The 72,089-nt window shown below is 41.9% G+C and overlaps 1 long non-coding RNA gene and 1 pseudogene across 1 annotated transcript; one reads left to right on the forward strand and one right to left on the reverse strand.

Annotated features, from left to right (window-relative positions):
- Window positions 1-11,249: 11,249 nt before the first annotated feature.
- On the forward strand, window positions 11,250-41,079 carry LOC134729771 (uncharacterized). Its single transcript, XR_010111203.1, has 4 exons — window positions 11,250-11,444; window positions 28,011-28,820; window positions 29,041-29,137; window positions 40,285-41,079. It is a non-coding gene; the product is annotated as an uncharacterized LOC134729771 (long non-coding RNA).
- Window positions 22,287-23,699, reverse strand: LOC100971768 (spermine synthase-like; annotated as a pseudogene).
- Window positions 41,080-72,089: the final 31,010 nt, after the last annotated feature.

The raw sequence follows: 72,089 nt of genomic DNA on the forward strand, positions 1-72,089 counted from the left end.
TGACAGATATTTTTATGGGGCATAGAATTCTAGGTCAAGAGCTTTAATACTTTCAAGATGTCCTCTGGCTTGCTTTATTTCTGATAAATAGCCTATTGTTTTTCTTATCTATGTTTCTCTGTAGATAGTGTATCTTTTTGCTTTGATTTCCTTAAATATTTCCTATTTTCAATCACTTGTTTCTACACTTTAATTATGGTGGGCCTTGGTGTAGTTTTCTTTAGGGGCCTATCATCCTCTTGGAATGAATAGATCTCTACCTCTGTATCTTTTAAAGATATAATTGACATATAATAAACTTCACATATGTAAAGTACATTCGATATATTTTTTCATGTGTATATATCTGTGGAACCATAACAGTAAAAATAAGAGCATATCCATCAACACAAAAAGTTTTCTCATATGCCTTTGAGATTCTTCCTATCTCCCCATATTTAGGCAACCACTGCCCTGCTTTCTGTCACCATGGATTAGTTTGCATTTTCTAGATGTGTGTATAAAGGGAGTTATACAATATGTAGTCTTTTGAGTCTGACTTCTTTCACTTAGCGTAATTATTTTAAAATTCATCAAACTTGCGTACATCAAGAAGTCATTCCTTTATTGCTGGGTAGTATTCCATCTTATGGATATACCAGAATTTGTTTATCCATTTACCTGTTGATGGGCATTTGGGTTGTTTCCAGTTTTTGCTGTTCTAAATAAAACTACTATGAACATTTGCATGCATGCTTCTGTATGCATACATATTTCCTTTCCTTTCGGGTTAATACTTAGGAGTGGAATGGCTAAGTGATGTGGTAGGTTTATGTTAAACCTTTAAAGAAATTGCCGAACTCTTTTCCAAAGTTGTACTATTTTACATTCCCACCAGCAGTGTAGGAGACTTCCACTCCTCTGCATCCTTGCCAAAACTTGGTATGGTTGGTCTTTTTAATTTTAGCCATTCAAACAGGTATAGTGTTATCTCATTGTGGTTTTAATTTGCATTTTCCTAGTGACTAATTATATTGAGCATCTTTTCATGTACTTATTTGCCATCTGTATATTTTCTTTGGTGAAATGTGTGTTCAAATATTTTCTCTATATTTTAATTTGGCCTCACTTCCTATGAATTGGTGGCTCTATTCCCAGCTTATTTTACCATAAATAGGTATAGCTACCTTACTCCCTCCACCAAGGTTAGGAGAACATTATGACTTTAACCAAATAACTTTTCATGCCTCACTCTGACCTCCTTGAGACTACTCTACAGAACTCAGACTTAGAATTCTTTGTAGATGGGTCATATCTAAGACTGAACAAGGATAATTTCAAGCTGGATATGCTGTAACCACTTCCTAAGAGCCTATTAAATTCAATCCCCTTCCTGAAGTCAAGTCAGCAAAAGGAAGTGAACTTACAGGCTGGACTTCAGCCTGGAAGTGAGCAAGGGATAAAAGAGCTAACACATACACAGATTGCAGGTATACGTGTGGTGTGGTTTATGATTGCCACATGATATGGCAACAACAGGATTTCCTAACTGCTGCTGGTACTCTTAAGCATAGTGAGCACATTTGAGCATTTCTAGATGTCTTTCTCCTCCCCATGGAATTCATTTCACCTGAATTCAGTTAGTTCACCAAATTAAAGATGACTTGGTAACTCCAGATTACTTCTACGAAATCTTCAGCAAATTGCAGTCACAAATAAGTAACAGATTCAGAAAAAAAAGATATTGGGAGAGAACTGGATGTGCTCTTTATGGAGACAGCAAAACAGTTGCTTGATTTCTCCAGAAGTTATCCATTCTCTGGGATGGGAGTTGGTAAAAATTTGCACACTGTGACCCATCATAGTCAAGAAAATGTAAAACTATTCTGGGACAACATTGGTGGGGAAATTTTAATCAGGTAGTAGACGAGGTCTCCAATGAACATTCCGCCTGCCAGACTCACAGCCCTGGAAAAACTATAAAAATGGGACATAGGAACTACAGTCTTGAGGACTTTTTGAACATTGACAAATGGACTTTATATAACTTCCTACTGATAGAGGCAGGCAAGGTAGGGTCCCTGCCAAGAACCTCACCTTTGAGCTGAAAAGCCTGAAACCCATGGCCTAAAGTGAAAACTTCTATCCCTGTTCGCCCACTCTCTCCCAATTGGTTCTTTCTGAATAATGCCTTTTTACCAATCAAATATTGCTTTTTCCAAGATTAGCCATGGCCCGCCCCACCCCCACAGTCCTGTGCCTATAAAGACCCCAGACTCAGCTGGTAGAAGAGAGAGAGACAATTTGATTTCAGAGAGAGGCAACCTGATTTCAGAGGGATGGCTGGACTTCAGAGAAGAGCTGGCCAGAGACAGCCAGACTATGGGGGAAGATGACCTGTCTGTCTTGTCCCCTTTTCAGCTCCCACTGAGAGCCACTTTCATCACTCTAAGCAATTCTCTGCATTCGCTGTCCCTCAATTTGTCAGTGTGACCTCATTCTTCTTGGGCACTGGACAAAATCTTGGGACTCACCGAGTGCAGGTACCTAAAAAAGGCTGTCACAATGGTCCTTTGCTCTTGCTGGGAGAGGACAGCCACCCCATGTGATGAGGCAAAGGTACAACTGAGCTGATAACACACTGCTGTCCATGGATGACAGGGCTAAGAGAGCATTATAATATGCCCTCTGGGGCTTCAGGGGTTGCAGGCACTCCCACCTGGGTGCTGCCACAGGGCCCACATGGAGCTTGTTCCTTCTGGTGCCCAAAGCAGCTGGCCAGATCCCGCACTCACTTGCTAGCATTCTCCCTCTCATAAGGGGTTGAGTGTGGTGGGCTGAGTAAGTCACAAGTCCAATGAAGGGGTCGAGAGAATTCCTGCATCACTACGTCATGTGGATCTGAATACATATTTACTGTTTTCTGCCTTTTCTTTGGTTGGCCAAAAGCTTCCCCTGGTTGAAAAGCAGTGGCTCTGTGGCTAAAAACAGTAGGTTTTGTCTTTCCTACTTGGGAATTCCCTGCTTACTTCTCTTACTGGCTGAGATACTAAATTTATGGGGACCATAATTAAGGAACTTTGTAAGGTGCTGCCTATTAGCCAAAAATTACACTTTCCTTACCATCCCTAATCCTCAGAAAAAACTGGAGAGGTACTTTAAAATTAAAACTTGCTAAACTCTCTGAAGACTTATAATTACCTTGGACTAAGGTTCTCCAATTGGCCCAATTGACCATCTGGTGTTCTTCTGGCAAACATAGATTGTTATCTTATGAACTTGTTACAGCCAGACCAATGAAATTGGACATCACATCCCTTATTTTAGACTCTACTTTGTTGCAAGCAGATATGGCTCAATACTATAAAGGACTAATGGGATATACTCAGATTCATCATCAACAGGTTCAAATTGCCTTTTCAAAGGAGCCACCTTCTAAGCCTCTGCATGACTTACAACTAGAAGGCTTATTCTAATGGAAGAGACACGAATGAAAAACTGCTCTGGAGCTCCACTGGAAGGGCCTCTACCAGGTCCTCCTTACCACAGCTAAGTTATAAGGAATAGATAATTGGGTCTATGTCTCCTAGATAAAGAGACATTGACCTTTGATGGACTGGACTTCTACTTTCACTGGAAACTGAGAGATCCCTGAAACACTTCTGAGGCAGACAATGGCATGAAGGAGACATTTCCCCAAGAATATAGGAACAAGCAGATGACCTTGAACAGTGCACAGCTTCTGCTCAAGATGATGGAACAAAATATCTTTTTGATCTTTATTATTTTCCTTTTCTTCCTAGCCTTGTTTCTTATCCTTTACCTTTTAATTTCTGAATTTGTGCATCTCTATAGAATTACAGTAGTTCTCCCTTATCCATGAGAGATGCATTTCAAGACCCCAAGTGGATGCCTGAAACCACAGATAGTACCAAACGCTATATATACTATGTTCTTCCCTACATATACATATCTATGATAAAGTGTAATTTGTAAATTAGGCACAATGAGAGATTAATAACAACAATAATAAAGTAGAACAATTATAACAATACACTATAATAAAAGTTATGTGAATGTGGTCTTTCTTTGTCTCTCCCTAAATATCTTATTGTACTGTACTCGTCTATTTTCAGACCACAGTTGATTAAGGGTAACTAAAACCATGAAAAATAAAATTGCAGATAAAGGGAGACTATTGTATCTCTAAGTGCTGAGCATAAAAATGCCCTTTCCTTTTTTTTCAGAGATAGGGTCTTGCTCTGTCACCCAGACTGGAGTGCAGTGGCACAATTATAGCTCACTGCAGCCTCGATTTCTCAGCCTCGATTTCTCAGGCTCAAGCAATCCTTCTGCCTCAGCCTCCTAAGTAGCTGGGACTATAGGTACAACACCATGCCCGGCTAATTTTTATTTTTTTTGTAGAGATGGGTTCTCACTATGTTGCCCAGGCTGGTCTTGAACCCCTGGCCTCAAGCAGTCCTCCTGCCTTGGCATCCCAAAGGGCTAGGATTACAGGCATGAGCCACTGCACCCTCTCCTTATTTCTCTGCCACATTTCATTTCTCTTCTCTCCTTTCCTTAATGCCCAAAGTTCTTGGATTTTTTTAAAGATTTATGATTATGAAGCTAATGTCACCTATGATTTTTGCTTTTGCTCACTTTTTTTTCTGTCAGTTCCATTGTACCTTCACAAATACTACTCGTTCCTTACTTGTTCTTGACCCTGAGAGAACTCTCCACACCACTATTGCTGTTGTTTGGGGCATAGTCCCCAAACTGGGTCTCTGACAAATCTCCAAGATTAACAAATTATATTCTGAAGAGGTAGAACTTGTTTTTCTGGAAAGGCTGAAGCAGGTAGATGTTGTTGGTCTGGCCTCAACACTATCTTCACCCAGGCAAACCACAATGATAAAAGTATGAGTGTTTTTTAGATGCTGGAGAGACCCCAGGTGATTCGTATTTTGTTTTGAGGTCTAAGGATTGCTGATTTTTGCCAGCAAATTGGACAGGGTCATGCTGTCTTTCCCATCTCTTTCCTCTTTCTGACTATACAATTGGACTGAGTTTGAACAGTTTATCACATTTTTAGTTCAGAAGTTAAATCCTAGTTCCCGAGCCAGGAGAACAATCCACCCTCTGAAAAAATGCCCATTCTTAGTAGGTGATGAGAGGGACTGTGTGAAGAAGCTGAAAGACTTGGAATCAATCGAAGTGAGATCTCCACACTCAGTGAAATGTTTTATGTTGCATCCATCCCTTAAGAGATTAGCCCTGTGGACTATTCAAGTTCTACACAATGCCTAGTTTTCCAGGCTTTCATTTGTGAAGCCACCCAAGCCACTAACCATGTTACCAAAAATACTGACACACTCAAGAAATTCAGGAACTCCGGAAGGCTGGTGTTCGTCATTGACTGGCATTATAGATCATCCTGGCATCTATGGGAGGTATATGCGCCGCTGTTGAGGATGAATGACATACACAGATTCCAAAAACCTTTCTGATGTCTTTTTGGTGAATCAACACATCTGTGAAGCCAACCAAAACATTTATCAGGTAAGCAACAGAGTTCTGATTCCTGGGACCTATGGGCTGTCATCAGGTAGATAGGGATGGGACATGTTTCCCTGGATATTCTGAACAGGGACATCATTCTGAGGATATACTTTTCTCCAAAGGCTCGGAAGCTTTTACTATTTTTCCTGATAGGAATATCTCTAATCAAATGCATTCTATCATGTTTAATTAAGACCACCAGTACTGTCCTGTCCAAACAGATGATCCAAACTACAATTAAGGAACAAAAGATCAAAGAACAAACTGCTCCTCCACTGCTCATCGTCGGAGCCTTCTTTACTTAATTCTTGAATCTTATACATTCCTGTACTTTTGTTTTATCTCTCTATAGATTTGGCCAGTGAAGAAAGGAGTTTATTTTGGCCAAGAGGAAGAGTTATAAAAGAATGAAAACAAACCTCAGTTTTTCTTGTTTCAACCTTTGCCTCCTTTCCCTTGTTTTCTTATTCTCCACTCCACACCCACTTCTTAAAAACTATCTCCTTCCCCCTTGAACCTTAAAAAACTGCGAGGATTAAAAAAACAGCTCTCAAAGAACTGTTCTGAAAGTTGCAGGCATGGGATTGCACCAATAATCCTGAGCAAAAAGCATGAAAAACTGGATCAATTTATCAGTGGTTCCAACCAGAAATTTTCAGCAGGTACAGATAAAAAAAATTGCAACTGGGACCAGACTGCATTCATATACCCTTCTGTTCTTCTTGCCTAACATAAACTAATTCTGCTTCAGTACAGGAGGCTTCTTGTTCTTAAGATTTTCACTGATGCACATCAGTTGAATAAAATATTTAAACACTATTTGAGTGACATTTTTTTTTTCCTCTTGATAGGGTCATGTTGTGGTAATTAAGGGGTTAATTAATCAAAAGGATATAACAATCTTCAATGTTAAGGGATCTAATAACAAACAGAGCTTCAAAATATGTCAAATAAAACCTGATAGAACTGCAAGGAGAAATACATAAATTTACAATTACAGTCAAATATTTCAACACTCCTATCTTAATAATCAATAGAATAAGTAGACAGAAAATAAGTACATACAGTCCCAGCTACTTGGAAGGCTGAGGTGGGAGGATCGCTTGAGTCCAGGAGATGGAGTCTGCAGTGAGCTGAGATTGCGCCACTGCACTACAGCCTGGGCAACAGAAACCCTGTCTCAAAAAAAAAAATAATAATACTTTTAATTCTTTAAAAGCCTGATTTTTTTCTTTAGTTGACAGTATTTTTCAGTTCTAAAATTTCCATTTGGAAATTTTATGATGGCAGAGCCCTCATGAACTAATCACCTTCCAAAGGCCACACCTCTTAATACTGCCACATTAAGGATTAAGTTCCAACCTACGAATGCTGGGAGACACATTCAGATTATAGCAGGCCCTCTCCATTTTCTCCTGAACATGCGTGCAGATTTGCTCATGTGCAGTCTTCCAGACCGCTTGGGATAAGTAGGATCTTATCAAGGCCTTTTTTGTCTGTCTCATTCCCTGTATCTCCCTGCTAAATTTATTACCGAACTGTTGATTTCTTACTTACCCCAGTCAGTATCAAGACCTCAGAATGTCTCTGATATTGACCTTTCCTGGTTGTTAGCCACTGAGATCACTGTTGTTTTATTGTTTGTTTGTTTTTGTTTTGAGACGGAGTCTTGCTCTGTCGCCGAGGCTGGTGTGCAATGGTGCGATCTCAGCTCACTGCAACCTCAGCCTCCCGGGTTTAAGCAATTATCTGCCTCAGCCTCCAGAGTAGCTGGGATTACAGGCGCCCACCACCACGCCCGGCTAATTTTTTTTGTATTTTTAGTAGAGACAGGGTTTCACCATTTTGGCCAGGCTGATCTTGAACTCCTGACCTTTTGATCCACCCGCCTCAGCCTCCCAAAGTGCTGGGATTACAGGTGTGAGCCACCCCGCCCAGCCGTATTCAGAATTTTTATAAGGGCCAGGAGTAATACTTTTGTTTCTTGACAGATTTTTCACAAGTCCATTTAATGTCTAGATTTTTATGTTCCACTTGCCCTGAGGATTGGAGATGGTATGGGGCATGAAATTTTAATGAGTACTCCAGAGATTTTGCAAGCAAGAGGTTTATCTCTGATGTAAAATGAGTTTCTTTGTCTGACTCGATCCATAAAGGGATGCCAAAGTGAGGTATAATCTCAGTTATCAATTTCCTCACCACTGTTGTGCCATTAGAACCTCCAATCCATCCATGAAACCTGCAGACTATAGCCAAAGAGCAGGACAAGCCAAGGCTGGAAGTAAATCTATGAAATGTATCTGGAGTGCTGCAAGGAGAAGCGTGGGCCTTGGAAGACTGCCTGAGGAGTGTTGGTTTCCTCCAGAAACGTGATGAGATTTACAAGTAATGCATTGGGAAATAATTTGGACAGAAATTTTGTAGATCCCAGGGTAAAATCAATTATTCTTTAGTTCCTCAACTATCCCTCATATGCACATATGTCCCATCCGATGAGACATAAGTACAAGCCAAAAGGTTAAATGAAAAGGGGCCACAGGAAGTCCATTTGGCCCAATATACAATCCATCTGATAATTACTTGGCACCCTTTTGTACCCATTTATCTTTTTCATATTTTGGGGCATTTGCCTGAAAATGAATAATATCAGGTAGGGATAAAGGTAAGTTTATAAATTGGGTGGAAAAATAAAAAGGGGGTCAGTTTTTGGCTGTGTGCTTAGCAGCCTTTTCTACCCTATCATTCCTAAAGATATAGTGTCAGTCTCCTTAGTGTGAGATGGACAATGAACAATAGCAATTTTAGTATGAAGGTGAACAGCCTGTGATAAGGCAGCGATTATATGTCCATTAGCAATAGGAGTACCAGCAGAGGTTCAGAATCCACGGGATTTCCAGATTGTGCCAACAGCATGACAGACTCCAAAAGCATATCGGAGTCAGTGTAAATCATGTCAGTTTTTCCTTTTGCCAATGTGTAAGCTCTAATAAGAGCTATAGGTTCAGCAGCCTGGGCTGACTTTATAGTCAGCAAAGAGTATGCCTCAAGCGTTTCATGTGGGGAAACTATGGCATAGCCAGTTATTATGTTTCCCTTAAAATTAAATTTGCAAGAGCCATTACAAAATAGCAACATGGCTAGGTTGTCTAAAGGAGAGTCTGAGAGATCCCCTCATGGCTTTGAACTCATTTCTATAGCTGCTAGGCAATCAAGTGGAATGGAATGAGGCTCTTCATCATCAGGGAGGGGTAGGAGTGTAGCAGGATTTAGTGTCACAAAGGCGTAAGATGATGGAGGGATTGGTTCACAGGACTTGCTCCTAGGTGCTCTGTCCATGTGTAGAGAGGTGCTGCATCTTAAGAACTTGAAAGAGAGTGGACACAGCATGGGAAACATTGAGGTGGATGGGGGAACCTAATGTATGGGTGCTGGCACCCATACATTAGGTAATACAGTAATTAGGGCGGCAGCTGATGCTACTGCATGCAGGCATGGGGGCGTGTCTGCTGCCACAGTATTCCATTGGCATGAGAAATATGCTACAGGTTGTATCTGAGAGGCAAAGGGTTGCCCTAGAATACCTGCAGCAATCTCACTATTTTCATGACAATAAAGGTGAAAACGTTTATCAAAATTAGGTAAGCCAAGAGCAGGGGGTAGGGCAATGCTAATTTTGAGGTTTCAAAAGAAGTTAATGCCTCTGAAGGCCAGAGAATGGTCTCTGGAGTGGTATCTGGAAGGAGGGCATATAGTGGGTTGGCAATAGCCACAAAATTAGGGCTCCATGGTGGTCAATAGCCAGCTGCCCGTAGAAATTTACACAGCTGCTTTTTCATTTTAGGGAGAGGAATGGATAAAACTGACTCGAGGCATTTTGGGGTGAACTTCTGAGTGCCCTGAGGTATTTCATGTTCTAAGTAAGTAACAGTTGTTTGCACTAACTGAAGTTTAGATCTAGAGGCTTTATGGCTTCAGTCAGCTAGTGCCTTTAGGAGAGTGAGGGAGTGTCTTTAAGGGTATCCTATTTAGTTTGGTTACAAAGCAAAAGGGCAAGGTCATCAACATATTGCACAAGAATGGAGTCTTGGGTGAAGGCTACAGAATTCAAGTAGGCTTTAAGGATTAGAGAGAATTTTGAGAGTGACTTACAATATCCCTGAAGCATGCGAGTCCATGTTAATTGCCTCCCTCTAAATGTAAATGCAAAGAGAAACTGAGTCAGGGTACAACGGAAAGGAAAAGAAAGCTGAGCAGAGGTCAACTACATCACCAGGAATTGAGGTAGGGATAGTAGCTGCATTGGGGATAACAGGGTGGCAGGGAATTACAAATCTTGTACAACTTACAAATCTTGTACAACTAGATTTGATTTCCATTGGAAGCAAATTTTCCTTCTTTCTGTACTGGTAAGATTGGGGTGTTACAGGGTGAAGTGGTGAAAATAAGTACACCTTGCTGCAAAAGGGAGTCTATGATAGGTTCAATTCCTCTCTCTGCATCTTGTGAGAAGGGGTACTGAGCTACTACTGATGGGAAATGTTTGTTCCTTTTTCATGCAATGTGTACCGGTTCTGTACTCAGTAGTAGTCCAATCTCACTTGCACATTAAGCCCAGAGACAAGCTGGGACATCTTTTAAGATTGCATCCTCTTTAGAGGAATTTAAATCAAGGGGGGTTTCCATGAGAGAGCGTGTTAACTTTAATACTAAGTTTAATAGAAAGTTTGAAGTTTGGGCTGAAGGCAGAGACATAAAAACGCCTTCCTTATTACATTGTATGGCAGCATTAAACCTACATAATAAATCCCTACCTAAAAGGTTTGCTAAGTGAGGAGTCAGAAACTGGAAAGGCATGGCAGGTGTTAAGACGGCAAAGGATGTTGGGGTGTCCTGAGATATGGGCGATGAAATAGGTTGCCCAGAGTTTTCAATAGCTTGAATAGAGGCAGAGGTAACAGGTAGAGATAATTCTTCTGAGTGAATAGTAGAGGAAGTCCTATCAGTGTCAATTAAATCCGGTTCTTAATCCTCTACTTTAAGTTCAATGGTGGGCTTTGAGGTGCAACTGAGGATCAGCTGACCCCATCAATCAATGTAGTATTGTCCCAAAGGAAGGGAATAATGAGCCTTCTGAAGGTGTTGGATTCTAGGGAGAGTTTCTTCCTTTTTTTTTTTTGTACAGGACAGCAATTTTTCCAATGCCTCTGCTTTTTGCAATATCTGCAAATTTCAGAAGACAAACTAGAAAAATCTTGTGGCTGACCAAAGATATGAAAGAACTTTGAGTCATTCTTAGAGGCACGCCTTTGTTTCTGTAACAATTCAAGCCGCAAGATGACTTGATTTTAGTTCTTTTTTTCCCTTTATTTTCTTGCAAGCTATTTTCAAATAATTGAGTGCCTGCTTCCATTATAATGCTTACAGACTGACCAGCCCAACCACTATACTAGTTTGGATTTGCCTTTTTGTATCAAGAAGATTTCCGACCAGAGCAGAAACTGGAATATTTCTATGCTCTGGAGCTTCAGGATGTAATGCTGCATGCCTTTGAAAACCTTGTATACGTCTCTTGACAAAAGCCTTGGGGTGCTCTCCCTCGTTCTGAATACATAATTCAACATTAGACAAATTTACCTTGGGAGGAGAGCCTCTGATATTGTCCCTATCAGGCCCCTGAATATCAGCAACTAGCTGGGCCGATCTCCTCATTTGCAGGAGGGCCAGGAAGGGGTTCTGGCCATCTGTTCACTCTGTGGGGGGAGTTTTCCCCAGGAGGCCGTCTGGCCTGTCTAATAACTGCAGTATGATCATGAGAGGGAAATACACCCCTTAGCAGCCAGTCAAGGTCTCTACGTATGGGGTTACAGATGGCCAATGATCTCTCCAACTATTCTCTGAACTTGGTAGGTCCTTCTGAAAGTGGGGGCAAAATTGCTTTATAATTTAAAATATCTGTTGCTGTCCAGGAGACGTGAATTCTTTGAGAAGGGAGTCCAGGATACATTTACAGAGGGCATTGCATAGAGAGGTCTGGAGCTGATGGAGTCTGATTACAAAGCCTTGGGAAATAAGAGAGGTTTCAAGGCACAGAAAAACAAGTCTTGTTGAGTGTCCTTGGAGCCTGTGCCAGATTTATTTTGTGGTAGTCAGTTCTTACATAAATGAGGTACAGACAGAAAGAGAGAGAGAGAGACACGCAGAGAGAGAGAGTGCGAGAGACAGGCAGGCAGAGAGAGAGTAAGACAGAAGACAGACAGAGTGAGAGAGACAGGCAGAGAGAGACAGAGAGAAAGAAAGAGAGAGAGAGAGAGAGACACGCAGAGAGAGAGAGTGAGAGAGACAGGCAGGCAGAGAGAGAGTAAGACAGAAGACAGACAGAGTGAGAGAGACAGGCAGAGAGAGACAGAGAGAAAGAAAGAGAGAGACAGACAGACAGAGAAAGAGACAGACAGAGAAAGACAGAGACGGAGAGAGAGAAACAGAAAGAGAGAGAGAGACAGAGACAGAGAGAAACAAACCTCTAAGCTTCAGGTTTTAAGACCAGGCCTGATTTGGGCTTTTAAGATCAGGAGGGTTTTTGTAAATCATCCAGGGAAAGAGAGATAAAAGAAGGCAGCTGGATGTCTAAGGAGTTTTTCCGGGGTTTGGAGGAGCAGAGAGAATTTGTTGAGAAGATAGAGGAGGAGGGAGAGGAGGAGCAGAGAGAATTTGTTGAGAAGATAGAGGAGGAGGGAGAGGCTGAGCAGATGGGGCTGGATCTTGAGGAGGGGGGGTTCAATTCAGGGGCCCAGAGAGTGAATAGATCCTCTGGTGGGTCAGGGACATGGAGTTGGGGTGTGAGTGGAGAAGGGGGATTTATAGTGGGAGCAGATTTCAATTTTGTTCTAGGTCTGCTTTTGTTCTTTAATTTTGTTAAGGAAATTTTTAGGGCTAGTAATAATACTTTTCTGAGTTCTTTGTTCTGCCTGATCTTCCCATAAATACAATAAGCAAATAGTTTAGAATAAGCGTTCTCTAAAATTGTTTTCAAATAAATTTGAAATAAAATTTTTCTTTCTAATTCAAAGGATCTGTCTTCTGGTCATTGACAATTAGGATCTTCATTGGTGTATAGATTCCAATTGCGACTTAATTCAATAAGGCTTTTATGGAAGGACCACGTGGTAACTTTCCAGGCTTAGGAGAAATCTTTACTAGGGATGCAAGGAGTGTTCCTGGAGTGGGTGCAGAAGATGCAGCCCCCATGATTCAAAAATTCATTCTGAGATAGATTAAGAAAGCAAAGACCTTGGCTGGTGCAGTGGCTCATGCTTGTAACCCCAGCATTTTGGGAGGCCGAGGCCAGAGGATTGTTTGAGCCCAGGAGTTTGAGGACAGCCTGGGCAACATAGTGAGATTCCCATCTCTATAAAAAATGTGAAAATTAGCTGGATGTGGTGGTACGCTTCTAGTCTCAGGTACTTGAGAGGCTGAGGTGGAGGATCACTTGAGCCTGGGAAGTTGAGGCTGTAGTAAGCTGTGATCATGCCACCGCTCTCCAGCCTGGACTACAGAGTGAGACCTTGTCTCAAAGGAAGAAAATGATTACAAAATAAATAAAGTTTTAATAAGTTTTAAAAAAGAAAAAAGAAAACAAAGAATTTTGTGGCTACAGGCAGTTAAGGGTCTCTGGGCTGATGGGATTGCTCCTGGGATTGCAGTCAAGTAGAGATTTAGCTGGGCCACATGGTTGCTAGCTGGGTATGCAGTGGGGTCTGCAGTTGGTGGTTCTAGTACCAGAGTCCTAGGCGGGTGTGGATCCCGCATGGTGTCTGGGCCAACAGAATTGCTTCCAGGACCTTGGTCAGTGGGACTGGTGTTGGGACAAGGATCCACTTCAAGGTCTGCAGTTGAGTACACAGACAGCAGCCCTGTTACCAGGTGTGTGAATGCACATGACTCCCACCAGTTCCCTGGGCCATCTCCTGCTGGGTTACTGGGTAGGTCACTAGACAGGCAGGATTGGCTCTGGAATGTGGCTGAGAGAGGCTAGAACCAAGTCACAGGGCTGCTTCAGGGTCCACCGCTGGGACTGACATCTGCAGTTCTGCCTCTGGAAATATGGATAGGTGTGCCTCCTGCTGGATTCCTGTATGGTCATGACTGCTCCCAGACCATGGCTGACAGGTCTTTTTCAGGGATGGTTTCTGTTAGTTTATTTTTTCCCTTGAATGGGCCATACTTTCTTGTTTCTTTGTATGCCTTCTGATTTCTTGTTGAAAACTGGACATTCAAATGTAATAATGTAATAACTCTGTATATCAGATGCTCCCCTTTCCTCAAGGCTTTCTATTATTTATTTACTTGTTTATTTAATTGTTGTAGGCTGTCTCTGTGCTGAGAATCACCCTGAGGTATAAATTCAGTCTTCTCAGGTCTTTACTAAGCCTGAGTCCCTTCCCCTGGGCCTGTGTGGTGACTTTCTAATTTCCCCCATATGTATGGTTGCTTTTGAGTGTACTATGGCTGGCTCCCAAAAAAGGGAAAAAGAGAAAAGTGAGAGAGAAAGGCACTGACCCTTTAAATCTCCTGGAAATCACATCAGTGGGGGTGGGTGGATGGGAGGTGAGGTTTTTTGTTTGTTTGTTTGTTTGTTTGAGACAGAGTCTTGCTCTATCACCCAGGCTGGAGTGCAGTGGCGTGATCTTGGCTCACTGCAACCTCCAGGAGGTGAGGCTTTCAACAGTAGTGGGAGGTGTAACAACAATGGCTGCTAATTCATTTTCTGCAATTCTGTGATCAGAAGCAGTGATCAGTGATCCAAGCACAGATCCCCGATACTGGAAGATAGAGTTCTTTTTGCCTACTCTGCTCCTGCAAGTTGTGTGCAAGCTGCTCCAGGAACATGCACACAGCTGTTTGCCATAGGGCTGATAAGTCAGGGATGGGGAACTGCTACCGTGCTAAGAGCTTAAATTGACTGAAATTAACTGCAACTCACCATTTAGGCTTCCCCTGGAAATTGCAAGCCTTTGACAGACTCCAGAGTTCCAAAATAGTTATGTCAGACAGATTATGTCAGTGTAACTGTTATTTCTGTGGGGAGGTGGATTCCTGGTGCTTCCTACTCCACCACCTTCCCAGAATCCTCCTCTAGTCAACACTTTTGTTTTTCACAGAGTTTCACTCTGTTGCCCAAGATGGAGTGCAGTGGTTCAATTATAGCTCATTGCAGCCTGCAACTCCTGGGCTCAAGTGATCCTCCCACCTCAGCTTCCTGAGTAGCTGGGACTACAGGCAAATGCCACCACACCCAGCTAATTTTTTATTTTTTGTAGAGACAGGGTCTCATGATGCTGCCCAGGCTGGTGTCAAGTGATCCTCCTGCCTTGGCCTTGCAAAGCACTGAGATTACAAGTGGGAGTCGCCATGCCTGGCCTTAGTCAACTAATTTTTTTTTATGAAGTACAAAGCCATTTCAGTGGAGAAAGTATTGTCTTTTTAATAAAGGATGCTGGATGTTCTCACTTGTAAGTGGGAGCTGAACAATGAGGATACATGGACACGGGGAGGGAAAGAGCATACACTGGGGCCTGTGCTGGGGGATGCGGGGAGAGGGAGAGCATCAGGAAAAATAGCTAATGCATGCTGGGCTTAATACCTAGGTGATGGGTTGATAGGTGCATCAAACTACCATGGCACACATTTACCTATGTAACAAGCCTGCACAGCCTGCACATGTATCCTGGAACTTAAAATAAAATAAAATAAAAATAAATGATGCTTGAACAATGGACTATCCATATACAAAACAAAACAAAAAACAAGGCAAACTTCAACTTAACCTAACACTTTACATGAAAATCAATTCAAATAGACCACAGACCTATTGGTAAAATATAAAATTATAAAACTTCTAGAAGAAAACATAGGAGGAAATCTTTGTGACCTTAGATTAGGCAAAGAGTTTTAGACATGATACCCAAAGCATGATCCATAACAGAAAATACTGATAAATTGGACATTATAAAAATCAATTACAAGTACAGAAACAGTCTGTAGAAAAAGGTTAAATTCAGAGTATCTGCTCCTGGAATGGTTCATGTTCTTGTTCCCTCGAATCTGGATGGACAATCTAGTGTTTGCCTCTAAGGACGTGCCAGTCTGCCAACAAAGCACTTAACATCTAGTGTATCTGGGCAGTCAGAAGAGACCAAAGCTGTAAGTCAGTAATCACCAGCAACTGTTGTAGGAGCACTGTGCTGGGAGGAGAGAAACCTGTAAAATACACAACAACACTGAGCAGAATGACAGAAATGCTGTGGGAAAACTGAGGAAGGAGGAGCAAAGGGTCTGAAAAAGGCTTCCCAGTGGGGCAGGCATCTGAGGTGAGTCTTGAAAGATAAGCTGAATGTTGATAGGCAAAAATAGACAAACACAGATGCGAGAGGTTCAGGCAACACTCCCCCACCCATTATAATTCCAAGAAAATAAAAGGAATACCCATCACTGTTACAATTATGCTTACAAGTGCATTCAGAAGAGGGGCAGTTCACCCAGTTGGAAAGGAAATAGAGTTTTCCAGATGGCGATGCCAAAGCTTAGTCTTGCAGGGTAAGCAGGAATTAGCAAAAGTAAAGGAAAGGCAAGCCTCAGTAAAGACCCTGAACTCGGAAGCCCATGCTGGATCAACAAGAGAGCGAATACTCCCTGATTGCTCGACGTTTAGAGAGGCTGGGAACCGGACTTGTTTGGTACAGGCAAGTGGGGCCCTGTCATAGAGAACTTGGAAAGACATGCTATAGAGTGGAGCCCTGATCCTGAACATCTTGGAGATCCAGGAAAGATTCCTAAGGAGGATGGTGACATTTTTTTTCTTTCTTTCTTTCAACAGGGTCTTTCTCTGTTGCCTGGGCTGGAGTGCAGTAGCACGATCATGGCTCACTGCCACCTCAGTCTCTCAGGCTCAAGCCATTCTCCTGCCTCAGCCTCCCAAGTAGCTGGGACCACAGGTGTGCACCACCATGCTCACTAATTTTTTGTATTTTTTGTAGAGATGGGAACTCACTATGTTGCCCAGGCTGGTCTCGAACTCCTGGGTTCAAGCAATCCACCCATCTCAGCCTCCCACAGTGCTGGGATTAAAGGTGTGAGCCACTGCGCCTGGCTGATGGTGATATATTTCTTAATCCATGGCCCTTTGGGAAGACGACCTTGGAGGCAAACTGGATTAGCCATCCACATCTCAGAGACAGGAGTTCATCATGATGTAAAATATGAGAAACCTGAGTGAAAGAAAAACAGCAGTAAAGAGACAGGAGACATTAGAGAAGTAGGTTTGAAGTCAGAAGTGAAGAGGATCAAAAAGTTATTGATGATGCATCTGAGAGGGCCACAACAATGGCTGCTGCTTCATTTTCTGAAACTTCGTAATCAGAAGCAGTGATCAGTGATAGTAGCACAGATCCCTCATATTGGAACAATGCAAAGGAAAATAATTCAAAGGAAAGTTAAAATACACCTTAGCTTGGATACTGCAAGTACTATTTATCAACTTTCACAGCCACAGAGTGGTAACACTTTCTTTAGAGTGACACAGTAGGAGCACCATCATCTTGGACAAACACTGCCATTTTAAGTTCCAGCTGCCTTTCCAGCTTTGTGCATTTCAAGGAAATAATTTCTCTTCTAACAACAAGCAGCCAGAAAGAGCAGACAGTAAAACACAGATAAGACAGCTTGGGCACAGAGGGAGGAGCGGGGGAAGTCTCTTGAGTAACTGCCAAACTTCACCCTCATACAATGGGCCCCAGTAAAACAGTGGGCCTTAATAAGCACGTTCCTTTCCCTTCAGGTGCACTAAGATAAGGAAGCTAAAAGCAGACCGGGGGCGGGGAGGCCGGGGTGGTGTATGCCTGCGGCTGCAGGAAGATGTATGGGAACAGACACAAAACTCTCCCTCCCAGATAAGCACAGCAAAGAGACACAGACAATCCAAGCCTCTGATAAACTCTCCCACCCTGAATCCTTAAAAACTCTTCATCTGACAACAGCAAAAAGAGAAAATTTCAGGCCAGTATCCCTGATGAACATCAATGCAAAAATCCTCAATAAAATACTGGCAAACCAAATCCAGCAGCACATCAAAAAGCTTATCCACCATGATCAAGTCAGCTTCATCCCTGGGATGCAAATCTGGTTCAACATACGCAAATCAATAAACGTAATCCATCACATAAACTGAACCAATGACAAAAACCACATGATTATCTCAATAGATGCAGAAAAGGCCTTTGATAGAATTCGACACTCCTCCATGCCAAAAACTCTCAATAAACTAGGTATTGATGGAACATATCTCAAAATAATGAGCTATTTATGACAAACCCATAGCCAATATCATACTGAATGGGCAAAAGCTGGAAGCATTCCCTTTGGAAACTGGCACAAGACAAGGACGCCCTCTCTCACTGCTCCTATTCGACATAGTATTGGAAGCTCTGGCCAGGGCAATTAGGCAAGAGAAAGAAATAAAGGGTATTCAAATAGGATGAAAATAAGTCAGATTGTCTCTGTTTGCAGATGACATGATTGTATATTTAGAAAACCCCATCATCTCAGCTTAAAAACTCCTTAAGCTGATAAGCAACTTCAGCAAAGTCTCAGGATACAAAATCAATGTGCAAAAATCACAAGCATTCCTATACACCAACAATAGACAAGCAGAGAGCCAAACCATGAGTGAACCCCATTCACAATTGCCACAAAGAGAATATAATACCTAGGAACACAACTTACAAGGGACGTGAAGGACCTCTTCAAGGAGAACTACAAACCACTGCTCAAGAAAGTAAGAGAGGACACAAACAAATGGAAAAAAATTCCATGCTCGTGGATAGGAAGAATCAATATCATGAAAATGGCCATACTGCCCAAAGTAATTTATAGATCCAATGCTATTCCCATCAAATTACCATTGACGTTCTTCACAGAACTAGAAAAAACTAGTTTAAATTTCATATGGAACCAAAAAAGAGCCAGTATAGCCAAGACTATCCTAAGCAAAAAGAGCAAAGCTGGAGGCATTACACTCCTTGACTTCAAACTATACTACAAGCTTACAGTAACCAAAACAGGATGGTACTGGCATCAAAACAGATATATAGACAAATGGAACAAGACAGAGGCCTCAGAAATGACACCACACATCTACAACCATCCGATCTTTGACAAACCTGGCAAAAACAAGGATTGGGGAAAGGATTCCCCATTTAATAAATGGTGCTGGAAAAACTGGCTAGCCATATGCAGAAAACAGAAACTGGACTCCTTCCTTACACCTTATACAAAAATTAACTCAAGGAGGATTAAAGACTTAAATGTAAGACTTAAAACCATAAAAACCCTAGAAGAAAACCTAGGCAATACCATTCAGGACATAGGCATGGGCAAAGACTTCATGACCAAAACACCAAAAGCAATTGCAAAAAAATGCTAAAATTGACAAATGGGATCTAATTAAACTAAAGAGCTTCTGCACAGCAAAAGAAATTATCATCAGAGTGAACAAGCAACCTACAGAATGGGAGAAACTTTTTGCAATCTATCCGTCTGACAAAGGTCTAATATCCAGAATCTACAAGGAACTTAAACAAATTTACAAGAAAAAAAAAAACAACCCCATCAAAAAGTGGGCAAAGGATATGAACAGACACTTCTCAAAAGAAGACATTTATGTGGCCAACAAACATGAAAAAAAGCTCATCACCACTGGTCATTAGAGAAATGCAAATCAAAACCACAGTGAGATACCACCTCATGCCAGTTAGAATGGCAATCATTAAAAAGTCAGGAAACAATAGATGCTGGCGAGGATGGAGAAATAGGAATGCTTTTACACTGTTGGTGGGAGTGTAAATTAGTTCAACTATTGTGGAAGACAGTTTGGTGATTCCTCAAGGTCTAGAACCAGAAATACCCTTTGACCTAGCAATCCCATTACGGGGTATATATCCAAAGGATTATAAATCATTCTACTATAAAGACACATGCACACGTATATTTATTGCAGCACTATTTACAATAGCAAAGACTTGGAACCAACCCAAATGCCCATCAACGATAGACTGGATAAAGAAAATGTGGCATGTATGCACCATGGAATACTATGCAGCCATAAGAAAGAATGAGTTCATGTCCTTTGCAGGGACATGGATGAAGCTGGAACCATCATTCTCAGCAAACTAAAACAAGAACAGAAAACCAAACACTGCATGGTCTCACTATAAGTGGGAGTTGAACAACAAGAACACATGGACACAGGGAGGGGAACATCACACACTGGGGCCTATCAGGGGGTGGGGGGTAAGGGGAGGGAGAGCATTAGGACAAATACCTAATGCCTGCAGGGCTTAAAGCCAAGATGATGGGTTGATAGGTGCAGTAAACCACCATGGCACATGTATACCTATGTAAAAAACCTGCACGTTCTGCACATGTACCCCAGAACTTAAAGTAAAATAAAAAAAAGCAATTCTTTTCTATTTGTTTTTTGTAAAGGCCATGATGAACCCTTCTTTGTAAGCATGTAGACTTTTTATCATAAACATTGAAAGAAAATTGTCCTATGTACGGCCTTGTAGTCTTAGTTCCTGAACAAAAATAAAACAAAATGAAAAAATAAAAAATAAATTAAAAAAACTCTCAGTCTGTAAGAGAGAGTACCTCTGTCCTAACTCAGCCAGAAGCCCCTCTCAGGTTTATTTTCCAAAGTAAACCTGTCTTTAACTGCTGAGCCGCTTTTCATGTTTCTTTCCTCTTTCTTTAATTCTTACATAGAGCTCACAGTGTACTTCTGAGTTCAGCTTGGATTTCTCACTTCATGCTCCAATCCCTAAACTGAGTTTGACACAAGCTGTGAAGATTTAGATTTAGCTGGGGACGCTGTCACTAGACACCAGGCTTGAATGAGGGAAAATAGCTTCTTAACAAAGATCTTAACATTTTTTGAATGTTCACTTTGTCCATGGTTAGTTAAATGTAACTTTAGTGTAAATTATAGCATTTACTTGCTTTTATCTCTAGGAAATAATATGGAGCCACATAGATTACAGTAATTTGCCATTTTGCAAAAACACCAGAAGGTTAGAGTCCCTGATATATTTCTTTAATCACCAATTGCTACTGGACACCTCCCGTGTGCCAGGCAGTAAACTGGGCACTAGGCATCTGACAGTGATGAAGACCGACATTGTCCCTTCCCTCATTTCTAGTGGGGAAGACAGACACAAGACAGTTGTAAGAGGTTCAGGCAACACCCATATTTTCTTCCTAATTTCAAGATTAAAATAAAATGAACAGCCCTTGCTATATTATAATTAATCCACAAGTTCATTCAGAAGAGAGGCCAGACACCCAGATGGCAAAGAAGCAAAGAGAGCTTCCCAGACAGAGATGCCAAGGCAGCGGCTTGAAGGGTCAGTGGGAATTAGTGGAGCAGTATGGTTATAATCTTCCACAATGATAATATATTTTTGCTATTTTACCATTTGTTCTAATATATTTTCTTTGTGTTTATTTTACACCATTTTCTTAAGTGTATATAAGATTAGAATTTTTATATTCATTGTGAATTGAATCATTATGGAAGGGCCCTCTCAATTCCAATGAATACGTTTTGTCTTAGTCTTTTCAGTTTGCTAGTAATATCACTGACCTTGCTTTATTTTGATTAGCATGGGCCTGGCAAATTTTCTTCCATCCCTTTATTTCAAACTTTTCTGTATTCTTATGATTTGCTAGGTTTGGCATAAACAGTATATGACTGGATTTGTCAATTTTTACACAAAATGACAACCATTAACTGGAGCATTTACTCCATTAACAACTTTTTTTGGGGTCTCTTTTGTAATTTGAATTAAAGCAATTGCTATTCATTTTTTTTAACTCTCTCTTTTAAGCACCAAATTTTATTTATTTATTTATTTTTATTTTTTATTTTTTGAGACGGAGTCTCCCTCTGCCACCCAGGCTGGAGTGCAATGGTGTGTTCTCAACTCACTGCAACCTCTGCCTCCCGGGTTCAAGCGATTCTCCTGGCTCAGTTTCCCACCCCGAGTAGCTGGGATTACAGGCGCCCACCACCACACCCGGCTAATTTTTTTTTTTTTGTATTTTTAGTAGAGATGGGGTTTCACCATGTTGGCTAAGCTGGTCTCAAACTCCTGACCTCAGGTGATCCACCCACCTCGGCCTCCCAAAGTGCTGGGATTACAGGGGTGAGCCACCACGCTTGGCTCTTATTATTTGTTTTAAAAAAAATGCTTTAAAATTTTTTTATTTTATCTTATTTTAAGTTCCAGGATACACACGAAGGATGTGCAGGTTTGTTACATAGGTAAACGTGTGCCATGGTGGTTTGCTGCACCTATCAACCCATCACCTAGGTATTAAGCCTCACGAGCATTAGCTATTTATCGTGATGATAAGCACCAAATTTTAATATGTAAGTCAATTTTGGGGGAAGGAAACATCATCAAGAACTTCCTTCTGAAACAAAACAATGATGTTCATTCCTTCAAACATCCAAATTGAAGGTGTACCAAAATGAAAACAAAAAAAGTCCACAGAGAAATAAAAAGGAACACAAATCACATTCCAGGGGGTTAGTGCATTTAGCAGTCTTAGCTGTGCTGTCTAACCATCCTTCAACTGACTTTCAAAAAAATAACACCCTATACTCATCAAAATATACATTTTCCATCTGCTGTTTTAAAATTAAAAATAATAATTGAAAAAGGAAAACTCTAAGGAAGTCACAATTAATTGCGTGACTCATTTTGATGTCATGTATAGCATATGGAGGTCAGGAAGGCTATTTGCAGCACACAGGATTAGAAGATATTTGTCTTCGAGGTTTAGCTTTCTTCCAAACGGTGTAAAATACCCACAATTCCAAGTATGAAGAGACACAGACTATTTCCTTTGAGAATTCCAAAGGACAATACAGGCACCCCAGCTGTTCTTCATAGAGAGACAGGGCTTCCGTCAGATTGACAGAGTTCCCCTTGTGTAAAATATTTCACATCCTGTTTCAATACTTTCATTGAGAGGTGAGGAATCAGTCTGAGAAACTCCCATGTGGAATCTTCTGGAGACATGGAGATTGGAACAGCTATCAAATCATTAATCACATAATCAAATTATCTCCCTTCTTTGGCATACCTTTTCAGTACCGGAATGCAGTACTGAACCTCATATAGCAGTCTCCTTTAAGATTATCTAAGACATCACCGCAAGTTTTCCACATATATTTCCTACATCCATCAATCACCATTTCGTCAATCTCTATCATAGTGACCATCTTTAGTTTTAGTTCGGCTATTTCACACAATATGCCCCCATCTCGGCCTCCCAGAATGAGTACATCTTTGCCGATGCAAACTTTGCCACTGCCCATGATGGCCCAGGTATATGTCAAATCACTCTCTGCCAAATTAACATTCCCACTAAGGATGAGAATATTTCCAAATTGCTTCGAGTGTAGAATTTTAATGTTCTGATAAGGTGAATCTTCATCATATACCACTTCATCTATGTTGTATTCAACCAGGAGTCCATCTGCGGTGGGCCAGTATCTGTCGATGGCTCCTCCTGGAACTATAGGTGGTAATTGCCTCATCTGCCAACTACTGTCCTGACTCAATTCTTTGATTCTTTCTTCTCCTTTGTTCAAAAGACTGTCGATCTCTTCTTTGCCTTGTGCATCACCATCGTAACTCTGAAGGTCCAATAACTCCAATCTATGTGAGTAAATTCTCAAATTGGCAAAGCTGCCGTTTTTTTTTTTTTTGTGCAGGTTGCTAAATAGCGGTGTGGTCCTGCCCGGTGTCCACCGGTTCTGCCATCCCCTGCTCCTGGAAAATGGACTGGAGCCCTTTTAGAATGGTCTCGCCATCAGCTTTGGTGCTGAGCATGAAGTCGAGTGTGCTGTGCCATGCCGCTGCCATAGTGAGGCGAGACCCTGAGCCATGCCTGGGGAAGGCGGCCGTGGGAGACTGAGGGGCCGTGCAGCATGTCAGGCTTCCGCCCCATTAACAACTTTTTAAAAAGTTACTGATCATGTAATAAAGGATGAACTTCAAATGTGAATTTATTCCTGCCTTCATACATTTTGCTACTTTCCTGCACTTTTTATAAATCTTTTCCTAGTTTCCTGACTTTAAAAAAATGATATGATTTTTGTTTGTTTTTTCTCATTGCCTACCTTATAATTAAAATAATAGCAGATAGTCTGTAATCCCAGTTACTTGGGAGGCTGAGGTGAAAGAATCGTTTGAGCCCAGGAATTCGAGGCTGCAGTGAGCTTTGATTGCACCACTGCACTCCATCCTGGGTGACAGAGTGAGACTCCGTCTCTAAAAATAATAATAATAGGCCGGGCTCTGTGGCTCACACCTGTAATCCCAGCACTTTGGGAGGCCGAGGAGGGCAGATCATGAGGTCAGGAGATTGAGACCATCCTGGCTAACACGATGAAACCCCGTCTCTACTAAAAATACAAAAAATTAGCCGGGCGTGGTGGCGGGCGCCTGTAGTCCCAGCTACTAGGGAGGCTGAGGCAGGAGAATGGCGTGAACCCAGGAGGCGGAGCTTGCAGCGAGCCGAGATCATGCCACTGCACTCCAACCTGGGCGACAGAGCGAGACACCGTCTCAAAATAATAATAATAATGATAATAATAATAATAATAATAATATAAATAGATAGTAAAATAGTGATAATATTAAATTATTCAAAATAATTGGAAATTATAAGAGGAGCAATTTTCTTGTTATATATGATACTGCAATGATCAATCACCTACAAAATGTAATGCATGAGTCCAACAGGACCCAAAGAGGGTAACAATAGACATTGGGGTCTACTTGATGGTGGAGGGTGGGAGGAGGGTAAGGATTGAAAAACTCCCTGTCGGGTACTATATTCACTATCTAGGTGATGAAATCTTTTGTACTCCAAACCCCAGCAACTCTCAATTTATCCATATAACAAACCTGCACATGGACCCCTGAACCTAAAATAAAAGTTGGAAGAAAAAAAATAAAAATAAGCCAAAACAAAATGTGGGAACTGTGCACACATGGCTGTATTGTTTCTCTGTAACTATGCTCTTGAACTTGGGTGGTACAACAGCTCCGTCCAGGTGTTGAGCAAGCCCGAATTGGACACATTTAGAAAGGGGCGGGACAAGGGTGCTTCCCGAAGCTTCTCTTTCGCAGCTTTTTGGCTGCACCTCACACGAGGCTCCGTGGTTCAGCACCTACTTGATGCTGAGGTATTTTGCAAGAGCTTTGATGAGAGACTGAGTTTCATGATTGGAGAGTGGATGTAGGATCTTTGAAGGAAATTTGGGGGTTGATAATGGAGGTTTTTGGAATCACAATAGGGACTTGCTGTAAGTTGAGTTGAATGCTCCCAGTCAGATCCTCTGATGGGTAATTTATTTCCATTTTTCTTCTTTTCTCATATTAAGATGAGAAAAGAACTTTAAGATGGCTTAAAGTTCCATCTAAGACAATAAGTTGAGTATTATTGTTTTCATAATAGTTAAGTGTTTTCTAATTTCTTTTTACCAAGAGTTATTTATATGTGTTTCCAATTAACAAAAGCTAAGCCTTTTATTGATTTCTAATGCACCTTATCTGTGTGCTGTGTGGTGCTTATTCATCAGAATGTGTTTAGAGTCCCTTTAAGACTAAGTCCAAGGTCCATTTTTATTAATATTGTATCTCTAGCTTGAAGATAGTATGAGTTCTCCAACTGATACTGTTTTGTTCAAGATGCGTATTGGTCCTGTGTGTGTTCTTGTTTCCTTAATTGCCGAGAGTAGTGACTTGTTTGCATGTGTTGATATATATGATGCACACAGAAATATGTACATATGTACGTATATATTTTGAGATGGAATCTCGCCGTGTCGCCCAGGCTGGAGTGCGGTGGTGCGATCTCGCCTGGAGTGCAGTGGCGCGATCTTGGCTCACTGCAGCCTCTACCTCCTGGGCTCAAGAGATCCTCCTGCCTTGGCTTTCTGAGTAGCTAGGACCACAGGCGCGCGCCACTACACCTGGCTAATATTTTTTTAAATTTTTTTCTGGAGATGAGATCTCGCGATGTTGCCTCAGGCTGGTCTCGATCTCCTGGGCCGCAAAAGTATATTTGTATATTTATGCATTTTATGTGGTGATATTGGGCACAGGTAGGAGTACTTTTCAGAATAAAGACTGTAAAATTTCTCTAGGTAGGTGGGTCAGGGCCGGTAGGCCCCGATGTGGCCTGTGCAGGTGGGGAGGAGGGTCAGGGCTTGGCGTCTTAACATGTTTCAGCGGGCTGTGAGGTGAGGCCGCGTCCTTTCTGTCCCAGAATGCGGAGGGGCTTGTGGTGCTGTAAGAGTCTGGGAAGGGGGTGGAGACTGGCAAGGGGCGGGGCTGGGTATGACCGGACGCCATGTGCACTGGAGGCCCACAGGGCACGAAGGGTAAGGTGAGTCTGAGCGTCCCTAAACCCGTCCGCCCATCCATCCACCGTTTGATCATCCCTCAATCCATCCGCCCATCCATCCACCATTCGATCACCCATTCACTCTTGCCCCAGGTGCGCAGGAGTGGGTAGGCGGAACCTGGGGAGACTAGCGGAGGAGGCCAGGCAGTGAGGCAGACTGAATTTGTCTGAGGGGCGGGGCCAAGTGTGTTTGGGCAGGCAGAGGTGGACTTGTCTGGGTCCATCGTGTTGGGTAAGCAGGGTAGCGTGTGTGTCTTGGAGGGAGGGGTGGATCAGGCTGAGCAGAGCAAATCTGAAGGGGTGGCACCCAGATTTTCTGGGCGGATAGGCAGGCCGTTATGCATGGAGGTAGGCAAGTTGGGGGCAGATGTGTCCAGGTGGACCAACCAAGTGTGTCTGGATAAGGGATAAGGTGGGCAGGCAGGACCAGGTGGTATCAGTCATTCCCAGGCAGGCAGGGCCTAGTGTGTCCAGCAGGTGCAGTTGCCCCAGGCTAGATTGGCCTGAGGGTGAGGCCAGGAGTGTTGGGGAAGGGTGGTTTTTCCCTACCCACTTAGGGCTGACCAACAGCCCTCTTTCCAAGAGCATGGGAATCCTACTAGTAATCTCTGGCCCCTGGTGAGTCCAGGATACAGGGTAGACAGGGAGTTGGGCTGATGCTGAGGGTCTGCCCCTCAGACCTTGCCTGTAACACCCCCAGAGACCTTGCTGTGGTCCCACTGGACACTGGCCACTTGACAGCTGCCTCAAACGCAGAAGTCCAGGCTAGCCCAGAAGTACCAGATGGCAGTGGTGCCACTGGCAGTAAGGGAGGCACCTGGGCAACAGCCACACCTCAGCTGTTGTCTGAAGAGGACCTGCCTTGGCACTGTGACCTGTACCAGGACACTTGCAGAGGGGATTTTTGGCAATCAGAGCCTGGCAAGTGTGAGGGAGGGCCCTGGGGTAGAAGGTTGGGGACAATGAGGGCAGTGAGGTTCAGCAGTGAGGTGACAGGAGGCAGGGAGTATCCAAAGACCACTTTGAGAAAACAGTTGTGTGGAGTGTGTCAGTATTTCCTGATCTGCAGCCTTGGGTGAGTGACATCAAGAAGCTCCAGCTCATGGATCCCACAGGCAGAAGCAGGCAATGAATGTGAAGCACATGAAGAGTTTGAAGAAAAAGGTAGAGCAGAAGGTGACGAATTGAATGGGGAGCATGAAGGCAGGTCGGGGGTGGAATTCAGGGCAGGGGTGCAGGATTGGGGGTTGATATCGACCCTCCTGATCCTGCCCTGACCACTCTTGTCCTAAAGAAGGAGAAGCAGCAGACGCAGAAAAGGAAGCACACAGGCAAGTGGAAGCATCCGGAGCATGTCAAGGACCCAGCCTCACCACGGCAGTGCCTAGGACCCGGCTGTGTGTACCCCACCTGGCCAGGCTCCAAGTACTGTTCAGATGACTGTGGCATGAGGCTGGCAGGTGCGTGAGTGCACCTCGAGGTTAAGGGACAAAGGCAAAGTAAGGTGTGATCTATGCCATCTGTAATTCCACTCAGCCACCCACCCATCCACCGTCATAGTCACCCACTCACTGAACTGCCCATCCACATTACATCCACCAGGATGCTCATCCACCCTTATAGCCACTCATCCACCTGCTCATTCACCCTTATAGCCACTCACCCACCTGCTCATCCACCCTTATAGCCACTCATCCACCTGCTCATTCACCCTTATAGCCACTCACCCACCTGCTCATCCACCCTTATAGCCACTCACCCACCTGCCCCTCCACCCATCCACCCACCCGTCCACTGTTCAACCACCCATTCACCAACGTGCACTCATCCACCACTCAGTACCCTATAGAGTCACCATTTGGTAGCTCATCTTTCTCATTCCTCTGATGTCCCCATCTACCCATTTCATTTCTTGCTCTCTCTTCTTTCAGCCACATCAATAACATCCTTCCCCAGCACATCCAGCAGTGGCAAAGGAGCCCCTGCATTGCCAATGAGCATGGCAAGAAAATGCTCGAGCACATCCACCATAAGCAACAGAACACCTATACTTGCCTGAAGGACATGGAGCACCATTTCCATGAACTTGAGGCCATCATTCTGCATGGCAAACAGCAGGCTGTGTGCACGGATTACTAGGCGAGAGGGCATTGGCGAGGTAGAGCTTAAAGGTACCTGGCCTCTGGTCCTGTCCTCCCCATCCTGTACTGCTTCCCTGGTCCCTCCATTGTCCTGTGCAGAGCAACAAAGGTGAAAAGGGCAGCAAAGACCTGCAGATCTTTTGCGCCTCCTGCGGGCGGCCCATCTCTAAGCGTGTCACCTTTCGCCACATGGAGCACTGCTTTGCCAAGGTTGGAACATTGGCTGGGAGTCAGATGGGACGAGGGTGTTTTTGGTTGGGTGGGGTGGCACATGGGTGGGGTCCATGTGGTGGGGGCAGATTTGGCGCCTGGATATTTGTCATAGGAGGAATGCAACACACATCCATGGCTTCCCCTGTGTGTGCTCTTCCCCCATGCCCAGTATGAAAGCCAAGGTCAGGGCATTAACCAGTGATGAGGGGGACACTGGCTGTGCAGACGGGAGCATAGGGTCTGCAGGGGACAACAGACCTGGTGTTTGGAGCTTTATTGTAGGAGGACATGCAGCATATGTCCACAGTTCCTCCCATTTGTGCTCTTTCTTCTCCAGTATGAGTGCCAATTGCCCGTTGGGTCCCTGTACCCTACTTGCATTGAAAGGTGAGTGTGGGGGCTAGTAAGGGTCGAAGGCATTACGTGGACAGGGTCAGAAGCAAGGTTGAGCAAGGTCAGGGGCAGGATGTGGGTGGGCTCAGAGGCAGAGGCGGGTGTAATTAGAGGCATGGTATGGGTGGGGTCTGGGACAAGGTACAGGTAGGGTTCTGGGGTGGGACCTCACTCCTCCTGACTCTTAACACCTCACTTTTCCACCCCCCTCCAGGGCCACATGGCTCTTCTGTGATGTCTACAATCTGAAGAGTAAGAGGTACTGTAAGCGCCTCCAGGTGCTGTGTCCTGAGCACTCTTGGGACCCCAAGGTGAGACCCTTCCTTACCTCATCACCCTCCATTCCTCCAATCCTCCCTGCCTGACTGCCCTCCTCATCTCCTCAGCAACTCCTGTGTGTCCTCCTTCCCTTCCCGACCACCCCACATTCCATGCTCATTGCTGCCTCTCACCCTCTCTTCTTCCTTTTCTCTCTACCTGGCTGTCTGTGTTCATGACCTCCTTGCCCGACCACCTTCTGGGTGGTCCTGCCCCTCCTCACTGCATAAGCACCCCCTAATTCTGCTCCTCTTCTTGCTCAACCATCCTCCCTTCCTGCCCCACCCCCTGCCTGGCCAACTCCCTCTTCCCTCCTCCTTGTGCGGCGCCCTCAACTTCTCTTCCTCACTTTCTGACTTTCCTCCATTCTGATCATTCTCTCTGCCTGACTGTCCCCGATTCTATTTTCTGCCTGTCATCTACATCCTTTCTTCCTCCCTGTTTGACTGCTCCCCATTCTCTCCCTCCACCCTCCTCTCCTTCACCTCAGCCCTCACCTCCCCTCTGCCTCAACAAGCCCCACTCATCTACTTCTCCTCCTTGGACCACCCTCAACCCTTCCCTCCTCTGCCGGACTGCTTTCCAGCCTTCCAGCTCTCCAGCTCTCCCTGGCCCACCTGCCCTCCAGCCATCCCTCCTTCTGTTGGATCTCTTTCTGTGCTTCTGTTCTTTCTGCCTGATCACCTGCATTCTTCCATCCCTGCTTAGTCTACCTCATTCCTCTATCCTCTATGCCTGATCACCCGCTATTTGTCCTCTCTTCTCTGAATTCCTCTCTTCCTCCTGCCTGATCACTCCCCATCCCTCTCCTCTCTGTCCTCCATCCCCCTATTGTTCCCCTGTGCCTGATCATTCCCCAGGGCTTCGCTCCTTCATAACTCATCCTCCTTTGTTCTTCACCATAGATGTCAAAGGATGAGGTGGGTGGTTGTCCGCTCGTGCACAATGTCTTTGAGTTCACGGGTAATTTTTGTTGCCTCCCCAAATGCCTGTGCAACCACCACTACAGCTGGGAGAAGCTGAGGCGTGCCGTGGACCTGGAGTGCATGCAGGCTGTAGGTGCCATGCCGAGGGGGCTGAGGGATGGGGTAGGATCCTGGACTCCCTCTCGCATATTCAGGTCCCACATTTGCACAAGCTGGAACAGCTGTTTGAGCAGGAGCAGAAGGTGCGCACGTCTATGATGAACCGGGTGCGGCTGCTGGCTCTGATGCTGCACGGGACGATCCAGCACGAGCCGTTCACCAGTGACCTGTACTCCAGGGTGGACATTTAAGCCTTGCTGGACCTAGGTCCCGTATTCCACACTCTGTGTAAAGGTGACACCTCATGAATCTCTCCTCCCACATCTGTTGCTCCATCCATCTTTTTCTTTCTTTTTTTTTTTTTTTTGAGACGGAGTCTTGCTCTGTCGCCCAGGCTGGAGTGCAGTGGTGCGATCTCGGCTCACTGCAAGCTCCGCCTCCTGGGTTCACGCCATTCTCCTGCCTCAGCCTCCCCAATAGCTGGGACTATAGGCGCTCACCACCACGCCTGGCTAATTTTTTGTATTTTTAGTAGTGACGGAGTTTCACCGTGTTAGCCAGGATGGTCTCGATCTCCTGACCTCGTGATCCGCCCGCCTCGGCCTCGCAAAGTGCTGGGATTACAGGCGTGAGCCACCGCTCCCGGCCTCCATGCACCTTTTTCTTAGGGCATCTTGGAGTTTGTCTCTGTGCTTCTCTGTCCACCACTTGGTCTCCTGTCTCTCTGTCTACCACTCCTTGGTGGTGGTCAGGGGGATTGTTTAAAATTCCCCATTCCCATCCATTCCTCCATCCCTTTCCCTTTCTTCCCTGAACCTGGGTGAGGCCAAGGGATCTGCCCTGCCGTTACATCCACTGTCTAGAGTTTTCTTCACCGACTTTGGAAGAACAAGGATTTTGATATCTCATGATGTTCCCTAAACCTGTCTCTGTGGCTGCAAACCCAATTCCAAACCTCCAATAGTCGGTGGGTGACAGGCCTCGCCTGTCATGACCATCACGCCCCCACCTGCACCCATCTTGTCCCATTCCTGGCCATCCCACGAGGTCCTTGCCCTGTCAGCCTTGGCACATCTCAGTCCAACCCTAGTCTGTCCTGCCTTTCACTTCTGGGCCCCCTCCCCCCACCACCCTGCTGTGAGTGTGCCCTGTCCTTTCCAGCCTGTCCTGTCACACCTATTTCACACCTGTAGGTTTGCCAGAAGGTGACTTCTGCCACATCTGCCTTTGCCAGCCCCCAGCCAGGCCTTCTGTGCCATTGGAGGTGCGTCCAGTAGTGTTGCTTGTGGGTGCTGGTATGTCTCCAATGACAGACCTGAACGACCTTTCCTGTTTTTTTTCCTATGCTCACTGATTCCTTATGATTTTTTTTTTTGTTGTTGTTGTTTTTAAGACGGAGTCTCGCCCTGTTGCCCAGGCTGGAGTGTGGTGGCCCGATCTTGGCTCACTGCAACCTCTGCCTCCAGGGTTCAAGTGATTCTCCTGCCTCAGCCTCCTGAGTAGCTGGGATTACAGACGCGCACCTGGCATTTTTTTTGTATTTTTAGTAGAGATGGGGTTTTACCATGTTGGCCAGGCTGGTCTCGAACTCCTGACCTCAGGTGATCCGCCTGCCTCGGCCTCCCAAAGTGCTGGGATGACAGGCGTGAGTCACCACACCCAGCCCTTATGATTTTTTTTTAATCTGCTTTTATAATTACTCTCCTCCCAGGAACTCACATAGTTCTAAATGTTTAAGTGTGTTGCTCTAGACTTTATACCTCATATTCCAGTACAACTACTTTACATTACTACTTGTCTGGTACAATATCTCCTTTCTCATTACTAATATTGTGTTTCTTTCTTTTTTTTCAATTTGATCAGATTTCCCAGATCAGCTTTTTATTTATTTATACATCCTAATTTTATATTTATTTTATTTATATAAACTTCTATTTGTATTATATATCACTTCTTGACTTTTTGTTCTGTATTTTTATTTTACTTTTTTTGTTTAATTTTGCTGTTCTTTTTCTAATTTCCTAAGTCATGTTCCCAACTCGATCATTTTGGGGCTTCCAGTTTGTTTTTTTTTTTTTTGATAGTAAAGTATTTGAGATTATACACTTTCCTCCACATGTAGCTACGTTTCAAACACTCTGGTATGGAAGGTGAAACTACAAAATTGACTTCTCATTTTCATCCTAGGTATTGAAGAAAGCTTCTTAGGTTCTTACTGGTTAAGATAGTTTAGTGGTCTTTTTTTTTATTTTTATGTAATTATGTTTTTTTATTATGGTCAGAGAATGTAGCCTGCAGAATATGAATTTGTAAATGTTGTTCAATATTTTCTCTGTGGCCTAGGTACATGACATAATTTTGTAAAACTTTCATGGATGTAAGAGAAGAAACTATATTCTCTGTTAGATATTAGGACTTGGTGGGGACTTTTCAATCTAGTTGGATTATTTATTTTTTGTCTTTCTGTCTACTTCAGCTGTTATATTATCAAAAGGTAGAATAAATCTACCTTTTAAAACAAATTTCTTCTGTGGTTTTGTGTTTTTGGGGGGAGAGATGAATCCTAAAGTATATATCTTAGACCATTTCACACCATGTCACGTATTTTCTTTTTTTTTTTTTTCTTTTGAAATGGAGTCCCACTCTGTCACACAGGCTGGAGTGCAGTGACCTGATCTTGGCTCACTGCAACCTCTGCCTCCCAGGTTCAAGCAATTCTCCTGCCTCAGCCTCCTAAGTAGCTGGGATTACAGGCATGTGCCACCACACCTGGCTAGTTTTTGTATTTTTAGTAGAGATGTGGTTTCGCCAAATTGGCCAGGCTGGTCTCAAACTCCTGACCTCTAGTGATCTGCCCGCCTCAGCCTTCCAAAGTGCTGGGATTACAGGTGTGAGTCACTGTGCCCGGCCAGTTTCTGTTCATTTTTGTCCCTACTGTTTTCCTCATTAGTTTGGAAAGTTTTACTTTTATTAATTGTCCCATTATATACTTTTCCCATTTCCAACAGGCATGATTTATTTCCTTTACTATTTTATCCGAACATAACCGGACCTTATTTTATAGAAAAAGATGAATAGTATTACTTTCTTATTTTTCTAGAAAAATTTAAGCTGTGTATTTAAAGACTATATTTTTCTTACAGGTTGAGTTAATCCTGCTTCAAGAAATCTCACTTAACATTTTTATTCAAAATCCCCAGTGACTTCATGTATTATAATTTAACTTTTAACTGTATGAGTGTGTGCTCAGGGGTGTGTATTTTACCTCAACAGTAATTGTGAACCATTGTTTTGCTCTCTTATTTTGCGATCTCTCTTATGATTTCATATTCATTTATTTAGAATACATCCCTAAGTGTTTTCTTTAAGCAGAATAAATCAGTGAAACACTCTTCAAATTATTTCATGTCTGAAACTGTCATTCTTTTGCCCTGACCAAGGAATGGTTTCTTGGGATGGGGTACAGGGTTGGAATTCTTATCTCTCCGTGGCCTATGGTAGGCGTGTCCAGTCTTTTGGCTTCCACGGGTCACACTGGAAGAAGAAGAATTGTCTTGGACCACACATACAATGAGCTAAAAAAAAATAGCAAAACAAATCTCAAAATATTTTAAGAAAGTTTACCAATTTGTGTTGGGCTGCATTCAAAGATGTCCTGGGCTACATGTGGCCCATGGGCCGCAGATTGGACAAGATTGGTCTATGGGAAGTAGCTTCTGAGATAACCCTCAGTGATCCCTGCCTCCTGGAATTCATCACCCTGTGTAATTCCCTCCATTTGAGTAACTTGCTTCTAACCAATACAATACCTTAACATTGAGAGGATGCCACCTTTGTGGTTAGATTACAAGAGATCATAGCTTCTGTCTTGGTGACAGGCTCTTTCCCTTGTTGGTTTTGGCAACATGTTGGGAAGGCCCATGTAGCAAGGATAGCCTCCAACTATCAGAAACTGAGACTTTCAGTACATCCCAACATCCCCAAAGGGATAGAATCCTGGAACAACCACATAAGTGAGCTTGGAAGTAAGTCTTTCCCCAGTTCAGCCTTCAGATGAAGCCACAACCCCTGGATGACACCTTGATTGTAGCCCTATGAGAGACTCTGAAACAGAGGACCCAGCTAAGCCATACCCAGATTCCTAACCTACAGAAACCATGAGATGTGTGTGTTTTTAAGCCCATCAAGTTTGTGGTAATTTATAATACAGCAATAGATAACTAATACATGGTCTGTAGATGTTAAATGACATCTGAATTCAATTTTTGTCAATGAGATATCTGCTGCTGGTCTTATTCCTCTCCCTTGTATAAAACTTGTTTCTGCATGGAAGTGTTTAAGAATTTCTCCTCATCTTTGGACTATAAGACTGTAACCTTTATCTGCAAAACAGAGAGAGATTTTTAAAAAGGCTGTAACCAAATTTGGTCATTGCAAGGGTTCCTGTGGTGATTAATTATTTTTAGCAGCTTTGTGGGGGAGGATCAGTGATTTAGTGATCACCTTTTACTGTACATCAGAATCTTCTGTGGAGTTGAGATGGAAGAGATGGGGGGATGTGGAGGGTTCATCCCCATGGCCTAGGGGAGAGGGGGAGGCAGCTCCCTGCAGGGTGTCTAGGGGGAGATCCGAGTGGGAGCAGCCACCAGCCATAGCCAGGGAGACACTATCCCCCACCCCAGCACGGATCCTTCCCTCTCCATTGATTCTTTACAGATGTCAGCTGATTCTCACCAGCACTCCCTTTCCCCCCTCCTCTGGGGATGTGCCGATTTCTTCTCTATCCTGATTTAGGTATAGAAAAACCCTTTTTTCTTTGGAACTTAGAGACTGGCAGGGTAGTAGGGCCACCACAGTCTCCGGGGTCCTTCCGGCTCTCCCTCCTCCCTTCAAAGATAAATAAAATGGCCCCAGAAGGCAAGTGACTCGCCCAGGCCTCTCAGGTTGGCAGTGACAGCACTAGACTGGAGCCAGGTCTCCTGACTGTGTCTTCTACCTTCACCCACCACAGCTGAGATCAACTTTCCCACTCAGAGTTCCCGTTGAGATTCTGTAAACCGAGGAGGACGATGAGTGAGCCAGGCTCTGGCTGACAGCTCCCTCCTTTCAGACTTGCCTGTGGATGCTGTCGGCTCTGGAAGGGTTCATCCTCTCAGGGGCTCAGGGTCATGCAGTCAGTAAGCCCGTATATATTCTGAAACTCTGTTGTTTTAGTTTTGTTTATTATATAAATAATTATATTCCTAATATTAAGTTATGCATTATGAATAAATACAAAGAAGAAAGTAAAAATGACCTCTAACTCTGCCATCTCCTAAATATAAATTCTATCAACAATTTGATTTATTTGCTTCCATATATTTTTTTCTGGGCATGTGCTTTGGTGCTTATGTTTGCAAGTGATCAGTATATTCATATGTGCACTTTTAGTTTAAATGAAAACTGGAATCATGTTGTTTGGTTACCTTGTTTTTTCACGTTGTATTTTAACTTAAATATTTTTCCATGGCAGCATATGTTTTTCTAAACAATTTTAACAGCTGCAAATAGCGTATCTTTGAATATATCATAATTTATATAACCAATATGCTGTTAATAAATATTTATGAAAGTTGGTTTTGGTTTTAACTGTTATGAACATCACCGTGGTAAAATTCCTACATTTAAATCTTTGTGCACATACATGATTATTTTCTACAGATATAGTTTTAGAAATTGTACTCTTGGGTCAGGGTGTAAGGACAGGTGTTAATAATAAATGGGCTGGGCGCTGTGGCTCATGCCTGTAACCTCAGCACTTTGAGAGGCAGAGGTGGGTGGATCAGTTGAGGTCAGGAGTTGCAGACCAGCCTGGTCAACATGGTGAAACCATGTCTCTACTAAAAATGCAAAAATTAGCTGGGCTTGGCGGCACACACCTATAATCCCAGCTACTTGAGAGGCTGAGGCTGGAGAATCTCTGGACCCCGGGAGGCAGAGGTTGCAGTGAGCCCAGATCGCGCCACTGCACTCCAGCCTGGGCGACAGAGCAAGACTCTTGTCTCAATAAATAAATAAAAATACAAAAATTAGCCAGGCATGGTGGCACGCGCCTATAATCCCAGCTACTTCGGAGGCTGAGACACTAGAATCACTGGCACCAGGGAGGCGGAGGTTGCAGTGAGCTGAGATCGTGCCACTGCACTCCAGCCTGTGTGACAGAACGAGACTCTGTCTCAAAAATAAATAAAAATACAAAAATTAGCCGGGCATGGTGGCGCACACCTGTAATCCCAGCTACTCCAGAGGCTGAGGCATGAGAATTGCTGGAATCTGGGAGGTGGAGGTTGCAGTAAGCTGCGCCACTGCACTCCAGCCTGGGCGACAGAGCGAAACTGTGTCTCACATAATAATAATAATAATAATAATAATAATAATAATAATAAAATAAATGAATTGGGAGGGGACAATTGCACACTTAGTCTCAATGAGAAATCTGCCTTTTTCCAAGTGCCACATGATCAGATCAGTCACACATATGCAGCTTGTGATCACAGAGGCATGGAGTTCTCTGGCTTTCCATGGGGTGCAGCCTCTTGTCCAGCGGAAGTGTGGAGATTTCCAGCCTGCTTAATCTGAGCAACACAACCTTGACTTCACAGACCTATGTCCCTACCCAAGAAAGTCAGGAAATAACCACGTTTCTCATGAGTTATCGTTAATTCATGTATTTGTTGCACCTGTTGCAGTTCAGCAGCTTTTGTGAGCTTTTAAGAATCCCTGTAGTAAAATGTACAAGTATAGCTCCATAAAAATTAGATCAGAGAAAATATAGAAAGAATGGATGAAGTCAGGATCAGAATTGATTTGGGCTGTAGGCATTTGGGCCCTAGGGTTCTGCAGAGTAAAATTAAACTGCCAGTTTCCTTCTGAGCTTCCTATCAGACATAGCTGGAAAGAAAATGCAGTTATTTGTAGGATTTACCTTGGCCTCAGGGAGAAAAATGACTACAAGGGTGAAGAAAAATTTTTCCAGGGTAATGATTTCCTGATAATTGAATGTAAACCATCTCCCACCCCCCTTATTTTTGAGACAGAGTCCTGCTCTGTTGTCCAGGCTGGAGTGCAGTGGCTCGATCTCGGCTCACTGCAAACTCCGCCTCCCAGGCTCAAGCGATTCTCCAGCCTCAGCCTCCTGACTAGCCGGGATTACAGGTACGTGCCACCATGCCTGGCTAATTTTTGTATTATTTATTTATTTATTAGAGACAGAGTCTCGCTCTATCACCCAGGCTGCAGTGCAGTGGCACCATCTCAGCTCACTGCAAACTCTGCCTCCTGGGCTCAAGGGATTCTCCAGCCTCAGCCTCCCGAGTAGCTGGGATTACAGGCATGCACCACCACACCCAGCTAATTTTTGTATTTTTTTGTAGAGACAGGGTTTCACCATGTTGGTCAGGCTGGTCTCGAACTTCTGACCTCAAGTGATCCACTGGCCTTGGCCTCCCAAAGTGCTGGGATTACAGGCATGAGCCACTGTGCTCGGCTCCAAAACCCCTTTTTGATCTTATTATGGATTATAGGTGAGGTGACCTTATACTTTATCATCCAAATTCAGAAACTTTGGAAAGTGAAAGAGGCATCATTAATAATCATGCTGGAACAGCAGGTGTAAACTGGACAGGTGGTCAACCTAATGATAAATGCGCAATAGAGTTTGCCATGGCCATCTTCTGGAGCAGTGGTTCTTCCAGTGTGTTCCCTGGACCACCACCAACAGCACCTGAGATATTGTTAGAGATGCAAATTCTTGGACCCTATGCCAGACCTAGGGAATATCTAACTTTTGGGTGTGAGGCTCAGCAGTCTGTGTGCTGACAAGCCCTCTGGGTGATTCTGATACACGCTCAATGTTGAGAACCACTGATTTAGAGCTGTCTTCCAAATAAGTCAAAGGCACAGGGCCAGTGCAGAACTCAGCCCATCGGGTTCTTCATGTGCACACCTCTCTAATTATCTTGTTTCATCTAGGTACAAACTATCCTACATTTTTATATTCCTCTGGAGCCTTTTGACACTTCTTATGCCTTAAATAGTTCAAAATTAAAGGAATATTGGAGCATACAATATGTGTTTTCAGTCTGGACTTAAAACTCTGTGTGATGGCCCTGCTCGTGGTCGGTTCCTCAAAAAAAAAAAAAAAGTCTCTATTTTTAACATGTTATCCTGAAGTACAAAATACAATGGTAACGTGGAATTTATTCTTTCAAGATACAAAAGTTAGTTTATATTTATTTCCTGTATATAGAATCCCTTAGTGGTGATCCATTAGTTCAAGTAAAAAATCCATGCTTTTCCCATGATTGTAGTCCAGCATTTGTCCTTAGTTTTTATTAATTAATTTATTTATTTATTTATTTATTATTACTTTTGCCTCACTCTGTCTCCCAGGCTGGAGTGCAGTGGCATGATCTGGGCTCACTGCAAACTCCACCTCCCGGGTTTCTAACCTCCTGATTCTCGTGCCTCAGCCTCCCGAGTAATTGGGATTACAGGTGTTTGCTAACACGCCTGGCTAATTTTTGTATTTTTGGTAGAGATGGGGTTTCGCCATGTTGGCCAGGCTGATCTGTATCTACTGACCTCAGGTTATCCAACCGCCTTGGCCTCCCAAAGTGCTGGGATTACAGGCCTGAGCTACTGCACCCAGTCTGTCCTTAGATTTTTAAACTTATTTTGCTTCCCTAACATGAGACATAGACTCCTGTCCTTTTGCATAGAGCTATTTGCACTTCCATGATGTCAGATACTTTATTTATTTTATTATTATTTTTTTTACCCCCATGCTGTTGCACTTTGCCTCACATGTTTCACTTTCCATGTTAAGCTTCCCCAACACTGGCAGGCAAACCCACTTCCCCATGGAGAATTTATCTTTCCCTCTTTTGTGCTCTCCATGTTTCCTACATGTACTTAAGCCTTGGAATTTTTTGTTTTAATCATCTCAGTAAACTTTTTTTTTTTTTTTGAGACAGAGTCTCACTCTATCACCCAGGCTGGAGTGTAGTGGCATGATCTCGGCTCACTGCAACCTCTGCCTCCCAGGTTCCAGCGATTCTCCAGCCTCAGCCTCCGAAGTAGCTGGGATTATATGTGCGTGCCACCATGCCTGGCTAATTTTTGTAGTTTTGTATTTTTAGTAGAGATGGGGTTTTGCCATGTTGGCCAGACTGGTCTCGAACTCCTGGCCTCAAGTGATCCACCTGCCTTGGCCTCCCAAACTGCTGGGATTACAGGTGTGAGCCACCACTGACTTCCATTTAGGAAGTCAATCTCATGTTTTCTGGGAGAGCTTGATGCCTTTGAAATGCCCTGAAAGTGTATTAGTCAGTGTTCTCCAGAGACACAGAGCCAATAGGGTATATGGATATAAGAGGGGATTTATTATGGAATTTGCTCACACCATTATGGAAGCCAAGAAGTCCCCACCATCTTCTTTCTGCAAGCTGGAGAACTAGAAAAGATGAAGCTGATAATATAATTCAGTTTGAGTCTGAAGTCCTGAGAACCAGGGGAGTTGATGGTACAACTATCAGTCCCAGGCCAAAGGCTTGAAAAATGGGGTAGGGGGCGAGGGGATGGTGTTGGTGTAAGCCCTGGAGTCTGAAGGCCCAAGAACCAATAGCCTCAATGTCTGAGGGCAGGAGAAGATGGATGTCCACAGCTCAAGCAGAGAGGGTGAATTTGCCCTTCCTCCATTTTTTTGTTCTATTCAGTCCCTCAATGGATTAGATGATGCCTGCCCACATTGGTGAAGACAAATCTTTACATAGTCTGCTGATTCAAATGTTAATGTTTTCTGGGAACACCCTCACAGTCACACTTAGCAATAATGTTTTACCAGCTATCTGGGCATCTTAGCCCAGTTGAGTTGATATAAAATTAACCGTCACAGAAGGTAACTCATCTTGAAAGTTCTAAACTCCCTTAACTCACTTCTTCTCTAAAAGAAGGTTTATAACTTCAATTTTTCTCTATCTTGAATTGGAATGTCTACGACTTTTATTATATGTCTGCCCAACCATTGTATGTTCAGTGTTTTGGGGGAAGATAACCTGTCTCTTCTGTTTTCACAGGTCCACATACAGAAAGAGAGGAATTGTGCCTCAGAAGCTGTATGTAATGGATGACACCCAGGAGCCTCATCTGCACCTGGACCTAATATGGTGATAAAATTTTAGGCTTGGAGCTGATACTGTAATGAGGTGAGCCTTTTGGGACCTTGGAATGGGGTGAATGTATTTTGCATGTGAGAGGGATATAAAGCATTGGTGGTCAGAGGGAAGACTCTGGTGGACACACACTAAGGTGATACATAGTGAGTCACACAATCTTGTATAATTTCCTCTCCTTGGGTGCAGGTAGAATCTCTGTGACTTGTTTCTAACAAATAGAATATGGCGAAGGTGATGGGATATCACTCCCTTGATCAGGTTATATTACAGTCAAAGATGATATGATGTAACTCCCATGATTTCATTACATTATCTAACACTCTGCTTTAGTAGACTGGCACAAGAGATTCTCCTTACTGGCTTAATGAGGTAAGCGTCCATATTGAGGAAACCCACATGGCAAGAAACTGCAGGCAGCCTCTAGAAACCATGGGTGGCCTCTTCAATTTGAAGGTAGCTTCCAGCTGACAACCAGTAAGAAGCCAGGGCCCTCAGTCATGTAGCTGCAAGAAAATAAAATCTGCCAATGACGTGAATGATCTGGGAAGTGGATTCTTCCCCAGTCAAGTTTCCAGATGAAAATATAGCCTGGCTGACACCTTGTGAGATCCTGAACAGAGGACTTAGTTAAGCTATGTGTGAACTTTTGACACACAGAAACTGTGAAATAATAAAAGTGTGTTGTCTTAAGCTACTAAGTTCGTGGGAATTTGTTATGCAGCAATGGAAAACTAATAGGATATCTCATGCCCTATTTCATTGTTTCACATTTTCCTCAATGTCTACTGTATAAAGCTCCATTTTGTATCTGGGCTTCTGATTATTTTGTGTACTGCATATGTGGACAATATGCATATTTTCATTTTTCGTTCAGTTGCTTCTGTTCCATGAAATAGTTCTTAACTACTCTAGTGTATTTTTTTCACTTGTTTGATTCCCTAGTCTGCAAATTCTTCAAACTAGAGAGTTTTAAACCATATGGTATTTGATGCTTTTGTCCTTTTATTTTAAGTAAATCCTTGGTAATAAGGGATTATATTTTACTTTTCATTACTGCAGTGCTAAGGACATAGAACCTATTTAGAATATTGAAGGTATTAAATATATGGAGGTAGTCAGAGGAGAATATTTTGTTTTATTTTTAAAATGTCTGGTGAGAGAAACTCAAAGGAACATAAATTATACCTGAAAAGAGAAAACAATGGCTTTAAAGCCAAAATTATTAGGCTTTCTACAATAATCCCCTCCAATATAATGGAAATCTAGTAAAAACAATTGTATAAAAACAAGTGGCAGAGTGTATCTGCTTTTGGAGTGCAAAAAAAATATGTTCCCTGAATTCAGATATGGAAGATTGAGAGTAATTTTCGTACAGTGGACACTTAATTTATTCTTGAGCCCATATAAATTTTGTATTGCTGGAAATAGGCATGAAAATTAAGCTTTCTGGAGAAGAACATGAACTTAAGATTGGAATTGCAAATAAACTGGATTTTGAAGGCAATTTCATGAATAATTTGTGGAATGCAAAATCACCTACACAGTCATTTTAAAGACTGATGACTCTTGATCTCTTCATTTATGTATGTTACTGACTCTGTAGGACAAGGGACTTACAGATGAGTTTTTCAACCCAAGAGTAAATTCTTTGCAATGGACATTGTGGCAATAATCTCAATGATGAAAGGTGCAACACAGGTTAAATGGAAAATTGAAAGTGGAAAAAATACCAAATCAATTTTTAGGAATCCAATGCTTATGTTCTCTAGAATAACTAAAAATCATAACATGTAGGAGTAAAAATATAAAGGTGAAAGAAGAGAGGCTTTTACACAGGACAGAGCTAACATCTAGTATATCAGGCTCACCAAAAAAGGGAAAACAAACTGCATTTAATCAGATTATGCTCAATATCTAAAATTCATGGTGGAATACGAAAATGGCATAATTTACTCATTCTATAAATATTTTGTGAAAACTTACTATGTCACATATTCTATCAGAACATCACTGTTTCCCATTCTGGGCAAAGATGATATATGAATTATGGTAATTCTAAGCTGCTTTACCAAACAGACTCCAAGATAAATAAATAATGTAGAATTGTGTTGCTCTTTTATGTACTTATTTTATGTATTATTATTATTACTATACTTTAAGTTTTAGGATACATGTGCACAACATGCAGGTTTGTTACATACGTATACATATGCCATGTTGGTGTGCTGCACCCATTAACTCGTCATTTACATTAGGTATATCTCCTAATGCTATCCCTCCCCCTCCCCCCACCCCACAACAGGCCCTGGTGTGTGATGTTCCCCTTCCTGTGTCCATGTGTTCTCATTGTTCAATTTCCACCTATGAGTGAGAACATGCGGTGTTTGGTTTTTTGTCCTTGCGATAGTTTGCTGAGAATGATGGTTTCCAGCTTCATCCATGTCCCTACAAAGGACATGAACTCATCATTTTTTATGGCTGCATAGTATTCCATGGTGTATATGTGCCACATTTTCTTAATCCAGTTTATCATTGTTGGACATTTGGGTTGGTTCAAGACACATAATTGTCAGATTCACCAAAGTTGAAATGAAGGAAAAAATGTTAAGGGCAGCCAGAGAGAAAGGTCGGGTTACCCACAAAGGGAAGCCCATTAGACTAACAGCTGGTCTCTTGGCAGAAACTCTACAAGCCAGAAGAGAGTGGGGGCCAATACTCAACATTCTTAAAGAAAAGAATTTTCAACCCAGAATTTCATATGTACGTCTTTTAATAATACTTGCTTCTTGTGTTCCTTCAGGGACCCAAATTTCTTCCAAGACATCAGCCCTCCATTCTTTTTTTCCCTTCATAGCATGTTTTTATTTATCACATAAATTCACCATTTTCAAGTATACACTTCACTATGTTGTGCAACTGTCACCACTATCTAATTCCAGAAAATATCCATCATCTCAAAGGGAAACCCCAAACCTATTAGAAGTTAGTCTCACATGTACACGTATGTTTATTGCAGCACTGTTCACAACAGCAAAGACTTGGAACCAACCCAGATGCTCATCAATGATAGACTGGATAAAGAAAATGTGGCACATATACACCATGGAATACTATGCAGCCATAAAAAAGGATGAGTTCATGTCCTTTGCAGGGACATGGATAAAGCTGGAAACCATCATTCTCAGCAAACTAACACAGGAACAGAAAACCAAACATCGCATGTTCTCACTCATAAGTGAGAACTGAACAATGGGAACACATGGACACAGGGAGGGGAACATCACACACTGGGGCCTACAAGGGGGTGGGGTGCTAGGGGAGGGATAGCATTAGGAGAAATACCTAATGTAGATGATGGGTTGATGGGTGCAGCAAACCACCATGGCATGTGTATACCTATGTAACAAACCTGCACGTTCTGCACATGTATCCCAGAACTTAAAGTATAATACAAAAAGAAATATTAAAAAAATAAAAATTAAAAAAATATATATATATACTTAACTGATATTGAAATACCCTTGAATTCCTGAAATACAATGCTCTTTGCCATAGTGTATTACTCTTTTTTGTTGTTGCAATTATTAATAACAGTGCTGGGTTTTTACTTAGAATATTCATTCATATGTATAAGTAAGATTGGTCTATAGTTTTGGTTTTTTTCTTTTGTTTTGAGACAGAGTCTCGCTCTGTTGCCCAGGCTGCAGTGCAGTGGCATGATCTCGGCTCACTGCAACTCCACCTCCTGGGTTCGAGCTGGGATTACAAGCATGCACCACCATGCTGGATTAATTTTTTTTTTTTTTTTTTGAGACGGAGTCTCACTCTGTCGCCCAGGCTGGAGTGCAATGGTGCGATCTCAGCTCACTGCAAGCTCTGCCTCCTTGGGTTCATGCCATTCTCCTGCCTCAGCCTCCCAAGTAGCTGGGACTACAGGCGCCCACCACTATGCCCAGCTAGTTTTTTTGTATTTTTAGTAGAGACGGGGTTTCGCTGTGTTAGCCAGGATGGTCTCCATCTCCTGATCTCATGATCTGCCCGCCTCAGCCTCCCAAAGTGCTGGGATTACAGGCGTGAGCCACCATTCCTGGCCTGGGCTAATTTTTGTATTTTTAGTAGAGACGGGGTTTTGCCATGTTGTCCAGGCTGGTCTCGAACTCCTGACCTCAGGTGATCTACCCACCTTGGCCTCCCAAAGTGCTGGGATTACAGGTGTGAGCTACTGTGCCTGGCCTATGGTTTTGTTTTGCCTTGTGTTTATCAGGTTTTCATATTAATGCTGCACTGGCTATATGAAATGATTGATGAGTTTTTTTTTATTGAGATACTTTAAACAACGTTGGAATTATCCTTCTTGCAACCCTAGTACTTTTTAAATTATGGATTTAAAAAATCACTTTACACTGTCTTCTTTGTAACTGGTCTATTGACATTTTAAATTTCTTCTTGGGTTAGTTTTGGTCATTTATGTTTTTCTAGAAAATTATCCATTTTCTCTAGATTTTCCAATGTGTTGCTATATCGTTGCATGCAGCATTTCAAAGTGAATCTTTCTACCTTCATCTTATTTTACCTCTTGGTAGCATTCTACAGAGTTGAAGATTCTACTTGTGATTTTTTTTTTTTTTTGACAGAGTCTCGCTCTATCGCCCAGGCTGGAGTGCAGTGGTGCAATCTCAGCTCACTGCAAGCTCTGCCTCCAGGGTTCACGCCATTCTCCTGTGTCAGCCTCCCGAGTAGCTGGGACTACAGGTGCCCGCCACCACGCCCAGCTAAATTTTTTGTATTTTTAGTAGAGATGGGGTTTCACCGTGTTAGCCAGGATGGTCTTGATCTCCTGACCTCGTGATCCGCCCGTCTCGGCCTCCCAAAGTGCTGGGATTACAGGCATGAGCCACCGCGCCCAGCCCTATATTTGTGAGTTTTGAGTTTCTTGATTTATTGAATGGATGTGATGAATTTGTATCTTTAGAGTGACCATGCAGAGAAATGTATGATGGATAGTAATGGAAAATTACAGGAAATCTGAAAATTTAATAAATTATTTGTTGACAAAAAAAAAAAGAAGTCTCAATTTTTCCCTGCTTCCACCCCTTGACAACCAGTAATCTACTTTCTGTCTCTGGATTTGCCCTCTGGACATTTCATAAACATGGAATCATGCACTATGTGGCCTTTTGTGTCTGGATTCTTTCACTTAACATAATGTTTTCAAGGTTCATTCATGTTGTAGCTTGTAACAGTACTTCATTCTTTTTTGTGGCTGAATAATATTCCATTTTATGAATATACCACATTTTGTTTGTCCATTCATCAGCTGATGGATAGCTTCATTTTTCTAGTTTAATGCCAGGCATTTAAAATTTTTATTTTTTAATTTATAAAGAAAAGAGGTTTATTTTTGCCCATGTATTCTGCAGGCTGTACAGGAAGCATGGTGCCAGCATCTGCTTCTGGTGAGGGCCTCCATCACCGTTCCACTCATGGCAGAAAGTGAATGAAAGCAAGTCTGTGCAGAGATCACACAGTGGGAGAGAAAGTGAGAGAGAGGGGAGGAAGCGCCAGACTCTTTTTAACAACCAGCTCTGGTGGCAACTAACAGAGTGAGAACTCACTCATTGCTGCCAGGACAGTACCAAGCCACTCATGAGAGATCCATCCTCATGACCCAAACACCTCCCACTAGGCCCCACCTTTAACACTGGGGATCAAAGTTTAACATGAGATTTGAATGGGTCAAATATCCAAACTATAGCATTCTGCCCCTGGCCCCACAAATCCCATGTTCTTCTCGTGTTGCAAAATATAATCATCCCTCCCCAACAGTTACCAAGAATCTTAACTCGTTCTACCATCAACTCAAAAGTTCAAAGTTCAAAATCTCATCTGAGACTTAAGGCAAGTTAATTACAGTTGTGAGCCTGTAAAATAAAAGGCCAGGCATGGTGGCTCACGCCTGTAATCCCAGCACTTTGGGAGGCCGAGGCAGGAGGATCACCTGAGGTCAGGAGTTCGAGACCAGCCTGGCCAACACGGTGAAACCCCGTCTCTACTAAAAATACAAAAATTATCCGGGCCTGGTGGTGCACGCCTGTAATCCCAGCTACTCGGGAGGCTGAGGCAGGAGAATCGCTTGAACCCAGGAGGCAGAGGTTGCAGTGAGCCAAGATTGGGCCACTGCACTCCAGCCTGGGGGACAGAGCAAGGCTCCATCTCAAAAATAATAATAATAATAAAATAAAAATAAGAAACAAGTTATTTACTTCCAATATACAATGCTGGTACAGGCATTGGGTAAATTCCCATTCCAAAACGGAGAAATGGGTAACAGGCTCCATGCCAGTCCAAAACCCAGCAAAGCAAGCATTAAGTCTTTCTTTAAAAAGTCTTTATAAAATTAGAAACAGGGTTTTTCTCTGTTACCCAGGCTGGTGTGCAGTGGATTAACGCTGCTGAGTGCAACCTCGAACTCCTGGACTAGAGTGATCCTCCTGCCTCAGCTTACCAAAATGCTGGGATTACAGGCATGAGCCACCATGCCTAGAGAGCATTAAATAACAGTACCTGGTAGATTATAAGTCCCAGATAAATACACAGCAAATAGTAATTGCCACATAAATATTTATAATAATAATGATCATCATGATCATCATCATTGTCATATGACTCATATTTCCCTGTGTTCCAATTGGGTGAACAATATGTGCTTTCTCCTCCATCCTCTAACTATTCTTTCAGTTATAATTACTCTGTCTTTTACATTTCAGAAGGGGAATTTGGGCTTGAAGTCGCACAGCAGTAAATTCTGAAAAAACTTGACTTCACAGTGAGATGCTTCCTGTTAGAAAAAATTATGATGACCAGATGGAGAAATATCAGGAACATCCAAACAAACCTTGAAGTCATATTTCTTTCATCAAAAAGAAAACATTAAATACAAGAGAGATTATGATTATTACTATGTTGTAAAAGTATTTCAAGTGGTTCCAAACATTGTCCTCTAACAAACAGACCCCATTAATTTGATTCATTTGTAAAGAACTGGAAACAAAATGTAGACTCACAGAGTGATAATAGAAGCAGTACCTCAAAGAACCTTGACAAGATTAACTATTGACTATTTTCATGTGTAGTTCATTCTGTAATAAACATGAAAATATTTATGCAGGAGAGAAATTTTAAAATGCAATCCATGGAAATGAAATCCATGTAGCATGTGTATTCACAAAACTCATAGAGTGCTCTACAGTGCTACAAAGCACTCTGTGAGTGTGGTGAATACATAAAGGCTCCATCCAGAAGGCAACACTCAAGGTCCAACAAAGAATTCACACTGGACAGAAACCTGACAAGTGCAGTGGCTGTAGAAAAGCCTTCACTGGGATTTCACGTTTCAGGAAACACCAAATGATTTGTACTGAAGAGAGGCAATGTGAATACGATAGTCAAGTGCAGTGGTGTGCGCCTATAGTCCTAGCTACTTGGGAAGCTGAGGCAAGAGGATCGCTTGAGTCAGGAGTTCAAGACTGCAGTGTGCCATGATAAGATCATGCCTGTGAACAGTCACTGCACTCCAGCCTGGGCCACATAGTGAGACCCCATATCTTAAAAAAAGAATATTGTGAATGTGGTACAACATTCAATCAGAAATCAATACTAAATATGCATCAAAAAACTCACAAGGAGAGAAACTTTATGTATGTAATGAATGTGGTGAGGCCTTCAACTGGAAGTCAAACTTCATTACCCACCAGATGATTCATGCTGGAGAGAACCTTAGGATGCAATCTCGTGGGAAATTCTTAACTTCCAAGCCACAACTCTTATGGCAGTCAGCAAGTTCACATTGAAGCCAAGCTATATTTATGTACCGAATGTGGAAGTGCTTTCACCAAAAAATTAAGCCTTCTCACACACCAGAAAACTCATACTGGAGAGAAACTCTGTACTGACTGAGAGAGGACCTTCAGACAGAGGCCAGAGTTGATTATAGATCAGAAAATTCATTCTGCAGAAAAGCCTTATTAATGCAGTGTCTGTAAGAAATCTTTTGCTAGGAAATCATGCCTCCAACTGCGTCAGCAAATTCACACAGGAGAGAAACCCTATATATGTTCTGAATGTGGGAAGGCCTTCACCAACAGTTCCACGCTGGAGAAATGCTACAAAACTTGCATTTAAGATAAACCCTACAAGTGTAGTGACTGTGCTAAGTCTCCATTCAGAAGTCTGTTCTCATTATGTGTGGAACTATTTATACTTTCGAGAAAACCTGTTTGTTTTTGAAAAACGATAAAGCTTTCTCAGGAATCAGATCTGATTGATTTATGTGGAAAAGCCTTAAGTGAGAAGTTGTTCCTTACTGTACATGTGGGAAATAATTCTCAAGGGAACCTTTAAGAATGCATGGCAGGAAGGGGGGAAATTCCTTTTAAAAATATTTTTTATTTTATTTTTTGGTAGAGAAGGGGTCTCCCTACGTTGACCAGGCTGGTCTTGAACGCCTGGGCTCAAGCAATCCTTCTGCCTCGGCCTCCCAAGCACTGGGATTACAGGTGTGAGCCACCATGCCCGGCCAGGAAATTTCTTATTTGCACCAGCCTTATTGATTATCACAATCTTCATGTTGACAATTTAATGCATTAGGAAAGCTTTCTTGTAAAATTTTTCAAAACAGATTTTTGGTAGAAAAGTTTGTGGGAAATTATATAAATAATAATGCTATACACCATGGAAAGTTATGCATTTTAAAGTGTGGAAAAAATGAATGATAGGTTCACAATACAGTTCTGAGGGAAACATGTTCTTAAATCCATAAAGATTATGTTGCAAAGTAAAAGGAGTAACAGGAAGTATAAATGTATTGTTATTTTTAAAATCTAAAGTAACTGCATTTCACATTCTCTAGCAACATATTCTAAAATAAAAATCATGACACTAATTTATTCATCTATACATACACAATAGTGTATGTTTAGTTTTTAGTAAATGCATGAACATGATCTAATCATAGATACTGGCTTATGTAATATATCTTTTATCTTCCTTGTTTACTTTTCCACCCCCTCTGTCCCATTTCATTGCATCTTCACCCACATCAGCAACCCCCTAGAGATATCCATCTAGTGTGATCTGTTTTATTTTTGTCCCTGTGCTTATAATTATATATACACACATAAATTATCTCTACATACTTATACTTGTATAGGAGTTCATTTCTTCTCTGTTTTAGAAAAGTAACATTGTTATTCCCACATCCCTGCATCTTCGTTTTTTGCTTAACACCTCTTTTAATGGTATTGAATTTTCCCAACCATTACTCATGTGTCAGTTAGTCACCAGGTAATCAACACGAGAGCTCATAGGCATGTACCTATAAGTGTTCATTCTCACAGATTTACAGTTCAGCTGGGGTTCTGTTCATCCAAGCTAGGCTTGGTTGAGTGGCTCTATTTAAGGTTGCGGTAGCTGTGGCATCTCTATTCTTCAACTCTCTCAGTGTGGGGCTTGAGTTTTAGGGGCAGAGGTTCCCCATGGGAATATTCTTCTCACAGCTATGGCAGAAACATAAGGGGACATGGGAAAACTATGGGGTGACTAATGACGCTCTGTGGTATGGGTTATGGAGGGATTCTGTGTGGTCAGTGATGAGGAAATCTGTGTAGTTAATAACTAAGGATCTTTGCGATCAGTGATGGGGTTGTGTACATCTTAAAGCCTAGACCTAGAGCTGACACACTCACTCTCACATGCTCTTGGCCAAAGTAAGTCACATGTGCAAGTCCAAGTTGAAGAGACAGGGAAGTATACTCTGCTCATGTGAGGGCAAGGCAAGGATGTAGATGCAGGAAGGGCTGAAAGGTTGGGGCCAATGACTTCATCTATCACAAAACAATGGTTTTTTTTTTCTTTTAACAATTTCTCTACTTTTTTTTTTCCACCCAAAACAATGTTGTCAATAAATATCATAGAGAGAGGGAGTAGAGCATAAGTAGGTGTTTCAGCTCTGGAGCCAGACTTTCTAAAATCCATATAGTAAAAACACATATGCAAGAAAAGGAGGAGAAATGAGAGAGGCTAGCACTGCCCAACTTTAGATTCTACTACAACCTCCACCCCCCGTATAATTAAAGCAATGGGATACTGACACAGGAATGGGCAGACAGACCATAGACTAGAAATAAAAATTCCAGGCATAGACCCAAGTATATGTAGAAATTATAGTACTGTGCATGAGAAAAGAGTTCAAGACACTGGGGCAGGCTGGGCACGGTGGCTCACACCTGTAATCCCAGCACTTTGGGACGCTGAGGAGGGCGGATCACTTGAGGCCAGGAGTTTGAGACCACCCTGGCTGACACAGCAAAACCCCTTCTCTATTTTTTTTAATTTAATTTATAAAAAGACACCGGGGCAAAGATGTACTTTTAAATAACTGGATAGCCGTTTAGAAAAAAAGATTAAATTGGATCTATATCTCGCACCATACATGAGAATTGTAAGAGCCCAGTAATAGACCCCAGGTAGATCCTAACCTTTGTCTTAAACTAAAACTGAAAAGTGTGTGGTCGGGGAAGAAGTGGGGCTTAGAAGATGAAACAGCCTCTGATTTCTTTCAGCTGGGAATTGGCCTTCTCCCGACAGCTAGGCTTTGATGTTCTGCTGTTGAACATAAACAATTTCCCAGTACAAGAGATAAAAACAGGACCACCCTGTCAGCACAGTGGACCACAGACAAAACAAAAAAGAACGCCAGATGTGCTAACTCTAAGTCTCTCCTTTCTCTACAACTTAGGAAGTGTCTGGCACAGTGTTACCTTTTGCTCAGCAAGTCACTGATTTAGATCAGGGGCTCCCTGCTGTGGAGCAGTTTGAATAAAGCATTTCTTATACTTTTCAGCTCAGTCTCAGATTTGAAAGTTTTTAGATAGAATAAGCTGTAAATGGATGACAGATCTAAATGTAAAAATAATGAAATTATATAGGTACTAGAATATAATATACGTGAATTCCTTTCTAGCAGTTGTGAGGAAAGGCCTTCTAAATGACCCAAATCCAGATACCTCATAGATTCGATGTAAGAACAAAACTGAATTAATACACATAAAGCACTTGGAAGTGGAGTTAGTAAGTGCTCCATGAATAGTACACCTGATCCTTCATGCCAGAGTTTTTGTTTTGTTTGTTTGAGACAGGGTCTTGCTCTGTCACCCAGGCTGGAGTCCAGTGACATGATCATGATTTAGTGCAGTCTCGACCTCCAGGGCTCAAGCAATCTTCTTGCCTCAGCCTCCTGAGGAGCTGGGACCAGAGGTGCATACCAGCACACCCAGCTAATTTATTTTTATTTTTATTTTTTGTAGAGATGGGGGCTCACTATGTTGCCCAGGCTGACCTCGAACTCCTGGGCTCAAGTGATCCTCCTGCCTTGGCCTCCCAAAGTATGAGAATTACAGGCGTGAGCTACCATGCCTCGCCTGTTTTGTTTGTTTTCGTTTTCTTGTGTTGTCGTTTTTGCATGCTGATTCATTTCCTGTATCTGCAAGAGCAGAATCCAAGGAAATATAGAGACTAAGAAAACACCAGTTGTCCATATTAGATATTAATAATAATTGCTTCTATTTTACTTTGGAGGTTGGGCTGTGTTCTGATAGTTATTAAGAGGGGCTTTTAGAACCCTGCCTCCACTTGCCACCAGTACAGTTGGAGTGGGCTGTGCTGTCATAGTATCTTCTCCTCATTTTCCCTAGTATTCTCATCCCAGAACAGCATGTAGCATCCTGACAATTACCCCAGTGTTATCTCCTAGGCTCTCATTCCTGGCTCTTTCCCATCCTCTTCTTAGCAAATGGTCCCTTGACACCATTGCTATGCACTGAGGGGCACCTCTGCTTCTCTAAATATTGCTGCAAGCTCTAGGTACCAGCTCCAAAAACACTTCCCTCCAGAAAACCTGTCCAGAGGAGGACCCCACCCTTGCTGCCTGCTGCTCTGGTATAAGTTCACAACTCTGCTCTGTGAGGCAGGAGCTGCCTTCGTCTTCTGTATGGAATGGACACCTTCCCCAGATAATGATGCCCACAGTGAAGAGCCAAGTGGGCACAGCCATATTCCCTGCCCTACAGCACTGCAGACACCTTTTCATTTCTATTGCAGTAGTGAAAGCTGTCAAAACAATACTAAGTAATGGTGATTATGGAGCCTATCTTGTTGTTTTCTTCAGTGGAGACGTCTTCAGTATTTTTCAATTCAGTGTTATGTTTCTTGATGACTTTCAGTAAATGATCTCTATTGTATTTAAGGTTTTAATATTCCTGCTTTGGTTTGAATTTTGATTGAGAATGACTGCCAATTTGTGCCCAATGCCTACTGTATATCCATTGATATAATCATGTGTTCCCCTAGGGATCATGTATACTTGCTGTGGTACTATAGTGTCCTTGCTCCTTGGGACCAACCTCCTCTTCAAGTAATGCGCTCTGGGTCTGAAAGTGGCTCAGGTCTGGAAACTCGCCTCTGTTGCATTGCAGTCCTATCCTCAAAGCAATCAGTTAGCAAAAGTCTGTAACAGCTTTTCCTATTGCCAGCCCTGACCTAGAAAGGAGAGACACCACTGAACTTAGTGATGTCGGTGTCCCTCTCACCTGAAAATTCTTAATGGCCTTTGTAAATACGACTTCTCGTGGAGTGTAATTATCCAGTTTCTGGTAGTGTATCCAGCAGGTCCACTTCCCTGAGACTTTTCATCCCTTCTCCCACTAACTGCCATGGCAAATCTGGCATTTCAACATCCCTTAGCACAGATTATTGCTTGCCCCATATTGCAAGGAACCATCTCAGTGGTGAATTACATCATTTCCTGAAGTCCTTGCCAAGATGTTAAATCCTGTGTTTCTCTTTTACCCATTCTTGTGTTCTTCCCATCCACCACCTCTTGATCCAATGCCCTCAGAATCCCTCTTGATCAAGCACCCTCAAAATTCTGCCCCATATGTACTCCTCTGGCTCTTGTTGGTACATGCAGCCCAGGCCTTGCATCGCCTTTGCAGTATAGCCTCTTTCCTCCCTTTTCATGCCCAGCACATATCTGTGGGTTATGCCGTGGCTTAACCTTATTTATAGGTATAGTGGCAAAGAGGGGAAGTGAGGGTAGATCCTGATGGGGGCACAGTGGAGGGGCTGCACTGTACTTCAGCATAGGGGTGTGATAGTCCTTAACAGGGAGGGATGGGCCACTTCTGCAGGCTTACAGTGTTCAGAGATATGGTAACCAGCATCCAAGATGGACCCTAATAACCCTTGCCTTCTGGTATTCATGCCCTAGTATAGTCCCTTCTCACACTGGTTAAGGACTTGATCCTGTATGACCAATTCAGTACACTTGAGTCTACGTCATAGAAACCACTGCAGCTGTTTCCTTGACCTCTCAGATCATTCACTCTGGGGGAAGCCAGCTGCCACACTGTGAGAACAACCCTGTGGAGAGAGCCATGCGGGGAAGAACTGAGGCTCCTGGCCAAGAAACAGCCAGTACCAACTTGCTAGCCATGTGAATGAGCTAACTTGGAAGTGGACACTCCAGGACCAGATGGCGTTACAGATGACTTTAGCCTCAGCCAATATCTAATGCAACCACAAGAGAAACCCTAAGCAAGAACTGCCGAGGCAAGTCCTTGAATTTCTGACCCACAGAATATGTAGGCATAATAAATGGTTGTTTTACATAACTAAGTTTTGGAGAAATTTGCAACATAGCCATAATAACTGGAATAAAAGGAATCTGGAGATTCAGGATTTTGGAGGTCATCAACCCAGATGTACCCTGTGTCAAGGTTGCTTCCTTTCCCAGTCAGAGCCCTGACCTTGGCATAGAAGATTTGCCTTAGTTGAGAGTTTCACTTTCCTTGTACTCTGCTGCTCTGACCAAGTCCTGAGCCTTGTCCTTAGTGTCCTTTGCCCTTCCACTTCAGGACATGAAAGCTTCTTCATATGCTGCTGCCAAGGAAGCCCCTTGAGGCTTTTACACTTTGTTTCATTGCCTGTTAACCACTCTGTGCCTTTTATTGTCGTTTTCTAGACTGTCAATTGAGCTCAGCAAAGGCACCAAAAACTTTTAGCCTGATTGTTACTATTTCCCCCATGTGCATCCCCCTCCACCAGTAGCCAGCCCAGTTCACCACCTGTGAGAGTTTTAACAATTGAATTGTTTATTTATTCCAGGAGCTGTTTGCACTCCACCTGCTACTAATAATGATGACTTCTTTCTCAGATGGGCAGTGGGTGATGTAGTTCCAGAACTCCATTTCATCCACAGCTTGCTTTCTCAGAGCACTTCTGATACTAATTGTTATGTGTTGAGTTCCCTAGGAAGCAGACCCTGAGAAAGAGTTTAGAGTACAGGATGTTTATTAGGGAGGGCCCTTGGGAGAAACACCTGTGGGAAAGAGTGGAAGGAAGCTGGAGTGAACAGAAGAAGCTGAGCTGTGCTGCAGACCAAATGACAGCCTTAGCCAATCCTGCAGGGAGCTTTGGAGCTAGAATGGCTCTTTGCTGTGCTGAGTCTTTATTCCCTAGACTTGATCAGACATTGGATGGGGACTGCCCCAGGAAAGGGCATGATCTTGGGCATGGTAGCTCCGTGCATCTCAGGCAATTCCTGAAGGGATTTACAGTCCTGAATACTGTCAGCTGATAACTGGGAAACCATCTTTCCTTGAAGAGAGATCTGGGTGGTAGGTCACGGTGACCATGGGAGTTGTTCAACAGACATTGGGCTGAAAGCAAATGGGGTATCTTGATGTTACAGGAATCCCTGCTTACCGGGCCTCTGGTTTAATAAAATGTGACTAGAGTGAGTCCATTTTGGAGTGAGTAACTAGGCACTCACAAGGCACCTATAGGGTTAATACTTAGGATCTGAAAATAGCCACATTCTAAGTTGACCATCAATTATAAATACAGAATATTTACGGCCATACAGAGCATCTCCCACCAAGCCAGCAGAATGTCCACATGTCCTAAGCATGCAGCCCACTTTGCTTAAAGATAACATTAATGAGCAAGTTTAGGTTGAAGGATTAATGGTCATTAATAACACCAATTGCTCCTACCCATAGTGAACACATCTGCACTTTCCAAGTTTAATTCTAGCTCCTTATAGTTTCTTATAAGTAGGGACACTAACAAAGGACAATGCTTTCCTCCTCTTGCTTTCTGAGGACACCCTACTCTGTAACAGAATAGTTTCCACTAAACTTGCTTCTTTCACTGTGCTCTGTGAATTGTCTCTAATTCTTTCCTGTGCAAGATCCAAGAACCTGCTATTGAAATCTGGATCGGGACCCTCTTTTCTAATAACAGTGAGGCCCAGTGAAAGGACCTCACGAGGTTTTCCACAAACACCGTGATGGAGGAAAACGGGAAGTTCAGCAAATGGTGTGCTGAAGGAAATAGCGGGAGAGCAGACTGCTGGGAGAAAATGGGGAAACAATAGATGCTGTTCAGGGGACAGTAGAGATTTGAGGACACTATATGATCTCCCAACACTCTCTGCGCCCCTTCAATTTTCCCCCAACATAACCCCTGAAACACTTTGGTTTCATTGCCTGTTAACAACTCTCTGCCTTTTATTATCATTTTCTAGATTGTCAATTGCGCTCAGCAGATGCACCCAATACTTTTAGCCTTATTGTCACTAGCCTTATTGTTACAGAATAATAGTGTGATGGGGGCTAATGATGAACTCATTGACACAGGAATTTTCTCTCAGCCCCTTTGCCAGACTCGCAGCAAGGGCACCCTCTCTACTCAGCCCGTGCCACTCAACCCCTTGTGGGAGGGAGCACATGAGCAAGTGAGTGTGGGATAAGCTCTTTTAGTTCTGCTGTCCACAGCCCATTGAACAGCGGTGTGTTAGCAGCTCAGCTGGCTCCTGGCCCCATCGTGTGGGGTGGCTGCCCTCTGCTGGCGAGGGCAAAGGGCCAGTGCAACAACCTTTATGGGTACCTGCACTAGGTGGGTCCTGAACCCTTGTTCAGCATCCAAGAAGAATGAGGATGTGCTATCAAGGAGTGAGCAAGGTGGGGGGTTTTACTGAGGGATGAGTGATGAAATAGCTTTCTGTGGAGAGGGGATACGTGGGTGGTCCCCCTACCTGAAGGCAGGAAAGCCCCCCAACCCCCCACCCTCCGCTGCAATGTGTCTGAGTCTGGGGCTTTCATGGGCTCAGAATAGGGGAGGGGCAGGCAAACAGGAACAGACGTTTTCACTCTGGTCCAAGGTTTTACCTGGGACTGTCCTCAGCTTGAAGGTGGGGTTTCACCAGGGACCCACCCCTATCTTCCTAGGCATTTGGCTGCCTCTTGTCGCTATCATCATTAGCCTCCATCACATTATTATTCTGTGACTCCCTACTGGACCCCAGCACAGTATCTGTGAATCACCAACAACAGCAAGGGCAACGTCTACTGACTCCATCAGCACCCCCTAGAACAGCATTTTCTACTCTACCTGGCCCTGATCCGTGTCTTCTGACATCCAAATAGCCTGAATCATCACAGTGTCCAATGACTTCACTAGGCCACAGCTCAGTCACAGCTGTTCCGTTTTGAGTTTTAATCTTCTTTTTCAGTAGGCACTCTCTTTGCAACCCAGGGTCCCTGGGTTTTGGAGTATGTGACCAAACTCAGGCCTGGGCCACTAGTTATTTGAAAGCCAAAAGCTCAAAAGCCAAGCTTTGGTAAAAGGAAAGTTAGCTTTACTTGAGAAGCCAGCAACCTAGGGGAGGCAGTGAACTAGCATTCAAAGATTCAAAGACCACCTTACCGAGTTGTGTCTCTGGATCAGGGAGGTTTAAGGGAAATTAGGGGAAATGATGATCAAAACATTTGCACGCGTGCAGTCTCGGGTGGGCAGTTAATCATTGCTTTCTTGGTCAATGTTTTGTGGCCTTCTGCAGGCGCTATCAGCGTATATTCTTATCAGGCTGGTCAGCATGTCCCAGAGTTGTTGGTCAGCGTCTTTTCTTTTATCTCTATTGAAGGTCATGTTTCCTGAGGCTGTTTTTCCTGAATAATCTACAAACTCAAGCAAAGTAATAATTATATTCAAACAAATAAACTTTTGTCTAACATGGAGTCAGTACTGTGAAAAAGTATCCATTTTTAACTGTTGCACCTTGGGTTCTTATTTCAAAAAGTTCCATGAAGAAGATCAGCCCCAGCAAAACAAACAAACAAACAAACAAAAACAGTTGGATCCAGAGATGCCTGAGTTAGAGATGACTTTGGCAACTCTCCTCATTGGCATACTTAAAACCCTGCTCAGGGAGGAGCTTATTTGCCACCTTCTAAGTGGAAGCATGTTCACGACTGCACCTGTGCTGCCTTTACTCCACCTCTACATACAATGACTCGGCTAACCAGCCCCACCAAAGCCCTTGTTTTCACCTTCGTTCCAGGAGGTGCTGCTTTGAGGAATTATCCCCAGTGTCCTCCTTGTTGCAAGTAATAAAATCCTTTTGTTAAATCCTCCTTGGTTGTGGTCATTGGACTGTCACTGCCAAGCAATCAAACCCACTCGTATGAGTAACACCTTGTTGAGATGTAGCACAAGGATTAGTTGGGTATGTACTCTTAGCTTCCTGCTGGTTCCTGCTTTCACCACCCTGGCAAAGAGATGTGCCAATGCACAGAAATACAACTTCACCTTGACTTTGGGGACATCTGCACTGCCTCATTGAGTACATGTCAATGTATAAGGTCATCTCCACTGAGCCTTGCTGATGCGAGGGAGAGGAAAAGCAGGATCGGACACACTGCCTGTTGCTGCAGGGTGGGAGCAGAAGCTCAGCTCCCTATTGGGCCCTGCTGATGGCAAGGGTGGAGGAAAATAGTGTGTCCTCTAGCTGTTTCCCGCCACTTCATTCTGCCTCATTGATGCCATGTGTGGCTTGATTCTCAGGTCCTAACTGGGATCCACTGACACCCAAGTGGTGGCCTTGTTCAGTCTCATTCCTTCTAGATGGGCCCCACTGGGCCCCACTGACCCAAGCGGGGGGAGGCAAGTGGAGTTCTGACTGGCCCTGACTTTTGCTGCATTGTTCAGTCTTTTTGATACCAGGTAGAGTGGAGGCCCAGCTCACACCGGACCTCCCTGATACTACCATTGTGGAAGAATTGGAGGACTGCCTGCTTTTTCCAGGCAGGGGGATGTATGTAAGATCAGATCTGCACCCCACCTTAGTGACACTAACCTGGCAGGAGAGTGAGAGTGCCACATGCTTCCACTGGGCAGAGGATGAAATATTAACTCCCTGCTCTGTCCCGTTGACACTACCCCAGCAGGGGATGAGAGTGCTGCCCTGTGCTTTCTGCAAGGTGGTGGGGTGGGGATCAGGTCCCCACTCATCTTGCTGAAATGGGTGGGGTCAGGTTTTTCTATTGGTGTTTGACTGGAGTAAGATGGGTACTGCCAAAAAAGTTTTTCTGATTTTCCCTTTTCACTCCTTGTATAGTAACCGCATAAATCTGTTATCTGTTTAGGTTTGTTCTCTCACCTGTCTGTATTCCTTTGCCTTTGGACTCGTTTGAATTTTTCTGACCATGTTATGATCTCATTAAGGCCTCAACCCAAATAGCTGCTCTTGTTGGCAATGGCAACATCAAGGCCAGGACTTTTTTTTTTTTTAGACAGGGTCTTACTCTGTCACCCAGGCTGGAGTGCAGTGGCACAATCACAGCTCACTGCAGCCTCAATCTCCTGGGCACAAGCGATCCTCCCACCTCAATCTCTCAAGTTTCTGGGACTACAGGTATGTACCATCATGCCCAGTTAATATTTTTATTTTTATGTTTTGTAGAGACGAGGTCTCGCTATGTTGCCCAGGTTGGTCTTGAACTCCTGGGCTCAAGTGATCCTCCTGCCAGGCCTCTCAAAGTGCTGGGATTGCAGGTGTGAGCCCAATGAGGACTCTTTTCTAATTTGTCATAGGAATTGAACTACTTCACTGTATAACATGTGTTCAGTTTTGGTTTGGCTGCCTGACACTGGGGTTTGGTGGTGCCATTTAAAATACCACCAGACCCCATACAGGGCTTGCATTGTCTCTTCTACCATAGGTTTATGTAATCATTCAGTCATAGTTAGACTCCTGATTAGATGACGGCTTCTGCTACCAAAATCCACATCTCCACAGAGTAGAATGACAGTGAAATATCCCTGCTGAGGACCAGACTGGGATTTTTTTTTTAAAGAAGCTATCTCTTTAAGCACAAACAAAGACAAAGTCACTGCACAACCCCCAAAATACTAAATATCCCCCTTTTCTTGGCTAAAATGAATGACTTCTGCTTATTTATCAATTTTAGCCTTATCTTCACTCTATCTAGTTTGCCTTCTCTATAGATAAGATTTGTTGAGATACTCAATCACAGAATTGTTCTACTTTCTGACAACTCCCAATTAGAGCTGGTCTCCACTTCTTTGAACCCTTCAGCAAATTGCCCAACCAAAGCTCAAGTCCTATAATATGTCCTTTTAATATCCTCTTATTGAGATGCTCCATGGTTCCCCATGATGTGCACTCTCTCCTGCTACAATGAGTAATAACCCAACTTACTCAAGTATAGCTATGTTCTTGGTGATCTTTGACTGGGGGCATTGATATCTTGTAACTCTTTGGTTAAAAATTCTTGCTTTTCCTGAATTTTCCATTGATTTTCTCATCTGGGATTTAATCATGGGATTGCAAGAAGCCAAGTAGGTAGTCTGGCATATTCCCCTCAAGAAACTTGGAAAGTCAAACTACATGGATGAGAAACAATAGGTTGAACCAGCGAGAAACAGCTGGTTGTGCCTATGAGATGGGAAGATTCTCAGAGTTGTATTGAGTCTGAGGGAGGGAAGACTGTTGTAAATTACTTCAGAATTAACTGGTCTCTGTCAAGAGGTAGGTATGAGGGGGACATGGGCTTAGTACTCGGCAATGTGTACCTCCCTGTTATCCTTAGGAATACTATGAACAGCAAAGACAGGTAAGGTAGATTATTCTCTGAGGCTGAGTCATTTGCAAACTAATCTGCTATTCCCTTCACTGGAAAAGGGGCTGCAGGTGAGCAACCACTCTTTCCTCTATAGCATCTACTTTCTCTTCATCAATCTGAACTCGCTCCTTAACTTGTCCTGAAATAGCCCACATCCCTGACATTTTATTAATTCTCTTTCCTGGACTTGACTCCAGAAAGTACCTAGGAGGGTAAATACTATGTAAGACACTGTGAGTAGAACTTTAGACTCTCCACCTCCACTTCTTCTTCCCAGTATACCCATTTAACTAACTGCCCTGGGAACACTGTTAATCTCTGTCCCATCATATGGACTCCCTGTACTGTACCAATAAGGCCCCTGGTTAGGGGGCACATTCTTTCCCTTTCAGGCAATCCCAGAATGCATTTACCCTTACCCCGATCATCTCATCTCTTCCATGTAGCAAGCCATGCTGCAAGATCAATTGGAAATTCTGCATCAAAGTGTTGCAAGACATTAACAAAATTTGAAAACGTTCTGTAATATGTGGTTTGTTCAACAGAAAATTATGGAAAAAAACATTGAAGAGGATCAGAATTCCAGTGATACTGAGTGAGGATCTCCATGAAGAGCTGCTCTTCTTATCTTCCCAGCCACAAATTAATTTCCCTAAGTGTCCCAAGCAGAAGTTTCATGGGAGGAGAACATTTCTTAAAGCCCTGGCTAGGTTTTATCAACTAACAAGTGCGTGTATACTTGTGTTAGTCCATTTGCATTGCTATGAAGGAATACCTCAGGCTGGGTAATTTATAAAGGAAAGAGATTTAATTGGCTTACAGTTCTGCAGGCTGTACAGGAAGCATAGCGCCAGCATTTGCTCCTGGTGAGGGCCTCAGGAAGCTTCCAATTATAGCAGAAGACAAAAGGGGAGCAAGCGCATCACATGATGAGAGCAGGAGCAGGAAAGGGGGAGGATGGAAATGCCATACTCTTTAACAACCAAGTCTCGCGTGAACTCAGAGTGAGAACTCATTCTACCAATGAGGAGAGCACCAAACCGTTCACGAGGAATCCATCTCCGTGACCCAAACTCCTCCCACCAGGTCCCACCTCCAACATTGGAGGTCACATTTCAACATGAGATTTGGAGTACACAAATATTCAAACCATATCAGTACTATTACAAATTATGTCATATTGTCATGTACATCTATCAATGATTCAGCTCTGAGAAGCCATTGTAATACATGTATGTTTGATTACTGTGCAGCTATTCTGTACGATAGTTCTGGGACTTCAGATGACCACTGGAAGCAGACTTCTCTGGTGGCCACACTAGGCATCACTACTACAGATATATAATTCCACTTTTCTCCCTTTTACACACTCACACATTTAAATTATACACACACATATACAATATTATGTCATCAGGGCTTTCACTTTGAATGAGGAAGCTGCAATATTAATCTGGAACACAGCTTTACATTTTCTGCAATCTGTTTGCCTAGGAAGAAATCTCTTCATTTAAAGATTAATAATAATGATGATGATAATAATAATTGTTCCCGACCCACAAAGATACTACAAAATAAAATAATGGAAGAAAGAAAAAGTTATACACACACACACACACACACACACACACACACACACAGATCCTGGCTTTTGGATTGAGATATATAAATTTTTAAATGTTAAGAAAGTACCCATCATTTCCACCTTTCTTGAAGGTTTTTAAATGTTCACACAGTAAAATTGACCTTTTTTGGGTCTGCATCACAGTAAGGATACAGAACAGTTTCATAACCTCTAAAAGATCCCTCATACTACCTCTTTGTAGCCAAATTCTTCCTCCCCACCAGTTCCTGATAATGACTGATCTGTCCTCATCCCTATAGTTTTGTCATTTCCACAATGTTATATAAATGAGATCATATAGTATGTAATCTATCATGAATGGATGTTGAATTTTATAAAGATCTTTTCAGTATCTATGGAAATAATCATACAAGTTTTCTTTTTAGGCTCATTAAAAATAGTGAATTATATTAATATGACAACTCAAATTTTAATCACACCCCCAGAATTTATTAGCTATATGACATTAGACTGGTTACTTGTTCTATGTTCCTCAATGAGGATGAAATGAGTTAATCCAGGTAGAGCACTTAGACTTGCCTGGAACATGAATATTATATGAGCATTTGCAAGTATAATTGCTAACGTTATTACCTAATACATTTGAGATTATAGAGAAGAGGTTTACACACTTGGAAAGTATCTCAGTTATTTGTTGCTACAAAATAAATTACCCCAAAACTTAGTGGCTAAAAACGACAACCATTTTATTTGTTCATGATTTTATAGGACAGCAGCTTTAACTTGGCTCATTTGGAGGGCAGAGTGGTTCTGCTAGTCTTGTCTAATGTCATTAGTGGCCCTACAGTCATCTGGCAGCTTGACTGGGACTAAATGTTCTAAGATGGGCTCACTCACAGGTCTGGGGTCTTGGTGGGGATAGCTGGAAGGCTGGTACTTCTCTCCACTTAATCTTGCCTCATTCAATAGTCTTGCCCAGGTTTCCTTTCATAGTAGTCTCAAGGCAGCAAAAAGATGAGAACAGAAGCTGCAAGGCCACTTGAAGCTCAGGCTCTGGAACTGACACAATATTTCCACTGTATTCTATTAGTCAAAATAAGTCACAAGGAAGTCCAGATACAAGGGATGGGGAAATTGATTCCATCTCTTGATGGGAGGAATTGCAACATAATGCAGCCATATATTTCAATCTATCAGAGTGGAAATTTGGAGATGGACTAATAATAAAGGTATAGAAAATTAAATAAACAAACTAAGCCAGACAGTTGTTAACTCCAGGGAAGACAAAGAGAGAAACAGAAAAGGAATAGTAATCACAGTATCTATATTATTAAACTCAATTGTGACTACAGTTTACAAAGCCATAATGATAATTATCACTGACCCTAAGTCTGACCACAATTATGATGCATCTATATTAGGAGGATGGAGGCAGTAGAATTATGTATGCGAGTGATGTGCATATGGGATGAGATAGAGAACTACATCTTCTTCCAGTAGGAATTCAGTCAGTAGGGAATACTTAATATTGAAAAATCAAAGAGCAATCTAATTATGTTTCTGACAGTTATGAAGGTAAATACCAATAGAATCCTTGAAAAGGGTAAAAGGTGGTTGCCTCTGGGATAAGAGAATGGGATGAGAGGTGGGGCAGAGCAGGAGACAACTATTTTTTGTAACAATTCTTGTAAAACTACTTGATTATTTTTATGATATGCACATATAATTTTGATAAGTCTATAATTTTCTCAAAAATCTACCTTAATTAAAATGCAAATGATGACTGGGCGTGGTGGCTCATGCCTGTAATTTCACCACTTTGGGAGGCTGAGGCAGGTGGATCACTTGAGTTCAGGAGTTCAAGACCAGCCTGGCCAATATGGTGAAACCCTGTCTCCACTAAAGATACAAAAAATTAGCCAGGCATGGTGGTGTGTGCCTGTAATCCCAGCTACTCAGGAGGCTGAGGCAGGAGAATCGCTTGAACCCGGGAGGCGGAGGTTGCAGTGAGCTGAGATCACGCCACTGCACGCCAGCCTGGGCAACAGAGTGAGACTCTGTCTCAAAAAAAAAAAAAAAATCCAAATGACAAAGAAGCAAGAAATAGTCACAAATTTATATATAAGAGAAACTATTATCAATCTTACTAAGGTTGTTATTCTTAATATATACAAAGCTCTTTAAAAATAGATAAACCGGCCGGGCTTGGTGGCTCAAGCCTGTAATCCCAGCACTTTCAGAGGCCAAGGCAGGCAGATCATGAGGTCAAGAGATCAAGACCATCCTGGCCAACATGGTGAAACCCCGTCTCTACTAAAAATACAAAAAATTAGCTGGGTGTGGTGGCACACACCTGTAGTAGTCCCAGCTACTCAGGAGGCTGAGGCAAGAGAATCTCTTGAACCTGGGAGGTGGAGGTTGCAGTGAGCCGACATAGCACCACTGCACTCCAGCCTGGTGACAGAGTGAGACTCCGTCTCAAAAAAAAAAAAAAAAAGGTAAGCTAAGTCAATCAATAGAAGAATAGATCATCAAGGGAAAGGAAAACAAATTTTTAAAAAATAATGAACAGTTTAAGAGTTTTAAAGGTATATTTCATTTTTAAAAGTAATGGAAATTAAATAAAAATGGGATGCTATCTCTCATAGATCAAATTAAGAAAGGTAAAACATAATAACATCTAGGGTTAGTCAGAGTGTGGGCTAATGGGCACTGCTTATAGTAGCGTACAACAGTGTAGGGGTAATTTGGCAAAGAATATAAAAAAGCTTAATAATGGGCTATGCCCTTTTCTCAAAAGTTATAATCTAGAAATACATGCTAAGGAAATAACCAAAGAGAGTAATTTAAAAAATCACAAGCATAGTCAGCACAATTCTGTTAATCAAGGCAGGAAATAATGAAAAACTTAAATAACCAACAGTAAGATCTTGGTTAAAATAAAATATATAACATCTAAGGGCCAGATGCAGTGGCTCATGCCTATAATCTGAGCACTTTGGGAGGCCGAGGCAGGCGGATCACCTGAGGTCAGGAGTTCGAGATCAGCCTGGCCAGCATGGTGAAACCCCATCTCTACTAAAAATACAAAAATTAGCTGGGTATGATGGCACGTGCCTGTAATCCCAGCTATTCAGGAGACTGAGGTAGGAGAATTGCTTGAACCTGGGAGGCAGAGGTTGCAGTGAGCCGAGATCATGCCACTGCACTCCAGCTTGGGCAACAGAGTGAGACTCTGTCTCAAAAAAAAAAAAATTTATGTAATGGAATACCATTTAAATAGCAGACAAAGAATCATTATTATTGACATAAAATATTTAATATGAAAATTATTTTTAAGTAATCAAAAAAGATTCAAACATTTGCATATAGTATAAATTCATATTGGTAAAATGTATCTACCTTTCCATCTATAAACATATAGAAATGTTATATGTAGATGATAAAATTACTGGTAATTCATCTTTCTCCATCTTGCTCATCATTTAAAAGATATTTCTGGAACACACATATTTTCCTTGTTTAATTAGAAAAAAACTAAAAACATAATAAAGGTATCCTATCAAAAAAATATTCTCGAGGGATATCCACCAAATTGCTAAGATTTGTTATTTCTCTGTAAATTATGCACTTGCAAGGTTATTACATTTGTGCAGTGGGTGGGACATGTGAAATAAGTTGAAATCTTGGTTCCTTTTCTTTTTCTTCTTGTTTAGTAATATAAAAATCATTTAAGGCTCAGAATCTTCTTGTTATGGCCTTAATTGGGTCCCAGAGGTTTTTAAAAGTGGTGTTCTTATTATCATTGATTTCTAAACTCATTTCAGTTTAAAATTCCTCTTTGACTGAAAATTCACTAGAAGACAGTTTTAGACATAAAAATATTTAAATAATATTTTTCCAACTTATCATATATATTAGTTATCTATTGCTGTATAACAAATTATCCCAAGACTTAGCAGCAGCTTAAAATAACTCATATTTATTATTTTACATAGTTTCTGTGGGTCAGGAATCCAGGCATTGGCTAGCTGAGTGTGTCTGGCTCAGTGTCTTTCATGAAGGCCGCAATCTTATCTGAAGGCTTGACTGAGGCTGAAGGATTCACTTCTAGGCTCACTCACATGGCTACTGGTGAGTCTCAGAAGATCTGCTTCCAAGCTCACCTATGAGGGCCTCTTCACAAGGGTGCCTCCTGACATGGCAGCTGGCTTCCCCCAAGGCAAGTGATCCAAGATAGAGTAAGCAAGGGCACACCCAAGATTTTATAATATGATCTTGGAAGTGATATCTTGTCACTTCTGCCTTATTTTATTCATTAGAAGCAAGCCCCTAGGGCCAGTCTACATGCAAGAGGAGATTAAACAAGGGTGTGAATAGCAAGAGGCAGAGATGTTTAGAGTCTATATTAGAAAGGAGCATACCATACTATATTAGAGAAAAAACTCAAGGAAGAATTTTAAATAAGTGAAAACTGAATCAGCAGAGAGATCTCCAAGCAGGTAGTCAATCACTCTTGTGAACACACACACACATCCATATATATTAATTACACATATATATATATATTCAATGTATATATGTAATTAAATTGTAAGGAAGAAAATGTGATTGTGAATCTGAAATAAAAACAGTTACATAAGGACTCTTGAAACAGAAGAAACATGCCATAAGTAAAATATAAATAGCTGGGAATTAACATTTTAAAATAATATTTGAAATATTCAGAACTAAAATTGTTTAACTTGCCGAGAAAAAATGGGAATGAGGAGGCATCTGTCTGTGCAGGTGGAGTTACAAGTTTATAGAAAAATGACAGCCTTAGTTGTGCTTATTAAGAATGGAACATATCCACTTGAACAATTTACAGAATTAAAAATTGCTGAATGAACAAGGTGGGTGGAAGAAGAACATGAACAGAAACTTGATTAAGCCAGTAAAAGAAAAAGAAAGAGAAAAACAAAGAAGAATAAATGGTAACAATAAAATCAAAGGCATAAAATTAGTTATTTCATCATTACATTCCATCTAATAGGCTGAATTATTCTATGAGAAGATATAGATATGAAATCAGGATAATAAAATCAAGTACAATAATATTTATTTAATTTATTATTGTTTAAAAGTTTTATTTAAAATTCAGGGGTACATTTGCAGGTTTGTTACATAGGTAAACTTGTGTCATGGGGGTTTGTTGTACAGATTATTTCATCACTCAGTTATTAAGCCTAGTACCCATTAGTTATTTTTCCTGATCGTCTCCCTCCTCCCACTCTCCACCCTCCAAAAGGCCCCAGTGTATGTTGTTCCCCTCTATGAGCCCATGTGTTCTCATCATTTAGCTCCCACATAAGTGAGAATATGCAGTATTTGGCTTTCTGTTCCTGTGTTAGTTTGCTAAGGATAATGGCCTCCAGCTCTATCCATGTCCCTGCAACAGACATGATCTCATTCTTTTTCATAGCTGCATAGTATTCCATGGTGTATGCATACCACATTTTTTTTATGCAGCCTATCACTGATGGGCATTTGGGTTGATTCCATGTCTTTGTTATTGTGAATAGTGCTGCAATGAACATATGCATGCATGTGTCTTTATAATAGAATGATTTATATTCATTTGGGCACATACTCAGTAATAGGATTACTGGGTAAAATGGGAGTTCTGTCTTTAGGTCTCTGAGGAATTGCCATACTGTCTTCCACAATGGTTGAACTAATTTGCATTCCCACCAACAGCGTATAAGCGTTCCTTTTTCACCACAACCTTGTCAGCATCTGTTATTTTTTGACTTTTTAGTGATAGCCATTCTGACTGGTGTGAGATAGTATCTCATAGTGATTTTGATTTGCATTTCTCTAATGATCAGTGATACTGAGCTTTTTTTATATATGATTGTTGGCCACATGTATGTCTTCTTTTGAGAAGTGTCTGTTCATGTCCTTTGCCCACTTTTTAATGGGGTTATTTTTCTCTTGTAAATTTGTTTCAGTTCCTTATAGATGCTGGATATTAGACCTTTGTCAGATACATAGTTTGCAAAAATTTTCTCCCATTCTGTAGGTTGTCTGTTTACTCTGTTGATAGTTTCTTTTGCTTTTACAATAGCCACAAAACCCCCAAAATATCTAGGAATACATCTAACTATAGAGGTGAAAGATCTCTACAAGAAGTACAAGACACTGATGAAAGAAATATTAGATGACACAAACAAATGGAAAAACATTCCATGCTCATGGATTGGAAGAATCAATATCATTAAAATGGCCATACTATCAAAAGCAATCTACAGATTCAAATGTGTTCCTATCAAACTACCAATGTCATTTTTCACAGAATTAGAAAAAAACTATTCTAAACTTTACACAGAACCAAAAAAGAGCCCAAATAGCCAAAGCAATGTTAAGCAAAAGGGACAAAGCTGGAGGCATTACATTACCTGACTTCAAACTAAACTATAAGGCTACAGTAATCAAAACAGCCTGGGAATATTTTTATCTTAACAATATTAATTCTTTCAATTCATAAACATGGGATATATTTTCATTAGTACTTGATTATTTTTGGTGCTATTATAGTTGATATTGTTTTAAAATCTCAAATTCCAATTGTTTATTGCTGGTATAGGAACACAACTGAATGTTGTATATTGATCTTGTAACTTGCAACTTGCTAAAATCACGTATTACTTCAGGACATTTTCTTTATAGATTCTTTGGGATTGTCTACATAGAAAGCCACGCCATCTGTGAATAAGGAAAGTTTTACTTATTTCTTTGCAATCTTATGTGCTTTTTATTCTTGTCTTATTGCACTAGCTAGAACTTCCAGTACACTATTAAATAGGAAGTGGTAAGAGACCATGTCCTTGCTTTGTTTCCAATCATAGGGGGAAACATTCAGTCTCTCACCATTAAATATGTTAGCTCTGGGTTTTATTTTTAGATATCCTTTGTTAGGTTAAGGAAAATTCCTTCTATTCCTAGTTTGCTAAGAGATTTAATCATGAAAGGTTGTCAAATGCTTTTTCTTCAGCTACTAATATGATAATATGGTTTTTCTTATCCAGTCTGTGAATTACATTGATTGATTTTTTTTTTTTTTGAGATGGAGTTTCACTCTTATTGCCCGGACTGGAGTGCAATGGCACGATCTCAGCTCACCGCAACCTCTGCCTCCCAGGTTCAAGCGATTCTCCTGCCTCAGCCTCCTGAGTAGCTGGGATTACAGGTATGTGCCACCACGCCCGGCTAATTTTTGTATTTTTAGTAGAGATGGGGTTTTTCCATGTTGGTCAGGCTGGTCTCGAACTCCTGACCTCGGGTGATCTGCCCGCCTCGGCCTCCCAAAGTGCTGGGATTACAGGAGTGAGCCACCGTGCTGGGCCCACATTGATTGATTTTTGAATGTTGAACAAGTCTTGCATTCCTGGAATGAATCTAACTATTTTTGATGTATTATCTTTTTTGATATATTGCTGGATTCAATGTACTAATATTTTGCTAAGGACTTTTGTATCTATATTCATGAAAGATAATGGTGTGTAGTTTTCCTTTTTTGTAATGCCTTTATTTGGTTTTGGTATTCATGTAAAAATTATCTAATTAAGTGAGTTGGGAAGTGTTTCCTCCTTTTCTCTGAAGACATTGTGTAGATTTAGTATTATTTCTTTCTTAATATTTGATAGAATTCACCAATAAAGCTATCTGGGCTTACAGTTTTTTTTTCTTTGAAGGTTTCTAGCTACAAATTTAATTTATTTAATAGATATTGAGCTATTCAAGTTATCTGTGTCTTCTTCAGTGAGTTTTGGTAGATTTTGTCTTTTAAAGAATTGGTCTATTTCATCTAAGTTATTAAATTTATAGACCTACCATTGTCTGTGGTAGTCTCTATTATCCTTTTGATGTCTATTATGTTAGTAGTGATGTACCCTTTTATTTCTGATATTGGTAGTTAGTGTCTTCTGTTTTTCTTGGTTAGCTTGGTTAAAAGTCTATCAATTTTATATTTTCAGTGTCACCTTTTTGTTGTATTGATTTCTTTTTATATTTCCTGTTTTAATTTTGTTGATTTCAGCTCTAATTTTTTATTATTTCTTTCCTTTTGCATAAGGTTTACTTTGCTCTTTTTTCTTGTTTTCTAATGTATAAATGTCTGTTACTAGTTAAGGTAATTCCCATTTTCTAATATATGCATTTAATATTATAAATTCCCCTTTACTCTCTGCTTTCTCTTCATTCCGCAAATTTTGATAAGTTGTATTTTCATGTTTGTTTAATTCAACATATTTTAAATTTCTCTTGAAATTTCAAATTTATTTTGAAGTATATTGTTTAATTTCCAAATATTTGGGAGATTTTTCCAGATATATTTCTGTTATTGATTTTTATTTTAGCTCTGCTGTGATCTGAGAATATTCTTTGTATGGTTTTTATTTTTTAATTTGTTAAGGCTTGTTTTATGGCCCACAATATGGTCAATCTTAGTGCATATTCCATAGGAACTTGAGAAGATGTGTAATTTGTTGTTATTTGGTGGAGTATTCTATATGTGTCAATTCAGCCAAGTTGGTTGATAGTGCTGTTTGGGTTAGTTATAGGCTTACTTATTTTCTGCTTATGTGCCCTGTCAATTACTGAGAGAGGAATGTTGAACTCTCTAACTTTAACTGTGTATTTATCTATTTCTCCTTTCATTTCCATCAGCTTTTCTCTCATGTATTTTGCATCTCTGTTGTTAGTTGCATGCACATTTAAGATTGTTATGTCTTCTTGAAGACTTGATCCCTTTATCATTATGCAATGTTCCTCTTTATCCCTGATAATCTTCCTTGTTCTGAAGTTTACTTTGAAATTAATATAGCCCCTCCAACTTTCTCTTGTTCAGTGTTTGCATAATATATCTTTCTCCATATCTTTACTTTTAAACGATCTAAACCTTCATGTTTAAAGTGTTTTTCTTAAAGACAGTATACAGTTGGATCTTGCTTCTTTATCCAATCTGAAAATATCTGCCTCTTAAATGGTATGTTTAACCTCTTCACATTTAATGTAATATTGGTATAGTTAGATTAAAATCTACCATCACACTAGTTATTTTTTCTTTGTTGCATTTGTTCTTTGTTTCTTTTTTCCTCTTTTTCTGCCTTCTCTATTTTTTATTGACTATTATCTATGATTCCACTGACTTACTACTTATACTTATTTTAAACACTTTTTTTTTTAGATGGAATTTCACTCTTGTTGCCTAGGCTGGAGTGCAATGGTGTGATCTTGGCTCACTGCAACCTTTGCCTCCCAGGTTCAAGCGATTCTCCTGCCTCAGCCTCCCAAGTAGCTGGGATTACATGTGCCCGCCACCACGCCTGGCTAATTTTTTTGTATTTTTAATGGAGACGGGGTTTCACCATGTTGGCCAGGCTGGTCTTGAACTCCTGACCTCAGGTGATCCATCTGGCTTGGCCTCCCAAAGTGCTGGGATTACAGGCGTGAGCCACTAAGCTTGGCTTTAAAGACTTTTAAAGTGGTTGTCCTAGGGTTTAAAATATATGTTTTATAAAATTAAAATGGAGGCTACAGTATAAATATTCCCCAAGACCAACCACCCATAATCACTTAACCAAAATGTAAGTCATCTTTATTTCCCCACAACACGGACTCTAATCATCAACAAAATACAAAATGTAAGCTTTTGGACATCCTTGTTAGTGTGATTCAAAGAAATGAAACCAATCAGCTATACACAAGTCAGCTTACACCGTTCTACTTGCCCTAAAAAGAATGCTAATGTATAACAGCCAATGATGAAATAGATCAAAATACTTGCTCCTTTCTGCTGTATCTGTGCTGCGACTGCAGTAAGGCAGTATCTTACCACTTGGCTGGAAGTCTTCCACCGTGATCTGTACTTACTTTCATTGTATCACAGTAAACCTTGAAATGTTTCCTAATATATATGTTTTAATATAATCTGGGTCCATATTCAAATAATACTGTAATGCTTCACATGTAGTATAAGGACCTTATGACAGTACATTTCACATTTACAGATGCTATAAATGTTCAATACACTGTTA

This window comes from Pan paniscus, chromosome X, assembly GCF_029289425.2.
Source record: "Pan paniscus chromosome X, NHGRI_mPanPan1-v2.0_pri, whole genome shotgun sequence".
Lineage (NCBI taxonomy): Eukaryota > Metazoa > Chordata > Mammalia > Primates > Hominidae > Pan > Pan paniscus.